The sequence below is a fragment of the Sturnira hondurensis genome, unplaced genomic scaffold (assembly GCF_014824575.4).
Source record: "Sturnira hondurensis isolate 20B ecotype Veracruz unplaced genomic scaffold, ASM1482457v3 Scaffold0022542, whole genome shotgun sequence".
NCBI classification, from domain to species: Eukaryota; Metazoa; Chordata; class Mammalia; order Chiroptera; family Phyllostomidae; genus Sturnira; species Sturnira hondurensis.
The window spans coordinates 662193-734281 of NW_028095173.1; the positions used below are offsets into that span (position 1 = coordinate 662193).

The 72089-nt window shown below is 38.1% G+C and overlaps 2 protein-coding genes and 1 long non-coding RNA gene across 10 annotated transcripts in view; 2 read left to right on the forward strand and 1 right to left on the reverse strand.

Annotated features, from left to right (window-relative positions):
- Positions 1–3761: 3761 nt before the first annotated feature.
- Positions 3762–44153, reverse strand: COPS4 (COP9 signalosome subunit 4). 3 transcript variants are annotated; one of them, XM_037035620.1, is made up of 10 exons: positions 43847–44152; positions 30948–31027; positions 26406–26557; positions 23767–23870; positions 21027–21180; positions 20715–20865; positions 14208–14378; positions 9533–9648; positions 8229–8313; positions 3790–4277 (listed from the first exon to the last, which is right to left on the reverse strand). In XM_037035620.1, exons 1-10 carry the CDS (start codon positions 43918–43920, stop codon positions 4144–4146), a joined length of 1221 nt encoding a protein of 406 aa, XP_036891515.1. In that variant the 5' UTR covers positions 43921–44152; the 3' UTR covers positions 3790–4143. The 3 variants fall into 3 exon arrangements, with proteins under 3 accessions (XP_036891516.1, XP_036891515.1, XP_036891518.1); XM_037035623.1 differs by lacking the exon at positions 8229–8313 and having other exon boundaries at positions 4221–4277; positions 43847–44153; XM_037035621.1 differs by lacking the exons at positions 8229–8313; positions 9533–9648 and having other exon boundaries at positions 3762–4277; positions 43847–44153.
- On the forward strand, positions 12853–32409 carry LOC118979538 (uncharacterized). Its single transcript, XR_005064936.1, has 3 exons — positions 12853–12938; positions 23933–23935; positions 32399–32409. It is a non-coding gene; the product is annotated as an uncharacterized LOC118979538 (long non-coding RNA).
- Positions 44154–62907: 18754 nt separating the features above from the next.
- The window catches only part of LIN54 (lin-54 DREAM MuvB core complex component), a 69276-nt gene continuing 60094 nt past the window's right edge, over positions 62908–72089 (forward strand). Inside the window, exon 1 of one of the 6 annotated variants that reach the window (XM_037035614.1) lies at positions 62908–63071. In XM_037035614.1, coding sequence (XP_036891509.1) covers positions 62935–63071 — 137 coding nt within the window. In that variant the 5' untranslated portion in view covers positions 62908–62934. Of the gene's footprint in view, positions 63072–63264; positions 63820–64997; positions 65317–72089 lie in introns of those variants that run through there. The other 5 variants (XM_037035617.1, XM_037035615.1, XM_037035618.1 and 2 more) reach the window with 5 other exon arrangements.

Genomic DNA, 72089 nt, shown 5'->3' on the forward strand with positions numbered 1-72089 from the left:
TGAAGGGGGGGAATAGAACAACTGTAATGGTATAATCAATAAAATATATTTAAAAAAAAGAACTTGTGACACATGGACATGAACAAAAGGGGGGGAAAATGATGGGGGAGGGGTGTGCAGGGTGGAGGGGAGTGAAGGGGGGAATGGGACAACTGTAATGGCTTAATCAAAATATATTTTAAAAATAAATAAGTAAATAAATAATACTATACTGTTTCATGGGTAGTGTAGCTAACCATACAACAGAATATTCCCAATTTCTTCTTCCTGTCATTGCTGTCATTCATTTCACTTATCCATGTGGTATAATTACCCAAAATTGTTATATCTTATTATTTTGAACAAAGTTATATATTAGGCAATCTAAAAATAAAAAAAAGTTATTTTACCTTCACTGTTTCTACTCTGAAGCTCTTCTTTTCTACATGTAGACCCAAGTTTCTAACTCATACCACTTTCATTCTCTCTGAAGAACCTCTTTTAATATTTCTTACAAGGCAGATCTAGCAACAAATATCTTCAGTTTTGAGTCTTTATTTCTCCTTCATTTTTGAAGAATAATTTTGATGGGTAAAATCCTTTATTGGAGGGGTTTTTATTACCATCTTATTTCCACTCTGTTCTTGTTTGCAAGGTTTCTATCCAAATAATCCAATATAATTCTCACCCATGCCCCTCCGTAAGGTGTTTTACCCTCCATGGCTTAAGATTTTCTCTTCATCTTTGGTTTCTGCAGTTTGAACGATATGCTTAGGTGTAGATTTTTTGGTATTTATAATGCAGTGTTTTCCAAGCATCCCAGATCTATGCTTTGGTGTCTATCATTAATTTTGGAAAATTGTCAGCATTTACTATTTCAAATATTTCTTCTGTTCCATTTTTTCCCTCTCCTTCTGGTTTTCCCATTCCTATGTTGTTACACTTCATATATAATTGTCCTATATTTCTTGGATATTCTGTTCCATCTTTTTCTTTAAATATGTTTATTGATTTTAAAGTAAGAGGAAAGGGGGAGAGAGAGACATCAATGTGGGAGAGAAACATCAATTGGTTGCCTCCTGTACGCATCCTGACCAGGGATTGAAACTTCAACCTAGACGTGTGCCTTAACTGAAAACCAGCCTGCAAACATTTGGTGTACAGGACGACCCTCCAACCAACTGAGCCATACTGGGCAGGGCTCTTGGCTTCCTCTCATTTGTGCTTAGATGATGGATTGGACCTGTAACCCAGGCACGTGCCCCATCCAGAATAAAACCCACAATCCTTTGGCTATGGAACAACGCTCCTACCATCTGAGCCACAATGGCCACGTCTGTTTCTTCTTCTTCTTTTTTTTTCCTATTTGTATTGTTTGGGAAGTTTCTCTTTTTTAAAATTTTATAAGAGCTTATTTTGGTTTTATGAACCAACGTCACACCAATAAATTCAATTAAAAACAGTTTATTTGAGTCAAGTTTTTGAGGACATGCTCAGAAGCAAGGTCTCAACAGACTGAGAAAATGTCGACAGAGGTATCCAACCTTTTGGCATCTCTGGGCCACATTGGAAGAAAACTTGTCCTGGGCCACACATTAAACACACAAACAATAATGAAAACTGATAAGCAAAAGAAAGATTTTAAGTAAACTTACAACTTTTGTGTTAAGCCACATTCATAGCTATCCTGGGCGACATGAGGTCTGCAGGCAATGGACTGGACATCCTACAAATGGCAGTTTTGAGTTCCTTTTATGCACTTAGAATCAAAGGAGAAAACATAAGGAAGGTACATGAAATCCATTGGTGGTAAATTAAAGAAGCAGGAGAAAGCAAAGTGTGGAAATCTCTAGAACTGAATAAAGATGAAGAAACTCACCCTTTTTTTACAGTGGCAGATAAGAATCATTATTAACATCTACAATACACAGACATGGTGTGGGGGTACCGGTGGGGAGGTGGGGGAACAAGATAACAATGGTGCATTCTGTGGTCTGGTGCTCTGGTGGTTTTATGCTCTGGTGCCTACAGTTTTGCCTTCAAGACCTCTGGAAAAGGAAATACCCTGACATCTCAAAGATATGTTATCTTAGATGCAGGGAAGTTTCTATTCACATATCTTCAAGCTCACTGATCTTTCCTCAGGCATTATCCAGTCTAATGAGGCTCAAAAGCATCTCCATTTCTGTTGTGGTGATTTTTTGGTTGTAGCATCACCTTTTAATTTCTTAGTTTTCATCTCTCTGCTTATATTACTCACCTGTTCTTGAATGTTGTCTACTTTTTCCATTAGAGCCTTTAGCAGATCAATAGTTGTTTTAATCCCCTGATCTAGTAATTCCAACATCCCTACCATACCTGAGTCTGGTTTTGATGCTTAATTTGTCTCTTCAGATTGTCTTGTCATGCTTTGTAATTCTTTTAGATTAAAGCCAGACATAATGCAATCAAGTAATAGAAACTGAGGTAATTTAGGCTTTAGTATAAGGTTTCATATTAATCTGGATAGGAGTTATGCTGCACTTAATGTTTGCTACAGCTGTTAAGTGTTGTTCTTATTTCCTCTATTTCCCTTTTTTTCTTCTTTGTTGTGTTGTTTCTCTAGGAAATCTTACTTAAAAGGTTTTCCAGCTCTGTTATAACCTGCTGACTATGCTCTACAGGGTAAGTATTCTATACTTTTATGGTTATACCTCTATTTTAAATTTTTTAATCCTCAGCTGAGGACATTTTTTTCATTGTTTTTTAAGAGAGGGAAAAACATTGATGAGAGAGATCAGCACTGATTGGTTCCCTCCTGCACAAGCCCAGAACAGGAATTGAACCCACAACCTTTTGGTTGCAGGATAATTGTTCCAACCAACTGAATCAGCCACACAGGCCATGGCTATACCTCTATTTTTTATTTGTTCTGAGTCCCTGGGCTGTGACCTTCAAACGTGTTTCCTAGCCCTTTTTTCCTCTTGATGTGATGCAGAAATGCTAACAGAGCCTGGACTTATCTTCCTTTTCCCCAAATCAGATGAGGCTCTGAGAAAGTAGTTTCCCTTACAGCCTTTATCATGGGAAATGATCTGGGTGTATTTCAAAAGAGTTACTTTCTTCTCCTCTGCTCTGTCTAAAACACAGAGGAATCCCTAATCTTACTTAATCATGAGAACTTACGTTGTTTCTAAGGGTAAATTCTAGAAAGTATGGGGACTTCTCCGAGAGTGGGCCCTTGGGGTTTTAACTGTCAAGCTAGTCTATAGTAGGCTTCCTCCTGTAATCTGTCAGTTACCATTTCACTGTTCACCTCAGTTACTGGCTCAAGTAGATTCTATTTCTAGAAAGATAATTGCTACTGTGATGCTATTTGCCTGTCTCTCCAGTTTTTGGAGAAGTGCTTTGCTCTGTGACCTCAATTCTCTGGTATTGCTAATAAAAGCCATTGACTTTCAGCCTCCTCGGCTATCTTCACATTGTGTGGAGTGATAATTTACAAGCTCTTTATGTGCTGGAGCTGGAACTGATAGTCGCCCACAAACTTTTTTGAAAGTCTTTTCCCAATTTCTCGATAAAGTTAGGTTGAAATAATCCTCTCTGAGGAGTCTTCCTTGATCTTTCTCTGCTAAATGTGCCAATACTTGGTACAACTATTATGTAAGTATTATACTCATTATCTATTGGCTCAGTGACTGAGAATTCCTGGAAAAAAGGCATAATGGCTTATCTTTGCATTTCTAGAATAAGGTATAATTATCTGCTTAACTGAAAGGAAAAAGGAAGAAAAAACACTGCTCTCTAATTAAAAACAAAGTACTACTTTAATTTGGCTCACTTCTCCATTTATTAGAATAACCACATTTGGAGAGGCACAAAGCACTTAAGTTTTACATGACTACAAAGTTATCACAAATCCCAAACTTTTTAGCCACAGATATTTTCACTTCTCTGTTTAAAGTAAAAGCTTTCAAAACATCTGAGTCACCTTGATACACAGAGACCCTGAATACATGGGAACTACATATTTTTCAATGTTTGTATATTCTGCTCTAATAATGTCTTTTAAGAGGAATCCAGCATAAAAGGGATTGAAATAGATATGCAAATGTTTTAGAGATAGTGAAATTAATCTGTACAACATGGAAATAGGCGTAGTGTGCACAGAAGTTTTGCAAGGAGTCACTGAGCCATCTGGGCTTCCATGGCTTGTGCTGTCCATTCTGGTGCTGTCTGACTAATTTTCTCCAAAAGGTTATTCACTTGGAAACAAAGCGATTGGATCTGTTTGTCCCATGTTGGAAGGGCTTCTCGAGCTAAAAAAAAAAAAAGAAAGAAAGAAATAATGCAAAAAACTGAAATTATTCCTTTGTATTTGCAGCAAATATAACTTAAAAAATAAATATAGAAATATTACTGTTTTTAAAGAGTTTACTCCAAAAATCTTGGTTAATAAAATTAAGTTAATAAACCAAAAGTTAAGAAAACTACCTAAAATCACTGGCACAAAGTGATTTAAAATAAAAATGTGTACACACAAATATTATTCATGAAAACAAAATAAAACCAACCCACTAACCTCAACCACTACAATAAAAAGATAGCTTCAGTGAAGCTATCACCAATGACTCATAAGACACTGCCATCTACTGGGAAAAGTAAATCTAATTATATATTCCAGGCTGCCTCGCTTTGACTCTCAAGAATGAATATTTTACTATTTAAACCCAAAGCAAACAACAAATAACAACTCATCATGAATCTAGTCTCTATACAAGCAATATACAGTTAGAAATGAAAATTAGAGAGGAGGGTTCCATTTAAAATAATGGAACTTTACAAAAAATGGGCACAGAATCAATGAAGAACGAACTAAATCTTCATCAAGGACATAAAATAACTTGCTCTAGCTGGTATGGTTCAGTGGATTAAGCACCAGCCTGTGAACCAAAGTGTCACTGGTTTGATTCCTGGGTTGCAGGCCAGTTCCCGGCAGGTAATGCACGAGAGGCAACCATACATTGATATTTCTCTCCCTATCTCCTTCCCTTCCCCTCTAAGATAAATAAATAATAATAATTAAAAGTTATTTTTAAAAATCTATGTTTTTACTCATCTGTATAAGCATGTAGAAAAACACACAAGACTGTAGGCTAATATTAGTTATGTGGGGGAACTGAGATAGAGGAATATAAGTAGAAATAAAAATATTTTATTAATTCTTCATTTATTCTTATAATGCTTTATTTGTTACAATGAGCATATATATCATTGTATTTTTTAAATCTAAGAAAATTAGAAACATATTCTAACAAGTTGGTATACATTAACTTAAGTTATCTATTCATTTGGTGACTGGTTAGAGAGACTGTGGAAAGGAGTGAATACTTCAAAATGTTTGATGTGGGAAAGAATTTACAACATTGGGGAAAAAAGCAAAAAGACCTGTTTGGTTGTATTGGAAAGAGAAAGCTATAAAAAAAATATAGACAACCTTTTGGAGACTTTGTAGAACTTTGTTCTATAAGCAATGGGAAACCATTCATCAGAGTGTCAAGAAACAGAGTAACAATTTAATAAATTTTTAAAATTTTTTGTTTGCATTTTTAAAAGATCATAATCACTCTGACTGCACTAGGGCACCTACATTAGAAAGGAACAATTATAGATGTGAGGACAAAAATGTTAGGAGCTTTTTTCCCCTCATATCTTTATCTTTTCTCATATCTTTATTTCTTAAGCCCAGAAGTGGTTATGGGGTTCAGAATAAGCTGGTGACAGTAAGAAATGCAGGAAAGTTTGTAGGTTCCAGATACACCCAGGAGATAAAATTGAAAGAATTCTGGCCAACAAAGAGGAAACATGAAGGTGAAGGAATGCTGGAGAAAGCGAACAATGTAGTTTCTGGATGGCTGGTGGGTTGTTTGGTTGATGTGGGAGGCAGGCAGAAAGGAGAGAGAATGAATTCATTTGGCGATGTGTTCGTGCTGAGCTGCCCATGACGCAATCAGGTATGAAATGCCTGAAAATCAATTAGAACCACTGCATGTGGGACTCAGAAGAAAGACTTACTCTAGAAAAGTATACGCAAGTATTGCCCGCATAGAGATGGTAACTGATCAATGGGAATAGAAGAGACTGCCTAGGGAAACTTAGTAGAGTGAGGAGAAAAGGCCAAGAAGCCCCAAGTAGCCTCAATATTTAAATTTAAAGGGCTTATAGAATCTACTACAAAGATGACTAAGAAGAATACCTGGAAGAGTAGGAAAGAAATCAGGAAGAGATGAAGATGAAGGACAGGACAAAAATCAAGATGATGGGGGTGGGGAGAGAGGCATCAAAAGGGAGTAAATGATCAACCCTAATACGTTTAAAAGTCAAGATGAGCCTAAAAGGTAAAAGAATTTTTGTTAAAACCCAAGTATGTTTAAAACTGATGGATAGAACCCTCATTGGCTGGTATGACACACATTGATGTTTCCCTCTCTTCCTCCCTTCCTCTCTCTCTAAAAATAAATAAAATCTTGAAAAAAAAAAAAACCCCAACTGATGGAAAGAAGCCAACAGAAAAAAGATGAAAACAAAAAATAACTGCCAAGCTCAGGTTCCTAAAAATGTTTGTTTGTTTAGGAAGGAGGGATAATGGCAGCAGCAGAAAACAGATCCAAAACACAAGTGGAAAACTGGAAAGGGGCTCTGGCTGGTGTAGCGTTGGCCTGCAAAAGCAAAGGGTTGTTGGTTTGATTCCCAGTTAGGGCACATGCCTGGGTTGTGGGTCAGGTCCCCAGTAGGGGGCACTCAAGAGGCAACCATACATGCATGTTTCTCTCCCTCTCTTTCTCCTTCCCTTCCCCTCTGTCTAAAAATAAATACATAAAAATCTTAAAAAACAAAAACAAAACTGGAGCGGGAGACAAAAACCATCTCCAGGACAACATTAAGGAAGAAAAAGACAGAATTAGATTTATATTTAACATTTGTAAGTTTATGAATCTTATGAATCTGATAAAGAAGATAATCTCACACTGACAGCTTTTTTTCTTCTGTGAAATATGAAACAAGGGCATCTGCTGAGATGAAAGCGGAAGTGGCAGAGATTTAAGAAAAACGGAATCTGAAATAATCATTGCAGAGTAGGAAAAAGAATAGAGTAAAAAATGTAACAAGAATCCCAGGTAGTGTTGAGGACCCTTGAGCTTGAATTGGCAGTGGTGGTCAATTTGTCTGGTGTTCTGACTCTTTGACATCAGTTAGCTACTCAAGTATAGGCCTGGGAAAGATGGAGAATAGGTTTGTTCAAGGTAAAGTTTTGCTGGACAGCCAGAACAGGACAGACAAGTGTTTTGGGGCATGTGTAAAAGAGTAATGAAATAGCCCTGGCTGGTGTAGCTCAGTGGATTGAGCGTGGGCCTGCGAACCACACGATTGCGGTTCGATTCCCAGTCAGGGCACATGCCTGGGTTGCAGGTCGGTTCCCGGCGGGGGGACTTGAGAGAAGCAACCATACATTGATGTTTCTCTCCTTCTCTCCTTCCTTTCCTCTCTAAAGATAAATAAATAAAATTTAAAAAAAAAAAAGAGTAATGAAATAATGAATCAGATTCCAAACTGGACAAGAAGAACGTTAAAGATAAAAAAGGGCTGGGCTAACTGAAAGAAGGTAAAAGGGTCAACAGACGAGAGGCTGCAATCCAGTCGAGCAAGAGTTGAAGGGCAAGTAACTGAGACAGACCTCTAGAAAGAGAGAAAAACAGTTATGGTCAGAGTGGGATATTTCAAACTAAAATTTTACAAGTGGAATTTTACAAGTAGATTCTGGGCACAGCAAAGTCCAAGCTGTAAATGACATAGGAATAGGGGTTGAGGAGGTATTAGAAAATGAGAAAGTAAAGAGATCTACTTACCCGCCTGCCTCCATTAGTTTAACGACCTGCTGAATAGAAAATGCGCTGGCATTTCTACATGCCCACTACATGGCATGTGTTCAATAAATGTGTGATGAGTAAATGACAATTTACAAATGCAGCATTTGTAAATCACAAATGACAATTTCAGTTTCAAATTTTTCCACGGCACAGAAAATGCTGCATAAAATAGGTCCATGAATATAAGTTCACAAAAAATATATTTTAAATTATTTATTTCGGTAATAAGCCTATTCCAGTAGTAAGATTCTAAGTCAACAGAAATTGTTCAACATGTTTTAATCACAAGTATATAACACTTCATTGATATTTTATTAGGACAAAACAAGCAAAACTTCTTACTTTCAAAATGAACTATTCCATCAATCTGATCAATAAATCCATTCATTCGTCCTTCTGTTATCATTTGTGATGCTATCTTTTCTGCCTGTTTAAATAAAAAATAAATTCATTCTTAGACACTTTATTTATCTTATCTAACACATTCACATTTAATAAGACAACTGAAAGCTCTTGGTTTAGCTAACCATCACTCAGCTTACAAATGTAATTATCAAATGCCATTCATTATAAGAGCAAATTTTATAAATCTTCCTATTATATCACCCCAATTATTTCTGGGAACAACCCATTATCATTATTTTAAATTAACTGACATATATTTTGCTTGTGAGATTCTGAACAAGAACTAGCCTTCTAACCAATTTGTATCTCTGCTTAAAATCAAATTAACAATTTTTTTTCTCATTGAGATTCCCACCTCAAAAAAAATCCGAGTTTTTGTTCTTTTATTTCATTTCAATTTTCATAGCATCTATCACCCAAAAACTCTTTAAGAAAGTAATATTTCTGCCCTGGCTCGTGTGGCTCAGTGGATTGAGCACCAACCTGTGAACCAAAGGACTGCAGTTCTGATTCCCAATCAGGGCACATGCTTGGGTTGCGGGCCAGGTCCCCAATTAGGGGTGTGTAAGAGGCAACCAATCAATGTTTCTCTCCCTCACTTTCTCCCTCTCTTCCCCTCTCTCTAAAAGTGAATAAACAAAACAATTTTTTTAAATATTATAAAATTAAGAGAATGTTTTGTAAGTGATACTTGAAATACCATCTAAATACTATTGGTACTTTGTCTGGATTTGTACACAGCCAACTAAATCCTTGTCGTTACAAAGAATGGGATTAAGTCTCTAATAACTCAGTCAACTTTTTAGGTTAAATCAAACACAGAAGTTACAACATGGTGTATTACTATAGTCATTCTCTCAAAGAGAAGAAATATTTAACCAATCTAAGGGCAGAAAATAGAAGTAATAGGCATCTATCAAAATCTTTAGTTAGTCAGAAATCAGAAACCACTATGAAGTTTGAAGACTCTAAGCAAGGATATTCTCACAAAATGGTTATTATAATCTGGAAACCTTTTAAGATTTCTATGCCACTTTATCATAAAACATAAACAAAAACAAGGACAATTCCACTATAATACTATTTTAACATTCAAATAATTTATTTCCATTTATTTGAGGCTTTTTATGTGTATTTTTGTTGCAGTTGCCAATATCTAACAATTATATATTTTATTTTCTCTCTACATCAATAATTTAGTCTCTTAACTTCCTTTTTATTTATTGGAAACAAGAAAATACCTTAGCCGCAGGGATCTCTAAAAGAGCTCCAAGTTCTTCAAAGGTAATATTATTATATAATTTGCTTGCAGACAACAAATTGTGCTCAATTACAGCTCTATCCAAGATGCTAGAACCTTAAATAAATATAAATAAGACAGTCATAATAAGTTTGAAACTAGTTTTACACTCTCAAATTTTTTTCTGAAAATTTCTAAGCAGTTAATAAATCGTAATCATTGTCTTTATTCCCATCAAAACTTTATTTTTCTTAAGATTTATTTATTTTTAGAGAAGAGAGAAGGGAGAGAGAAAGAGAGGAAGAGGAACATCCATATGTGAGAGATACATCAATTGGCTGCCTCTTGGGCACCCCACAATTAGAGACCCAGCCTGAAACCCAGGCATGTGCCCTGACTGGGAATCAATACAGCGACCCTTCAGTTCAAAGAGTGGCAATCAATCCACTGAGCTACACCAGCCAGGGCCCATCAAAACATTAACTATAACTCAAGTGCCTTATTTGATACAGCTTGAATAATACACAATTAAACATAAATAACATATTTGGAAAATGAGTGATTGGCAAGTAAATACTAATTAGCTGAATTGATTTATTTAACATTTTGAGTTTGAAGGTCTGCTACCTTAGGCTAGCTAGCAGATTTGTAACTTTTCTTGCTATAAGCTAACTGTTATTAGCAAACAGCAGCAAAAACAATAATGCAACCTGTTCTGTAAGCTTAATAAAGTCAATACATATCACTCAATAGAAATATCTCTATTCTTTTGGGCATTCTACTTTTCACATTTGCTTATTCTAAAGCAAATGTGAAAAATGTATTGAATGTAGAGAAAGCTAACCCTTCATGTATATCATCTTCCCTTAAATGAGGTAATACAGGGCCTGATGAAGTTCTGGAGCTAAGGCCCCATCCTGAAGGTATTAGACTGCTGGGTTCACCCAATTCTTTTTTCTTTCTTTACAGTTTTATGGAGATTTAATTGATATATAACACGGTGTTAGTTTAAGGTATACAGCATAACGAGTTAATATAGGTATATGTTGCAAAATAATTACCATAATAATTTTTGGTAAGATCCATTACCTTACCTAGTTACAAATTTTTTTCTTATGATGTGAACTTTTAAAACCTATTCTCTTAGCAACTTTCAAATATAATGACCTAAATATATGGGAAAACATGAAAGATTTGATATTGTTAAGATAGTAATACTCCCCAAATTGTTCTACAGAGTCAATGTAATCCCTATCAAAAATCCAGCTGGCATCTTTGCAAAAATTGACATGCTGATCTTAAAATTCACATGGAAATTCAAGGGATCAAGAGGAGCAAAAACAATCTTCAAAAAGTACAAACTTGGAAGACACACTTCTCAATTTTAAAACTTACTACAAAGATATACCAGCCAAGACATTGTGGTTCTGGCATGAGCACAGGCATACAGAACAGTGGAACAGAATTTAGAATCCAGACTAATCTCTCACATTTAGCGTCACCTGACTGTCAACAAGTATGCTAATACAATAGATTCAATGGAAAAGTAATAGTCTTTTCAAAAAATGTTGCTGCAATAAACTGGATATCCATATAAAGTGAGACCTTATCTTGTACCATATATAAAAATTAACTCGAAATGAATAAAAAACCTAATACAAGAGTAACAGCTGGAAAACTTATAGAAGAAAACAGAATCTTCATGACCTTGGACTAGGCAATGGTTTCTTAGATAAAACACTGAAAGCACAAGCAATAGAAGAAAAAACCAGGTAAGTTAGACTTCGACAAAATTTAAAACTTTTGTGTTTCAAAAGACACCATCAAAAAAGAAAGAACAGACAATGAGAGAATTGAAAATCATTTATCTGATAAGGATCGGATCTAGAATATATAAAGAATTCTTACAATTTAGTAATAAAAGGACAAATAATCAAATTTAAAAGTAGGCAAATGATCTGAATAGACATTTCTCTAAAGATACACAAAAAGGTGCTCAACAACACTAGCCCTGAAGGAAATGTAAATCAATACCACTTCATACCCAGCAGGATGGGCAATTAAAAAACACAGATAATAACAGTGTGGGAGAGAATACGAGAAACTGAAACCCTCAGACACTGATGCAGTAACGTAAAATGGAGCAGGCACTTTGGGAAAGTCTGGCAACTCCTCAGAAGACTAAACAGAGTCACCACGACCCCTAGCTCTACTCCTAAGTATATACTCAAAAAAAATGAAAAACTTATGGCCATACAAAGACTTTTATATGAATGTTTATAGCAGCATTATTAATAGACAAAAAAGTAAAAAATAACCTAAATATCTATCAACTGATAAAGAAATAAAATGCAGTATATTCATATAATAGAATATTACTTGGCAATAAAAGGGAATGAAGTACTGATGCATACTACAACAGATAAACCTTGAAAACATCATGCTAAATAAAAGAATTCAGTCACAAAAGGCCATGCATATAAGGAGGGACCCCAAAAACCGAAATTATCTTCTGGAGGGGGGCCCTTTGTAGTACAGGCTTCCCCTGCTAGGTGAATGTTGTGGTAACACATCTGTATCAGTGTACCAGCTGGAGTTGTTGTGAGAGGCCGCATTCAGCTTCAGTGAATTTTCTTTTGAAGACTTTCAGTACATTTGCCCATTTCATGATGGAGGATTTACAAGCTCACCTGCCCACACCACGTGCTGAGTTAAGTGTTCAGCAGTTTTTGACTAAAACCAGCATGACTCCCATGGCCTACCCTCCCTATTCACACAATCTTCCCCAAAACGACTTAATTTTACTTCTTTTTGTTTCCCTGATGAAAAAGGTCCTCAAAGAAAAACACTTTGCCCAGGTGGAAGAGATGAAACAAAAAACCGCAGAAGCACTAAAAGGGCATCAAAATGAGCAAACACTGCAATCTATAAATGATATATTTATATTGTACACTTGAAACTTACATAATCTTATCAACCAATGTCACCCCAATAAATTTAACAATTTAAAGAACAAGGGATTTAAATTTCAAAAAGAAAAACAAGAGTAGCAACAATCAAAAAACACATACTATTTAAAGGAGGACTACAAGTTAATTTTAAACTTTTTAGCAGCCAACCTAATTAACAATACCAATCAGTTTATCAATTCACAGTGTCTTTAAATAAGACAAAAATCCAAGCTCAGGAGAATTACAACTAATCCTAAAACAGGAATTTTCACTCAGGATTGCATGAAGAATAACCTCCAGAAAAAAATATCTCCTTTAGCCAGAAAGATAGAAATCAAATGGTTTCCTGCCCTGAGTGGTAGAACTTACTGGTTGGGCATCGTTCTGCAAAGTTAAAGATCACTGGTTCAATTCCCAGTCAGGGCACATGCCTGGGTTGTGGATTCAGTCCCTGGTGTGGTGCATACAAGAGACAACCAATCAATGTTTCTCACGTTGGTGTTTCTCTCCCTCTCTTCCTCCCTCCTTTCCCCTCTCTAAAAATAAACAAATAAAATCTTTAAAGACAAAAAAGAAGAATCAACTGGTTTCCTTCTTTGTTTTTTTTTTGGGTAGAGAATTTTTATTAAGAGTTTATTTGAGCCAAAATGATGACATATGCAAGGGAGCGAGATATCAAGTGCTCCGCCTGGTTTCCTTCTTAAAGTAAAATTAAATTAAAGAAATTCGGCCCTGGCTGGTGTAGCTCAGTGGGTTGAGCACGGGCCTGTGAACCACATGATCGCAGTTTGATTCCCAGTCAGGGCACATGCCCGGGTTGCAGGCCAGTTCCCAGTAGGGGACTCATGAGAGGCAACCATACATTGATATTTCTCTCCTTCTCTCCTTCCCTTTCCCTCTAAAGATAAATAAATAAAATATATTTTTAAAAAAGAGAAATTCAACAGAAGGTCACTGGAATCTCTTCACCGATCTGGTTTAACTCAGGGAAGTAAGATTGGGTGAAGAGTATACCTTTCAGCCAAATCCTACAAAAATGACTCTCTACAGGTAAATTCTCTTCAATAGGAAAAAAGTAAATCCAAAGCAGTGAATCTAACAGATCTCCATGTTTATTTTAATCTTTTCCACATTTCTGACATTCTATATTTATATATTTATCATGTGTTATTGTTATAAGCTACTTTAAAACCTACAAAATGATGTTATAAACAAGCATCTATTAAAAATTTCTTCCCTGGCAAACGCAGTCTAACTTAAGCAAATACATCCCTTAATAAGGAAACATGACACCAAGTTCTGTTCTTATTGGAAACAATTTCACCCTGAATAACCTTAGTTAAGCTACTGTGCCAAATTTTGCTATATATCTAAAATTAGACTGGATTATTATTAAGCAAACTAACGTTTAAGATTAATTTAGATACTTACCAAATGGTTTGAGTTTTTTTAAAAACCAGGCACAATAAGCCTAGTCTATAATTCTACTTCCCTTACAGTTTCCCCAAAACAGGTAATTCCACAAAATGCTTTCCAATAGGGCTATTTTTATACTTCAAACCCCTATCTGTGCATGATACTCATCTTCAGTCAATATTCTTTTTTTAATCAAGTGTTAAGTTAAAATGTTACAGAAAGATACCGAGATGCTTAAAATTTAACACACTTTCCACTAGCATGTACCTAAATATTCACTACCACATACTTCTAAGACATGATCATTACCATCAGCTGTAGTTGCTTTCTGGTGAGGCATCAGCATGGCAGCAAATTCCTGAAGTTGATTTCCTCTGATGATCCTATCCAGGTACATTTTCTCTAGGATCCCATAAGCAGCAAGTTGCTGGCACCTTTCATCCTTAAAGAGAGTAGCTAGCATTCGAGAACGCTGTTGTCCTAAGGAAAGCAAATAAAAATGAACATCAAATAGTCTCACAATCTATTTCATCAATGAAAAACAATCTTTCTTATGGCCTCATTTTGCCTACTAAAATAAATAATTTTTATTATTTGTGGCAGTTTTATAAAGTTGAGGCCAACACTAAATTAGTGAATACTCAACTGTTATTCCTACAGGAAATAAGGGGTTAGGTTCCTATGAGCCTCTGGCCACATGTTTGTCAGCTAATCATTATGCAGCCTTGTTTTACGTTACTCATACCTGAATAACACTTATCTATTACATGCATTTTCTCTATGAGGCACATCACAGACCTCCTTCTCTTCAGAACAAAAGAGAGTACTTCAGCACTATGTTTAGGGGCCAATTTAAGCATCAAAATCACCATCAAAAAGCACAAAAATGTGAAAAATACACTATTAGTAGCCCACAAAAAGGAACTTTACAGTATGAAGGTGAAAGTATAAAGCACTGCCTTATTCAACTCCAGCTGAAAACATACATTGGGGTGATTCAAATCTTTTCCTTCTCTGTGCATATTTGCAAATGATGTCAAAAGCATCAATGTTGATTTTGGGGTAATGAATAAATTTTAGCAAGTAGGCAAATTCACAAACAGGTAATAATGAGAAACAATGGTATACTCATTTGTGAAGAATAGGATATACACCAAAATCCTACAAGTGGTTCAAATTATAGTTAATTGTTATTTTCTTCTCACTTATTTGTATTTCTACAATGAACATGCATTTCTTTGGTAGTAATAAAACAATTTATACAAGATGAACAAATATTTCTCTAACAGGAAACTTAACATTCATAGGTTCTATTTAGATTTTCAAGGATCTCCATTTTTTAAAACTTTTATTGACTTTATTAATTTACTATTTTTAGAGAGAGAGGAAGAGAGGGAGAGAGAGAGAAAAACAATGATTTTGTTGTTCCAATTACTGATGCATTCACTGGTTGCTTCTTATATCCTGACTAGGGATCAAACCTGCAACTTTGACATATTGGGATGACACACTAACCAACTGAGCTACCCACCCAGGGCTCAAGGATCTTTAAATGGTGAAAAATTACATGACAACTGATGACATTAAAAAATTGAAAGGGTACAATGAACAAATTTTGTTTTTAAATACATTTTTAGTTCTGTATTCTGAAAGGGCCTAACACAACAACATCCAGTGGCAATGAGCACATCTAGCACCCTGATCTTGGTCTCCCCATCAAAAGAAACTAGGGATCCTTGAAAAATAGCTGATTCCAAGTCTGAGGCAGGAAAAATACAAGATGAGCCTAAAGTGTCTTTTTATGCTGCAATGCAGGCAAGTATTCCAAGATTAATGGGGCCATGTAAAAAAGACATTATTTGGTCATATTTGGGACTTTGAGCATCAAAAAGGACAATAATTAAATAATACACTGAATAAATAAAAAACAAAGTCAAATATACAAAAATGTTCATAGCAGTACTATTCCAAACAGCCAATCAGAAACCATCCAAAGACAATAGGATAAACTGTGGCATATTCACACAGTGAAAATGAAGAACCTATACCTATATGTAACAATATGGACAAATTTAATAAAGTTAAGCAAGGGAAACAAATATATTACCAATATACTGTAAGATTTCATTTATGTAAATATAAGAAGCAGGTACAACTACAGACTGATGATAATGCTTGGAGGTTGGGGGATGTGACTGGTTGCTAGGAGAAAACAGACAAGAGGCTTTCAGGGTGAAAGGAAGCTAGGGAACAGAATTTTCATAATGTCAAGGAAGCACCCCAGAAATTATTTATGAAATACAAAGAGGACAAAGCACTTTTAAAATGGAGCTTTTACTTTAACCAGATGACCAAATTCAGCATCACTCACAGTGGCACGACCTGACATTATGTGCTCTCTGATGTGAGGCAACTACAAGGACACAGCATTACTGTTAGACATGCCTGCTGGAAAAAAATGTAACTGGAATCTAATCAAGTCTTTGGCTAACTTCCACTTTGGAGGAAGTAATGGGATTAAGGAATTAATAAAAAATGTATATCAAACAAATCTAGAATGAAGAACGTTCCACACAACTTCAAAAAATCAGTACTTTTTTTAAGTGACAAAACTATACAATGTTGTATGTTAATTATATTGTATCTCAGTAAACTTGTGTTGAGGATGAGGAATCTATTCTAGACTAAAAAAATCTGAAGAGTTAAAAGACAATCAACAAATAAGTGAATTTGTTCCTTGTTTAGCAGACAAAAGGCAGGTATAAAACATATTCCTGAGACAACTAGGACAGTGATAGACCAAATGGTAAATTCTACAGTGGAATCACCATTAATTTTTTTAGAAATGATAATAGTATTACACTTATGTTCAAAAATATCCTTATTCTTAGGAGATGCATGATAATATATAAGAAGGGAAGGTCATAATGGCTCACAAGTAACTTTAAAATGATGTATCAAAAATGTGTGTGTGTGTGTGTGTGTGTATGTGACAGAACAAACATGACAAAAATTCAGAAAAAACTGGAAGAGTAATAAAGGGAGAGTATGTCTACTAGATAACAAAACATGTTATGAAGCTATAATAATTCAAAGAACATATACCAGTATGTTCATAAACAGGATAATTAAAGAAACAATACTATGTCTAGAAATCTACTATAATGAGTCAATAGGGGGAAAAAGATGGATTGTTCAATAAAGGATGTTAGATCAAACAACTAGCCTTTTAAGAAAAAAAGTTAATTTCCCTATCTCATCCCTTACACTAAAACAAATCCACATGAATTAGGATTTACAGATAAATTTAAGTAAGAAGTAGACAAAACTAATCTATTAGTAGTGATTACTCTTTAGGGGCAAAAGCTGGAGGCAGTGACTAGAAGGATGAAGACAAAAATATCAAACCCTAAATTTAGCAGCAATGCTCAAAGAGGGTCCTTAAGACCTTTCAAGGGATCAGTGAGATTAACACTTTCTTTTTAACACAAAGACACCCTTTGCCTTTTTCACTATCTTGACACCTGCACTACTGGTACAAAGGCAATGGTGGCTAGCTAGAACTACTGGCACCACAGCACCAATCAAGGCAGTGGCATGGATGCCCAAAACATATTGTGTCACATACTCAACAGTCAAAACAGAAATACAGTTTCACTTTAAAGTGTCCTTGCAGCAGTAAAAATTTATTTATATTAAATCTTGACAGTTGAAAATATGTCTTTTTAATATTTGTGTGACGAAATGGAAAGTGCACATAAAGCAGTTCTGCTGCAAAAGGAAGTGCAATGGTTGCCACCAGGAAACACTGCAAGCTGAACTAGTCTTCTTTTTCATGGAACACCATTCACATAAATTAATGACTGACAAGTTACAGCTTTTCGGATGCGGGTATCTGGAAGACATATTCTTTAAAATGAATAAAGTGGGCTTGTCACTATAATCAACAATATTTGCTGTCCCTGATAACATTCAAGTTTTCAGCAAAACAATAGGAATTTTTGAAAACTTCAATCTGCCATCATGAGCTTGACAGCTGTCCAATAATTAAAGGTTTTTCTGATAAAATCAGTGGTAATATATTTAAATATTTTTATATTGTATAACAAAGTACATACATCAATATTTGGAAGCTCTGAGTAACTCAGTAAACCACTATTTTCCAAACAACCAATATAACGGTGCGAAATCTTACATGTGTAAAATATACATTCAAAGTGCAAGACAGACCCTGAGTGGTGTGGCTCAGTTGGTTGGGCATCCTCCTGCAAAGTGAAAGGTTGCTGGCTTGGTTCCCTATCAGGGCACAGGCCTGGGTTCTGTGCTCAGTACTGGTTGGGGTGCCCGTGAGAGGCAAATGATTGATGTTTCTCTCTCACATCAATGTTTGTCTCCCTCTTTCCCTTCCTCCCCCTCTCTAAAAATAAATAAATAAAATCTTTAAAAAACAGGCAAGACAGACCAAGACTTGATCCTAACAGAGTGCAAAAAGTTCAGTGTTATGGTTTCAGATGCCACATTACGACTAACCTGTAAGAAACTATACTGCATGTCTAGTTAATATCAAAGTATCAAAGAATAATATCCACAATTATCTGAAAAAGCAATTAAATATGCCTATTTTTTCCAATTACATGTCCCACGCTAGATTTTCTTCATTTAGTTCCACTAAAACAACATATGACAAATAGGCTGGGCACAAAAGTACCTTTAAGAATTCAGTTTTGTCTTTTAAACTAGACATTGAAAAGTTTTTTTAAAATTAAAACAATTCCATTCTCCTAACGTTTTTTGCTCTGGAAAATATGGTTATTTATTAAAATATGCCATTTATGTTTATATACAATTGATCTATTATTGCTACTTTTAGGAAATTAATAAAATATTTTAAATTTCTCATTTCAATTTCTAATACAGAAATCAACAGATATCACCTACATAAACAAAAATGCTCCAGTGTAAAAAGGTCCTGAGACCAGATGATTTGAGAACCTAAAGTACTAAAAGAAAACATGTGGAAATACAAAATATGTCAATTTCAGAATAGGAAAGATTTTATCAAGCAAGTCAACAAAACCCAGAGACCATTAAAAAAAAGATTAATATACTTAACAATATAAAAATTTAAAGTTTCTGCAAGACAAAAATTCCATATACAGAGCCAAAAAAGGGGACAGTAAAGTTGGAAGAAAATGTGTTAAATTTCTTATATAAATGAAGAGGCGGGTCTTTTTAGATTTTATTTATTTATTTTCAGAGAGAGGGGAAGAGAGGGAGAAAGAGAGAGAGAGAACATAGCTCAATTGCCTCTCGCACGCCCCCAACAATCCAGGGTCTTGGCCCACAATCCAGGTGTGTGCACTCATGGGGAACTGAACCAGCGACTTTTTGCTTTGTGGGATGATGCCCAACTCACTGAGCCAAGCTGGTCAGAACTAAATGAAGAACTTTTATAAGTCACCAAGAAAAGGATAAAAGCTCAAAAAAAATTACCAATGGGCATAAACAGTTAATTCACTAAAAAAAATTCATCAACAATGATTTTTTAACATGAAATAATGCTCAAAAACATTCAAGGTAAATGAAACACAAATTAAAATTAGGATGAAATACAATCATCTACCAGATTAGCAAGGATAAATATATGTGGTAATACACATATAAGGAATCAAGTACACACAGACATTGTTGTTTGGAGTATAAATTAAAGGGTAACATAGAATTTCTATCAAATTTTAAATGTATATATACCCATGGACTCAAGAATTAACCTATACATTTACCCATATATGTGCATAATCCTGATAGCACTGTTTGTAACTGACTAAATTACAAAAAGCCAAACAACAGAAAATCAAAAAGAAGAGCTGTATGTATTGATATAGAAACACCACTATGATATATAAGTACATAAACAAGCAAGCTGCAAAAGTGTGTATATCACTTTTACATAGAAAGAAATATAAGAAACTGGTAATTATTGTTTAGAACAAGATGTAGTACCATTCTATACACTGCCTTTTCAGTAACAAAAATATGATTACTACTTCATACAGAAAATGTGTAGTCTAACCATGTTATTAGGCTCTCAACTAAACATAATTCAAGAATAAACATTCTAAAATGATTCAGAAAAGTATGGCTTAGAATTATCAGCATTATTCTCAATGCCCTTTTCTGCTTTGTAAGTTGAGTGATTTTATGCTACAATTTAGAAAAAAAAGAACAGTTCATTATTGACTTTATTGAAAAAGAGGATAAATGCCAGGCCTAAAACTAAGGCTTGAAGATTAAAAAAAAATCTCAATGCTGGCTTAGGTAGCTCAATTGGTTAGAGAATCGTCCCACTATGCCAAGATTGATTACAGTTTTGATTCCCCAGTCAGGGCACATATAAGAAAAAATAAATGTATAAATAAGTAGAACAACAAAATTTCTTTCTCTCTTTCCACCTAAAAACAATACATTTTCAAAAATCCCTAAACCAACACATTAATTATCCTTTCAGCTATCTCTAGATTTTAATTTATAACCCCCTCTGTATAATTTTCACTTAATTTGGTATCCATTTTTTTAGTGATATTTTAGGAGAACTAAATGTTACATTATCTCTTAATTATTCCTAATGCCTGTGGGTAATAGAGCATAACTAAATTTTTTTAAGTTGGTAATCCATTTTATTGCTGTTTCTGTTTAAATGTTTAAACTATACCATAACTGCATTAATAAGACATCCCCTTGCTAATCCTCTAGTAGTAATAAGCCTAAAATATTAAGCAAACTGACTGTTCATTAAACCATAAATGACATCCTTACCTGCTGACGCTAAGATGGTACAGTGCAAAGCATGTTTTAAGGCCTCTAGTCTTTCACTTTCATGCACTATTGTCTTGTAAGAGAGCTCGTTGTACCTTTGTGCAGCTTCAATAAATTTTCTTCTGTAATCAAGAACACGTGCATAGCATACCTATAGAAGGGAAAAGGTTTCAATTGGGGGGGAATTAAAAAGCAAAAGCAAAAAGTAAGAAGAATTTCCACTATATAATAGCATTTATAACGTCCTGGTGCATCTTAGTATAGCAGGATTCTCCAATACAAAATTAATTCCAAATCAGCTTAGCTGCTTACCTTATAATGTATCTGTAACTGTTCGTTGGTTGATTCATTCTGAAGCAACGATGCTCGATTTATGTAAGCCTCTGCCTGGACTGGATCATCATCCTCTAGATATAGCCTAGCAATCTTCAGGTATGTCTCTAGTTTATAATCCACATTGTACTGTCTAGGATATAACAGAAAAAGAAAGAATAACTAATTTTTTTTATCAAGAAATGATTGGGGTGGCAAAAAATAAGTTATCTTTTCCATATATATTGTGTTAATACAATGAAATAAAAAACTTTTTAATACATTATACACAAAAGCTAAGAAATATTTCTAAGTTAAGTTTTACAGAATTTTTATTATTTTTATCATCATTGTTCATGTTACATTTTATCTTCTAATTGTCAGGTAATCTCACAAGTCACGGATCTTACAAGAAAAAGTGCTCAGTTCAGAGATATATATATATAACTGATGAGATGATAAATAACTACAACCATACTAGGGAAAAAATGGCAATGTGTTCTCTAACCCTCCTTTGACGCCTTTAAATTACACTCCTTTAATATGTATTTCAGCATGCTGAAATACTGTTTCTTTTTTTAAAATTTATTTATTTATTTATTTTTAGAGGGGAAGGAGAGAGGGAGAGAAACATCAATGTATGGTTGCCTTTTGTGCGTCCCCTGCTGGTAGTTAGCCTGCAAGGAACCATTTGTAAAATGAATATTCATTTGTAAAATGAATATCCATAAGTATCTGTAATAGGAAAAATTAGAAATCACCAATTATATTTATGGTAATCAATTGAGTTGTGGTATATAAACATGGCAGAATACTATATAGTTATTATAACAATTACTATGTGATAATAGTCATCATGCATTTTTGCTAAATGAAAAACTGGATAAAACACAATTAAAAAATATTTATTCACACATATATCAAAATAGTAGCAATTATCTCTGGGTGGTAAGATTATAAGTGGTTTTCATTTCTTCTTTATCACAGTGCTCATATTTTATGCAGGAAATGTATAACTAGGACCCCACATAATTCAAGATTAATCCTCACAGAAAAATTAATCCTATTTACCAGCAAAGTCCTGGTAAATGGGATTAATTTAAATAGAGAAGAGAACTATACATTACTCAGTCCTCTTCTCTTTCTATATTCCCTACATTAGAGATCTCATCCAATCTAATAGCTTTAAATTCCACCTATGTATCAATAACTCCCAAATGTGTATCTCTAGTCCAGACTTTTCTCCTAAACTCCAGACTAACATATTCAACTCCCTACTATATATATTTCCACTTGGTTATCACATGTATGAAACAAAACTCTTCATCTTTCCTCAAAACCTATTCTTCACCACTCAGTAGATGGCAACTCCATTTTCCAGTTGTTTAGACGAAAAATTAGGACTTATCGTGGTTCTTTTTCTTACACTCCCTTATCCAGCCATCAGGAAATCCTTAGCTCTACCTTAAAAACATATCCAGAATCCAAAATTTCTCAAAATCTCCATTTCATCCACAGCAGTGCATAAGGCCTCCTAATTAATGGCCCTATTTCTATCATTGCATGCCTACAGTTTATTCTCAACTCAGTCATCCGAATAAGTCTTAAAAATATAAGTCTGGCCCTGGCTGGTGTAGCTCAAGTGGATTGAGCAAGGGCCTGCGAACCAGACGATTGCTGTTTGAATCCCAGTCAGGGCACATGCCTGGGTTGCAGGCCAGTTCCCGGCAGGGGTGAGTTCCCAGCAGGGGATGCATGAGAAGCAACCATACATTGATGTTTCTCTTCCTCTCTCCTTCCCTTCCCCTCTAAAGATAAATAAAATATTTTATATATATATATATATATATATATATATATATATGAGTCTGATCATGTCAGTCTTCTGTTAAAAAAAAGTTCCAATGGCTCCACCTCATTTTACTTAAAGAAAATCTAAAAGCCTTACACTGGCTTACAGGACTGCACATAATCTGGTCCCTAGTACTCTGATCTCATCCTCCACTGCTCTCTCCTTTGTTCACTCCATTCCACCCATAATGGTCTCCTTGTTCTTCTTCTTCTTTTTTAAGATTTTATTTATTTATTTTTAGAAGGGAAGGGAGGGAGAGAGGGAGAGAAACATCAATGTGTGGCTGCCTCTCACACCCCCCACTGGAGACCTGGCCCACAAGCCAAGCATGTGCCCTGACTGGGAATCAAAACTGAAACCCCTTGCTTCATAGGCCCACTGAGCCACACCAGCCAGGATCCTTGTTCTTCTTAAAACACTCCAAGCATGCTCCCATTTTAGAGCCTTTGCACTAGCCATCTTCTCTAAGGGGATCTATAAATACTGCTCCCTTAGAGAGCTCACAGCCACTCCCTTACCTCCTTCAAAAGTCTGAGAAGGTGGTAACAGTATCATCCTACCACTCCATCACCCTATTTAATGAGACAACCTGTCTCCCACTTTGGCCCTTACTTTTTCTCCATAGCCTTTATCATCTTCTAACATATTGTAATATTTATTTCTTAAATTGTTTATCATCTGTTTCCAACACTAGAATGAAAGAAAAAGCCAAAAGTAAACAGACATACATATCCTTTTGTATGTGCTGTGTGTATATATCTATAGATATGTAAAAGTATATAGATATATATGTGTACCTATACATATATACATATATGTATTTATACCCATATACAGACATATAGAGAGACATATACATATCCATCCAATATCCATTATTTACTATACTTTTGTCCTGTTTCCAAAGGAATTCCCACCAACACTTGGGCTGCATTTCTCCAATCTTCTTCTTTCTCATATATGGATGCAAGATGCTGTCTTATGGAAGCAACCTGAAATAGTAGGTATACGTGTTATATCAACTGACATCAGTTAACTAATTATGTAAAATAAGTAAGTTTATCTATTGCAACAATGCTCTAATTCAACATATCCAGCTGGCAAGTAAAAATTTATCTAGACCACCCAAATTTTTCCATGAATTTTGTAACAGAATAGCAAAACAGTAAACTGAAATAACACATTGTTACAATGTGGATTATGGCAATACCTTAGTTTATTAAGTTTTGCTTTTATGTCACTGCATAGATAATGCTGGAGTTTTCCTGTTATCAGCATTATTAACAATTTAACTGATTTTTAAAAATTGTCTATAAAGTAATATTTGATATATGAAATCAAATTGTAATTAATGAGCAAACGTCAGCTAGTTACGCCCTAATACTTATTTTATTATATATTGTAAAATGCTGTTTAGCAGTTTTGACAAAATAAAACTAAATGATAATCTCCTTTAAAAATTTAGTATCTCTTGGGAGACTTCCGCCAAGATGGAGGCATAGGTAGAAACACTGTGCCTTCTCCCACAACCAAGTTTGAATACAACAAAGGTTTGGAGAACAAAGACGCAGCCAAAGAACAGAAAATTGAACTACACGGAAGTCCAACAACAACAACAACGAACCGTTCTACCAGACGGGTAAGAGGGACGGAGCCAGCAGCAGAGCAGGGTTGGGCAGGAAAGATCCCCGAACCCCAGGCGCCCAGGCATCCGGGATAGCGTCAGGCAGACCCAGTGAGGGCTCAATACGGTGGGAGTGAGAAGTGAGACGGACCGCGCAGCCCCCAGCAATGAACCCAGCAGCGGCTGACCTCGGTCTCACATTCAAGAGCAGTGGGATGAATTGCACAGCCCGAGGTGGCGGGGGGAGGAAGCAAAGGGTGCCACCACTGCTTTCCTTTGGCCCCACCCCCACATGCAGCATCACAACCCAGCAACTGGGTCGCCCGGCCCTGGTGAACACTTAGGGCTCTGCTCCTCATACATAACAGGCACGAACAGTCCAAAATATGGCTCAAGAAGAACTCAAAGCCCCAGAGCCGATAACTCTAAGTGACCAGGAAATAGCGAACCTCTCAGATGCACAATTCAAGACACTGGTAATCAGGATGCTCACAGAACTGGTTGATTTTAGCCACAAATTAGAGGAACATATGAAGGCTAAACTAATTGCAATGAAGGGAAATGCACAGGAAACCAACAGTGATGGAAAGGAAACTGGGACTCAAATCAAGGGGGTGGACCAGAAGGAAGGAAGAAATGCCCAAACAGGAAAAAGTGAAGTTACAAGAATTCAAAAAAATGAGGAGAGGATTAGGAACCTCCAGGACATCTTTAAACGTTCCAACATCTGAATTATAGGGGTACCAGAAGGGGAAGAGGAAGAGCAAGTAGAAAAGTTAGTTGAACAAATAATAAAGGAGAACTTCCCCAGTCTGGCAAAGGAAATAGACTTCCAGGAAATCCAGGAAGAGTCCCAAAGAAGTTGGACCCAAGGAGGAAAACACCAAGGCACATCATCATTACATTAGCCAAGATTAAAATGGAGAGAATCCTAGAAGCAGCAAGAGATAAGGAGACAGTCACCTGCAAAGGAGTTCCCATCAGACTGTCAGCAGATTTCTCAAAAGAGACTGTCCAGGCAAGAAGGGGCTGGAAAGAAGTATTCCAAGTCATGAAATCCAAAGACCTACAGCCAAGATTGTTCTATCCAGCAAAGCTTTCATTTAGAATGGAAGGACAGAAAAAGTGCTTCTCAGATAAGATCAAATTCAAAGAGTTCATCATCACCAAGCCCTTATTATAGGAAATGTTAAAGGGACTTATCTAAGAAAAAGAAGATAAAAAAATATGAACAGTGAAAGGACAGCAAACTCACTGTTACTAACAACCACATCTAAAACAAAAGCAAACCAAGAGGACAGCTAGATCAGGAGCGGAACCATAGAAATGAAGAACACATGGAGGGTTAACAACAGGGGAGTGGGAGGAGGAGAAGGGGGGGGAAGATACAGAAAAATAAGTAGCATAGACTGTAGGTAAAAAATAGATGGGGGGCAAGAATAGTAGGGGAAATATAGAATCTAAAGAACTTGAGACACGTGGACATGAACAAAAGGGGGGGAATGGTGGGGGAGGGGTGTGCAGGGTGGAGGGGAATGAAGGGGGAAATAGAACAAGTATAATGGTATAATCAATAAAATATATTTTTAACAAAAGAAAAAAAATTTAGTATCTCTCTCCCTGGCTGGTGTGGCTCAGTGGATTGAGCACGAGAGTGCAAACCAAAGTGTCGATGGTTTGATTCCCAGTCAGGGTGCAGGTCTGGGTTGCGGGCCAGGTACCCAATAGAGAGCGCTCAAGTGGAAGCCACACATTAATATTTCTATTCTTCTCTTTCTCCCTACTTTGCCCTCTTTAAAAATAAATAAATAAAAACCTTTAAAAATAAATAAATAAAACTTTAGTGTCTCTCAAGATAATTGTTGCTTTCTCAAGTTAAAAAATCACTGCTCCAGATTTTTACCTGCTCTTCAAATGAAATGACTCTGGGCTGGATCTTTTCCAGGGTGAAATGATAGATTTCTTTGGCTGTGCTATCAGGCAAGTTGGGAAGATGTGTGCAAAAATCAGTCAGCAACTGTCGAGAGATCACGAGGCTGACATTCTCATTTACCACTTGTCAAAAAAAAATGAGATAAAAAATGAATAATTTATAAAAATTTTTATTAAGCAATCAATCTTCACCTAAAATTAATACTAAAGGCAATATATATTAGTGGAACCTACAATGTATTATTCCTGGATTTTCAAAATAAGTTTTCCCTATGCCTAATTATTTGATTACATAATAAGAAACACCAAAGTAGCAAAACTATCATAACTTTTCTAAGAAATTGAAATAGTTGGCAAAAAAATTTTAACAGCTGGGAATTTATATTATTCCTTTCTCTTATTTTTATACAAAGTAAAAGCACAGAAACACTCATATTTTTATTTATGTCCTTATATCTCATTTAATTATAAAAAAGAGTTTAAAGGCCCTGGCTGGTGTAGCTCAGTGGATTGAGCGCGGGCCCGCGAACCAGACAATCGTGGTTCGAGTCCCAGTCAGGGAACATGCCTGGGTTGCAGGCCAGTTCCCAGCAGGGGATGCATGAAAGGCAACCATACATTGATATTTCTCTCCCTCTCTCCTTCCCTTCCCCTCTAAAGATAAATAAATAAATAATTTTTTAAAAAAGTTTAAAGAAAAAACAGTGAAATAATTTCATGAAATTTAAAGAAAGCAAGTAGTGACAGTTACTACCACTTACACTTTCCAATAAAAGCAACAAAAACGAAGTTAATTAAGCACTAAATGTACTGGCTTAATACATAAAATAATGTATTTTATGACATTATTTATAAACATCTGTGCAGTTATTATTATACATGATTAAGAAAAACTTCTGTAGCCACACTGCTTCTACCACTCCTGATTGTACACCCTCAGACAAGAAACTTCCCCATGCTTCTGCTTCCCCAGCTGTAAAATGTGGACAAGATTGTTGTGAAGTTTAACTGCAGTAAACATAAAGTACTTTGAACAGTACCTGGCACATAGCACTCAACAACTGTTATTATTAATACTATTATTACATTGTTTAAATGCATCATGCTTGTGATGCTTAAACTATCTTAAATTAGCAGCTACTATGAAAACACTATGATGGTTCAAAAAATGTTGTTGACATAAATGATTTTAACAGAAGAGTGTTTTTATTGATGGTTCTTTGGGTTCAAAGTTTACATAAAGGTCAAAGTTTACAAAAAGCACTATTCTTTTACTACTTCAGTGCAATGTTCTCAATAGAGCCAGTCTTAACAGCTTTTCTGAAGCCACTTCTTCTCACACCTCAAGTCCCAATTTTTTGAGGCAGTAACTTACAGGCCTTATAACTAATCAGTTTATATTCATTGGAATTCTTTTTTAAATACTGGTTATGACTTAGCAAACAGTTTCATTGTATGGTCTATTGGATAAATAAGTGTTAGAAAGAAATTACTACACAAACTAGCACTTCTCAGGGAAATATAAGTATTATAAACAAAGACTGTTTAAGTCAGAAAAGTTAGTTTCCAGTCAGGTCTCTGCCACTTACTAACTGAATGTCCTTGGGAAAATCTTGAGACTCATTTTACAATATACAAGGATATCTATTATCAATACTATGTAGCCACATAGTTATTAAAAAGAATGTGTGGGATGGATATGAGAAGCATACTACAAACTGTAAAGTACTATCAAGTATCACTGATACTATTTTTCATTCTTTTTTTCCCCTTCTATCTTTGATGTTGTTAATTCAGTATCTACTCAAGCCCAGATTTTTTTCCTTGAAGATTTCTTTTCTTTTTTAAAATACATTTTATTGATTATGCTCTTACAGTTGTCCCTTTATTCCCCTCTGCCCTGCACACCCTCTCCCACCTACATTCCCCCACTTTAGTTCATGTCCATGGGTCACAAGTTCTTTAGCTTATACATTCCCCATACTATTCTTGCCCACCCCCTGTCTATTTTCTACCTACCATCTATGCTACTTATTCTCTGTACCTTTTCCTCCCTCTCTTCCTCCCCTGTTGCTAACCCTCCATGTGATCTCCATTTCTGAGGTTCTGTTCCTGTTCTAGTTGTTTCCTTAGTTTGTTTTAGGGGTTTTTTTTAGGTTCAGTTGTTAATAGCTGTGAGTATATTGTCATTTTACTGTTCATAGTTTTGATCTTCTTTTTCTTAGATAAGTCCCTTTAATAATTTCATATAATAAGGGCTTGGTGACGATGAATTCCTCTAATTTGACCTTATCTGGGAAGCACTTTATCTGCCCTTTGATTCTAAATGAAACCATTGCTGGATAAAGTAATCTTGGATATAGGTCCTTGCCTTTCATAACTTTGAATACTTCTTTCCAGCCTCTTCTTGCCTGCAAGGTTTCTTTTGAAAAATCAGCTGATGGTCTAATGGGAACGCCTTTATAGGTAATTTTCTCCTTTTCTCTTGCTGCTTCTAAGATTCTCTCCTTATCTTTAATCTTGGGTAATGTAAAATTATGATGTACCTTGGTGTGTTCCTCCTTGGGTCCAACTTCTTTAGAAGACTCTGAGCTTCCTGTACTTCATGGGAGTCTATTTCCTTTGCCAGACTGGGGGAGTTCTCCTTCATTAATTTTTCAAATAAGTTTTCAATTTCTTGCTCTTCCTCTTCTCCTTCTGGCAACCCTATGATTCAGATGTTGGAAATGTTTAAAGATATCCTGAAGGTTCCTAAGCAGCTCCTCATTTTTTTGAATTCTTGTTTCTTCATTATGTTCTAATTGGATGTTTATTTCTTCCTTCTGCTCCAAACCATTGATTTGGGGTCAGTTTCCTTCCCATTCCTGTTGGTTCCCTATACATTTTCCTTTACTTCATTTTTCATAGCCTTCACTTTTTCCTCTAATTTGTGAGCATATTCAACCAGTTCTGTGGGCATCCTGATTACCAGTTTTGAACTGTGCAACTGATAGGCTGGCTATCTCTTCATCAATTAGTAGTATTTTTTCTGGAGCTCTGATCTGTGCTTCCATTTGGGCCGTTTTTGGGGGGAGGGGGTCTCTGGGCACCTGTTACATAGTAAGGGGAGGAGCCTTAGGTGTTCACCAGGTAAGGGAAACCCACTTCACTGCATTGTGATGCTGTATTCAAGAGAGGGGTCCAAGAGGGAACAGTGCTGCTTGCTCTGCTCTCTGCCGGTTTTCAATCACTTCCCCTGCTACGCACAATCAAATTCGGCCCTTCTGGTGCTGATTCTCAGGTGGGTGGGCTTCTGTACGTTCTAGAACCCTGTGGGGTCTCTCCAACGAACTCTCCTGTGAGTCTGGGAGTTTTACCTCCTGCCACCTCAACTCCCACAGGTGTTTTCAGTCAGAGGCTTTGAGGCTTTATTTCCCTGCACTGGAGCCCTGGGTTCCAAGGTCTATCTCCCTCCCCAATAGATCCTCTCTGTTTATATGCACCTGAATGTGGGAATGCCCAGTGTGCAGGCCACAGCCTCTCCTGGTCTTCCAGTTGCAGCCTTGCTGCGAGTCCTTTCCACCTGGCTGCCCATCTCTGCCCCTCCTACTGTCTCTACCCCTCCTACCATCTCCGCCCCTCCTACTGGACTGGACAACTGTTTCTTCTTTAACCCCTTGGTTGTCAGACTTCCATACAGCTCGATTTTCTGTGAGTTCTGTTTGTTTTTTGTTTTTTAATTTTTTGTTCTACTTCTTTTGGTTGTTCGAGGAAGCACAGTGCGTCTACCTACACCTCCATCTTGGCCAGAAGTCCGAGCCTGGATTTTGAGTAATTTTCTAGATGACTGGAGTCAGGGAGTGGGGGACAGTATCTTAAAGACTGGATATTTCTAGTTCCTATTCAAAAGGAATGATCTTAGCAATAATAACACTTCACACTTATATAGTACTTATTATATGCCAGGTACTAATTCTGAGTACTTTATAATGTATAATAACTCATTTAATCTCCCAATGATTTTACAAGGTATGTATCATCTCCTCACTTTATAGATAAGAAAAGGAGGCACAAAGAGGTTAAATAACTTACCCAACATGACATAGCTAATAAAATAGTGGACTGGGACTTAAATTCAGACTATTTTTGTCATTATTTTATACTGTTCCCAATCAGTTACTATTACTGGCAACTATATAAAATCTTAATTGGGAATGTAACTCTGAAGACAATTCATGACAAATATCAAGTTGTAAATAGTTTAAATTCTAAAATAAACCCATCAATTTCAATGTAGAGTGTGGGATAAAAGTAGATTTACGGTTGTTTGTATGGAAAATAATAGTCATAAATAATAGTAAAAGAATAAACTATGTGTTGCATACTCAAAACTAAACCTCCTTTTGTCTCACCTTGTATATTAAATTTAATCTGATACACTTATATTGATGATTTGATATAAAACAAGGCTTAAGCAAGCTTTATAGTCCTATTCAACAATACAAAGCAAACATGGAATTTTCATTCCACTTACTTGCTTCCACAAAAGCTTTTAAAGCTTCTAGCTGTTCTGCCCCAGATAGCTGAATGGCTTTTTCCAGGATCTGACGATATCTAAAACAATAACAAATAAAAATAATGTTCAGAGGCAACTATATATTCTAATGTTAACTTTGACGTTTATTCATTTCTATTTACTCTGGCGTCTTTCATAGTGCTCTCATTCTGTTTTTCTTTATAGTATACCACAGATTTTTTTTTTCTTTTCAAGGTTTAGTCCATGACAAGAATCTATTAAGTTACTGGATCTAAGATGCCACTTTTGACTGAAAGTTTGTTTGAATTAAAACTAAAAAGTCAAGATGCCACTTCTTCTAGTTTGCTTTACCATACACCATAACTTTTTAAAAGTTTTCAAGCCCATCATGAGAAAAGGTAAATCTATAAGTTCCTAGACCCAAGGTGCCACTTTTGCATGAAAGCTGTAATTTATGTAATTTAATAAATAAAAAATTTATTAAATTTTTTAATTTAAACTAAAAAGTCAATTTCCTTTCAAATGCCTTAAAAGATAAGCCATTATTTTCTTTAATTATGTACAACCCAGACACACAAGAATATTATTCAAGGAGACCCAGAACCCCTTCCTCTTGTGGACCTAATGAATCTAAGGGTCCAAAAAACAGAATATGTCAACTAGGCAATGAAATTCAATATTAGAAATAGAATGTCTTAACGTACGAAATAAACTCCACCAAGCCAAATACACTCATACAATACCATTTATGGTGTAATTAGTGCCTATTAATTCTTTACTTGCATTCAGTTCTAATAACTATTCTGCCTAATATTCATGACCATGTAAGATTCAAATTAGCATTCTTCAAAGGATGGCAGAAATGCTAAAAACAGAAACAATGGTAACTATTAAGCAATGGCAAATTCCTTCCTACAGTAAAAATTCCATGAGGGCAGAAATCGTTCTTTGTTTTGATCACTGCTATATCTACAAAACCTGGAGCACTACTTGACACATCATAAGCACTAAAATATTCAACACTATTGGTAACAGTTTATTGGTTTATTTCATTTTATTTGTTGGTAATTATTCAATTAAGTGGTAATTACATGACTATATACTATTTTTACTTCTTTCATTTGTCTTAATCATAATAATAAAAGCATTAGTTAATGCATTTTACAAACCTAATAGCATTGCAATTATTCAGAATGTCATCCAGAATACAGTTAAGAAATAAAAAATTCACAAATAGGGTTCAAACTCATTCAAGCTTATGACTTGTATTTTGTAGGGTATATCCTCTACCTACCATTTATCATTTATTGATTCTCAATTCACACAGTATTGTTACAATTTTGACTATATGATTTCTCAAAACTACAATGAATCAAACTGACTTTGTAAGACAGCAGGTATACTGACAGAAAAGAAAGCAAACTCCAAAACATATGAACTATTCTAAGAGAGCAAAGAACTACTATTAAATTTTAACATAAAAACTGTTACTTTAAAAATTGCTACATTTGGACTTCCAGCCAAGATGGAGATGTAGGTGGACACACTGTGCCTCCTCGCACAACCAACAATAAGGAAAACAAAAATTTAGAAACAAAAAAAACAACAACAAGCAGACAGAAAACTGAACTGTACGAAGACAACCATTCATCCCGACTGGTAAGAGGAGCAGTGTCAGCGGCCAGTGCAGCGGGATTGCAGCAGGAAAAGGCGACAGTTGGCTCGCAGGCAGTGTCTAGCAGACCTTGGGTGCAGGGTGCCAAGGAGCAGACCCAGTGAGGCGTGCAAGGCAGTCAGCAGACTGCAGTCACACATTCTCACGCAGATAAACCAGGCAAAAATGGGCACTGAGACAGACCACACAACCTAGGGCCCCAGCGCCAGGAAATAAAGCCTAAAAGCACTGATAGAAAACACTTGTGGGTGTTGAGGTGCCAGGAGAGTCACTCGGGAGAATTTGTTGGGGAGACCCACAGGGTCCTAGAATGTACACAAGCCCACCCACCCGGGAACCAGCACCAGAAGGGCCCAGTTTTCTTGTGAGAAGCAGCAGAGGGGACTGATATCTGAGAGAGCAGAGCAAGTGCCACTGTTTCCTGCCTGACCCTGCCCCCCGCTACAGCATCACAACCCAGTCATGGGGGTTGCCCCACCTAGATGAACACCTAAGACTCTGCCCCTAACTACATAACAAGCAGGACAAGACCAAGGAAAAAAAGAGGCTCAAATGCAAGAACAAATCAAAGCCCCAGAGCCAATACATCTAAGCAACAAAAAGATAGCCAACCTATCAGATGCACAGTTTCAAAACACTGGTAATCAGGATGCTCACAGAACGGGTTGATTTTGGTCGCAAATTAGATGAAAAAATGAAGGCTACAGTAAGTGAAATGAAGCAAAATGCACAGGGAACCAATAATGATGGGAAGAAAACTGGGAATCAAATCAACAAAGTGGACCAGAAGGGAGAATTAATCATCCAACCAGAAAAGAATGAAGAAAAATATTCGAAAAATGAGGAGAGGCTTAGGAACCTCCAGGACATCTTTAAACATCCAACCTCCAAATTATAGGGGTACCAGAAGGGAATGAGGAAGAGCGACAAGTAGAAAAATTATTTGAACAAATAATAAAGGAGAATTTCCCCAATCTGGCAAAGGAAATAGACTTTCAGGAAGTCCAGGGAGCTCAGAGAGTCCCAAAGAAGGTGGACCCAAGGAGGAACACACCAAGGCACATCATAATTACATTAGCCAAGATTAAAATGAAGGCGAGAATTCTAGAAGCAGCAAGAGATAAGGGGACAGTCACCTGCAAAGAAGTTCCCATCAGACTGTCAGCTGATTTCTTTTTTTTCTTTGTGTCTCATTTTTTAAAAATTTAATTATTGTTCAAGTACAGTTTTCTGTCTTTTACTCCCATCCCAGCCCACACCCCCCCAACCCAGTGCTCCCCAAGTCCCTCCCATTTCCCGCCCCTGCCTTAGTTTTTGTCCATGTGTCCTTTATACTTGTTCCTGTGAATAAAAGAGAATTTGCAGGCAAGAAGGGGCTGGAAAGAAGTATTCCAAGTCCTGAAATCCAAAGACCTACATCCAAGATTGCTCTATCCAGCAAAGCTTTCATTTAGAATGGAAGGGCAGATAAAGTGCTTCTCAGATAAGGTCAAGTTCAAGGAGTTTATCATCGCCAAGCCCTTATTATATGAAATGTTAAAGGGATTTATCTAAGAAAAAAAAGGTTAAAAATATGAATAATATGAACAGTGAAAGGACAGCAAACTCACAGTTATTATATTGACAAATTATAAGTGTAACAACCACACCTAAAACAAAAGCAAACCAAGCAAACAACTAGAACAGGAACAGAACCATAGAAATGGAGATCACATGGAAGGTTAGCAACAGGGGAGTGAGAGGAGGAAAGGGGAGGAAAAGGTACAGAAAATAAGCAGCATAGATGGTAGGTAGAAAATAGACAAAGGAGAGGCAAGAGTAGTATGGGAAATGTAAAAGCTAAAGAACTTAAGACACATGGACATGAACTAAAGGGGGGGAATGTGGACGGGAGAGAGTGTGCAGGGTGGACAGGAATGAAGCAGGGAAAATGGGACAACTGTAATGGCATAATCAATAAAATATATTTAAAAAATAAAAGGAATACAAACAAAAAAACCCCAAATTATATAATTTGCCAGGGTTCTGGAAATTGCCTACTCAAACTCTTGACTTTAATAGATTAAGGTACAGAGCTGAGCCTAGATGCTGCCTTGCTTTTTCTCTACTATGTAAATTCTAGTATCTAAGAATAGAACTTACTGTTTCACAATAAAAATAACGAATGACTAATAAACCATGTATGTAAGAGATTTAAATAGCCATTTAATATTGCCATAAAAAATTACCCAGAAATGCTAATTGAGCACCTAGCCCTTTGAAGATGCTATAGAAGATTCTGTGTATGACACCACATAGTATAAGTAACCTTAGTCTTTTAAGATCTTATAGCTGGGAAAATAAAGGAAAAAAATCAAATAATATATCAAGTATTATATTACAATAAAACAGAAACAGAAGTTACAATAAAACTGAATAGTGTAAGAAATATAAGTAAGGAGGTAATATTTTAATTCAAAAGACAATAAAAACAAAATGGTTTAGATTAGTCAGAGAAGATTTAAAGAAAAATAATAATAGTTTTTTATTGAGCACTCAGTATGTACTCAGTGGAAAAGATGGAAAAGCAATTGACATCAAGAACATGGCAAGTACCAAATATTTTTTCCTTAAAAAATATTATGGACGAAAATAAGTTTCATTAATTAAGGCACCTTGCACTGTCCTATCCATTTATCAACAAATGTTTGTTGAGCATTTATTATGTATATGTATCTGAGCTCAAGTACAGTAAGTCAATTCATGGTTTCTTAGCACTTGAAAGGAATCTGGAATAAAACATACTAATGAAAATGTACCCCAGTCACTATGTAGGACCAAAATGAGTTAAATGGGCATGTATTAATAGAACTTTCATCTACAGTAATGGTGAACTAGATGATTAGACCAACCCTACCTTAGATAGATAAATAAAGTTAAAAAAAGCATAAAGTCCTAACAGAGAGAAAACAGGTGAGAATAAGAGCATAAATAAGGAGATGAATAACAGCTTCTGCCTTAAAATATTAGCTGACTCTGAAAAGACAGCTGAGAGATAGAGGCATTTTTGGTGGAGGAGGGGGTGGGTTCTCCTTTGGGACATTCTGCCATCTGCTAGAAAAACTGAGAAGCAAGTTGTGATTTCTAGCAGACTAATAGAGCTAGAAGAACAGAGATTCCAGTTCCTCACCTGCCAAAGAATAAAACACTAACACTTTGGAAGTAAGGTTACAAAATCTATTCCAAGGATCACCAAGGTAAAGCAAAAAATTCTGAAGTCTAAGTCCTAGACTGCTAGCACCCTCAGGTGCCTGGCAGAAGGAAATGAAAATCATCTCGGAAAGGTAACATCCTAGGCCTCCTACTGTTTCTGAAAACACATTTTTAGATAATTTGCTCAACAAACAAAGATTATATGTGACAATATAAGTTAAAACCAACAAAAACAACAGACAATAACAGAGACTCCAGACAGTGGAGTATTGGAGAGACCATAATACAATCATGTATATGGAGATAAAGACAAGCTTTAAATTCAGCAAGAAACCAGGAATCATAAAAAGTGTCATTTGAGCCCTGGCTGGTATAGCTCAGTGGATTGAGTGCTGACCTGCAAATCAAAGGGTCACCAGTTCAATCCCCAGTTGGGGCACATGCCTGGGTTGCATGCCAGGTCCCCAGTAGGGAGCATACAAGAGGCAACTAAATAATCTAAAAATAAATAAATAAAATCTTTTTTAAGTGTCATTTGAAAAAAGAACCACCAAAACGTATAAAACTACAAATGTACTATAACCAAACTTAAAAACTCAATGGAGGGGTTTTTTTGCCAAATTTTATTTATTTTTAGAGAAAGGGGAAGGAGAAGGAGAGGGAGAGCAGTATCAATGTGTGGCTGCCTCTCGTCTGCCCCCTACTGGCGCCTGGCCCACAACCCAGGCACGTGCCCTGGCTAGGAATCAAACCAGTGACCTTTTGATTTGCAAGCCAGCACTTGATCCACCTAGCTACACCAGATAGAGCTCAATGGAGTTCTGAACGGCACAAGTGAAGAGCTGATAAGCTAGAAGGCAGATCAGAAGACCTTAAATGGTAAGTTTAGAAGACAGAGTAAGAGATACAGAGGTCACAGTAAGAGAACATAATGGGTTTCAGTAGAGTCCTACAGAAGAAAATGGAATAGCAAAGAGACTACATATAAAGAGATACAGCTGGAGAAGTCTAGTCAAGCTGGTGGTGTAGGCAGATATTGCTCACCTCTTCACACAACCACAACAAAATTACAAATAAAATAGAACAACCATAGCTCAGAACTAACAACACAAATCGAGTTGAATGAAGTGTGACAACTACAGAATTAAAGAAACTACATCCATCCAGACTGGTAGGAGGGGCACAGATGCAGAAGGGGCTTGTCCAATATTCACACGTGGCAGATAAAAATTTGGGAGGCATACCTCAGGAGCCAGGAGTCCCACCCAGCCCCACACCAGGCCCTCCAGCCCAGGGTTCCAGTGCCAGAAGATAAGCCCCCACAACTTCTGGCTGCAAAAAAATTAAGTCAGTGGAAGAAACTGCTAGAGCCCCAAGCAGTTCCTCTTAAACACCCAACACACAGGACTCACCTACTCAGACTCACTCCCTCTGGGCCCTAGCATGGGAGAGGTGGCTTGAGGGGCACCAATGTTATGCAGGGGGAGGCTGAGGTGTGTGGCATCAAGGCGAGAAGAAGCCACTGTCCCTTTTATGGGCCCTCTCCCCACAGAGCCAGCAGACTGGTGCCATATCTAAGATTCAATCAACCTGGCTAACACTGTTTGACCAGCCTTGGAGATCATCAGAGACTCCGCCCCACTGAACTTATGGGCCTACCCAAGTTGCTTTTCCATGTGAATGGCTGGTCTTGGCTCAAGCTTTGTAACTTCCTAGATTCACAGCTTGGCTTTGCTTGGAAATCCCCAAGCCCAGGACAAGTAGCAGCCCTCTCAGATTCCTTTATAACTCAGGCAGGATGGCCCCAAGCAAAACACAAGTGGCAGCTGATCTTGGCCTGTAGCACCTGGGAAACCCCAGGGCCAGCACACCCAGTGGACAGCTACAGACCACACTGGAGCACCACCACCTGGTCCTACACAGCTGATCCTTCATGGGAGGTAGAGATTGGTGGTCAGTGGTCACAGCCAATCCTTGCAGTTGACTGGCCTGGGTAAATCCCTTCCATTGATCTGCCAACAGCAATGAAGGCTCAATGACAAGAAGAGGGTGTACTCAGCCCACACAAAGCTTGTACCTCAAGTACTCAGCTTTGGTGACGCGGAGGCTGTGTCACTGGAGTCTACAGGACACCTTCTACATTAGGCCACACTACCAAGACATGACGAAGTCAAAGCACCTCTACCTAATACATAGAAACAAACACAGGGAGGCTGCCAAAATGAATTTATAATAAGAAATATGGCCCAAATGAAAGGACAGATCACAAATCCAGAAAAACAGCTAAACAAAATGGAGATAAGCAATCTATTAGATGCAGAGTTTAAAACACTGTTTATAAGGATGCTCAAGGAACTTAGTGAAGACCTCAAAAGCAGAAAAAAGATCCAGTCAGAAATGAAAGATGCACTAATTAAAATGAAGAAGAGTGGATGAAGCCAAGAATCAAATCAACGATTGGGAAGATAAGGAAGCAAAAAACAACCAATTAGCACAATAAGAAGAAAAAATAATTAAAAAATGAGAATCATGTAAGCAGCCTGTGGGACAACTTTAAGCAATCCAACATTCACTTCATAGAGGTACCAGAAGGAGAAGAGAAAGAGCAACAAATTGAAAGTCTATCGGAAAACAATGAAAAAAATAACTTCCCTAATTTGGTGAAGGAAAAAAACATGCAAGTTCAGGAAGCACAGAGAGTCCCAAACAAGATGGATACAAAAAATCCAACCCCAAGACACATCCTAACTAAAAATGCCAAAGGATAAAGATAAAGAGATGGGAGGAGGAGAACGGGTGAGAGGTGAGGGGATTAAAAAATATAAATAGGCTGTTACAGAATAGTCATGGAGATGTAAAGTACAATATAGGAAAAGGAGTAGCCAAAGAACTTACACACATTACCATGGACAAGAACAATGGTGGGGGAGATTGCCTGAGTGAGTGGGGGATCCTGGGTGGAGGAGAGCAAAAGGAGAAAACATCAGGACAACTGTAATAGCATAATCAATAAAATATTAAGTTTTTTTAAAAAAAGAGATATAGCTGAAAACTTCTCAGAACAATAAAAGAAGCCAACCTATTTATTCAAGAAATAAAATGAAACTCAACCAGGATAATGTGGTGGAGCATTTACAGAAAGAGGCCACAATTCTTTTACTGTCTCTATCTATNGAAACCTGTCTTGCTGCCTTTCTACGCGCCTCTTGCTCCCATCCCTATTCATCCGTTTCAGGTAGACTCGGGACCCCCGTTGACTGTTCCGCGGGACGGAACACTGGGTGGAGGAGAGCAAAAGGAGAAAACATCAGGACAACTGTAATAGCATAATCAATAAAATATAAGTTTTTTTAAAAAAAGAGATATAGCTGAAAACTTCTCAGAACAATGAAAGAAGCCAACCTATTTATTCAAGAAATAAAATGAAACTCAACCAGGATAATGTGGTGGAGCATTTACAGAAAGAGGCCACAATTCTTTTACTGTCTCTATCTATGTCCCTTTGCAATGTTACTTTGTAGTTTCACAACAAAAGGTGGTTTATTTCCCCACCCTCTGATCTGGGTTCATTTTGACCGATAGACTACAATAGCAGTGAAGTGCCTATTCTGAAACTAAACCTCAGGAGGCCTTATATATGTTTTTATCTCTTGGAACCCCACTGTTGCCACATGAACACAGTCAGGCTAACTGAATAATGAAGTATGTAGCTCAGTCACCTCCGCTGCCCCATCCAATACACAGAAGCAGAGATGCCTACCTGACCTGCAGTTGACTTCAGGCACATGTGGGAGCCCATGTGGAACCAAGACCACGTGGAACAGAAAAGAAGACCACGTGGAACAGAGAAGAAACATCAGCTGGGCCCAACCCAAACTGGCAACCAACAGAATTATGAACTAAGTAAATGATTGTTGTTTTAAGCCACCAAGTTTTGCAGAGGTTTGCTTAACAGCAAAAGCTAACTGACGTAGATAAGTAAAAACATACCCACATAGGGTATGGGTATGAAGGTCATAATGAAGTCGCCAATAATTAAAAGACAAAAATCTTAAAAACAGGTAAGTGTTAACATAATTTTTCAGGACAGAGAAATAATTTCCTTATGAGGTTTGTCTTTAAGCATTCTAAAGATTTCAACTTTGTGTTAGTGGAGAAAAAATGGGGGAAAGACAGGCATTCTAGGCACCAAAAAAGAAAAAAATCACTATCTGAAATGTAGTCCAGTTTGGTGAAAACAATATAGGACCAAAATGTAGATATGTTTAGACTTAAGGGATTATGAGCCAAGCAAGTTGTTTTCTGGCTTCACCACTAGCTATGTGACCTTGGAGCAAGGTATTCACCTCTGTATTTCAGTTTTCACATATGTAATATAAATAATATTACTTTTTAAGGATTATAAAAAATGTAAGTAAAGTTGCTCTTGGTACAGAGCGAACACCAGATGTTAGGGAACTTCACTCTTAGGATGGGAACCACTAAAACTGCTGGGTGCAGAAATAACAAAAAACTAGAACATCTGAGTTAGAAGGGGACTTTAAGGTTATACAGTCTATTCTCAGAGGTGTGTGTGTGTGTGTGTGTGTGTGCTTATGTGTATCCTCTATTTTTGAAATTTTATTCCATTCTAATCCAAAGTCTACCTCTGTAAGGCAGAGGAATTTATCTTCTTCCAAACAGCTTTTCTAATAATCAAAGGCAGCTAAAACACTTGCCATTGCTTTCCTTTCTCCAAGCTGATTGCTTATAAAATAAAGTGTTTAAATATTTTTAATTCATTAATTTTTTTACAGAGGAAAGAGAGGGGAGAAGAAACACTGATTTGCTATTCCATTTATTATGCATTCATTGGTTGATTATTATGAGTGCCCTGACTGGGGATCAAATCTGCAACCTCAGCATATCAGGACAATGAGCTAACCAACTAAGCTACCCAGCCAGGGCTAAAATGAAATGTTTAGACTCCAAAGATCCAATATCTTCCTCTGTACCCTCCACAATCCAGAATTGGAAAGAAAAGAAAAACATAAAAGGTTCTATTTGTATAGGATTAACTCAACAGATACCTAGAATCCATACCTCTTTATGACAGAGGTAAAAAATATATGTATAGGATGCCATAGGGCCTAAGAAAAGCAACTAACCAGGTCCCATGTGTGGATGGGTATGAGTGTATATTGGTGGTTGTTCAGAGAAGGCTTTTGGAAAAACAACATATTAACTGAGTTTTGAAAAACCAAGTAGATTTTAGCTAAGGGAATAAAACAAGGCTATCATAACAGTTATCTATTCAAATGTTCCCTCTCAAGGAGCTCCTCCTCTTCTAAAGCTTTGTATGAGAAAACAAACAAACACAATGCATATATGTACAAAATCAGTGTAGAAATTTTCAAAAATGCTTTTCATATAGCCAATTATCACTATCAATTATCAAAACTATCAACTGATACTGCTGTGTTAATTCATAGTTATGGGAAAACATTTTTAATTGAAGTTTTGGCAAGAAAAGCAGTATAGATTAAAAATGTGCTTTTTAAAGCAGACAAACTTGAATTCAAATTTAAGCTCTAAACCTTTGTAGAATTCACTGAATCAATATTTATTAGCCCTCGCCAGGGAGCTCAAATGGTTAGAGCATAATCCCAATACATGGAAGTTGCAGGTTCAAGGTTCAATACTCAGTTAGGGTACATAAAAGAATCAAGCAATGAATGCATAAATAAGTGGAACAACAAATCAATCTCTATCTTTCTCAAGTCAATAAACAAATAAATATATATATACAGATATTTATTAAAAACTACTCTTTCAGATATCCTGTTTATTGCTGGGAACACACAGTATCAATATTTTATAAACAATTTCTCCATCATTCCTTAATATGGAACCCTTTGTTACTAAGCTCCTAATGTAAACTGGGAAACTACTGATATATTTCAAGAGTGTTTCTATCATAAAGCATGTAGCTGGAGGAACCGTTTTGTTATGAGAATAAATATCCTGACACATTCTTGCTCAGATAGGACCAGATATATAGCTGCAGGCAAGGCCAAGCCTTTATTCAGAAAGCACTGGCTAGCAGTTATCAAGCACATTATTTCACTTAATCTTCACAATAATCCCATGGGGTAGATTGTTACAGTAATGGCCTCCAATGAATTGTGCCTCCCTCTGACCACAAGCCTTTGCAGTGTAACTTGGCCACTCCTTCCATAGAGAGGTAAACTCATTTCCCCTCCCCTTAATCTGGGCTGGTGTTGTGACTTACTTTGACCAGTACTTGAGAACTGATGTGAGACTTCCAAGTCTAGCCTTATGAGGTCTTAAAGTTTCCACTCTCACCCTCTTGGTTCTGTAAGGAAGCCTCAGCTAAACCACTGAATGAGAGACCATGTGGGGAGAGAGACCCAACCAGAGATGTATGGGTATCCATTTTAGCCCAACAGCCCCACCTAAGTTGCCAGCTAACTGCACCTGCATGAGTGAGCCCAGACAACATCAGCAAACCAGCCCAGTTCACCCAAAAACTCCTGGAAAAAATAGTTGTTTTACAACTAAGTTTTTGGTTTGTTACACAGCAATAAATAACGAAAGCACCCAATAATATAGGTACTATTATTTATCTGCAATTCAGAGCTGAAGAAGTAAATGCTTAAATTTCAGATATCTGCAAATACATGAAAACTATACCTCTTCTGATAACTAATGCACTTATTTTCTTCAATAAAACATAAAGGAAGGCAAACTTGGGGCAAAATCTAAGATAGTTTTACTTTCATCCAAACCTATAAAAAAAGTATATGCAAAAAGTACTCAGCTATGAAGGCATAGTCAAGTCATTTTCCAACCCAAACAATAACTCAGTATGTAGTTAATAACTGTTTAATAATAAGAGTAACAGATAATCTTATGGGACTTTCTAAGTGTCAGGTACTATTCTATGTGATGTGTGATATAAGTGTATATACACACACATTTTGTTCTGTCCCTGTCAACAAGAAGTCATCTAATTATCTCCAGTTTCCTGAGGGGGTAAATTGCCACAGAAAGTAAAGCTCTAGATACAGAGCAAAATTTCTCACTTATAAAAGTATATTACATTTACCACCAAAGAAAGGGATGCATAGCTATATAAATTAGTCAGAGTTTCAATGCCCAGGTAAGAGGAGGCATATACCATTAATGTAGATCAAATGATCTCAGCTGTCAGTATGTAAATACTGAAATCAATATGAGAAGCATACTGTACACAGAATGCATGTTCATTGTATAGGAACAGCACTGTGAAATCTACAAAGAGAAATGGACAATATCTATAGCTACCTATGATTAACACTGTTGACAGGCACATGTCACAATTTTAACTCGGAGTGGACCTAAAACTTCTACATAATTGGCGACAAAATTGCCAAACAATACAGATACCTGTTCCATTCATCCTGACTCATATCATGAGGACATCAGCCCACGTGCTCTTCTTCAGAGTTGGTGGTGGATAGTACACAAGGACTCAAATAACATCGTCCAAATGGTCTGGACGACATGATACCGGCTATACCTCCTCAACCCGCAACAGCCTCAAGAAACGATCTCCCTAAAAAACCCTACATTGAGGTTCCAAAATCTAAATTTCCCTCAATTAAAAAGAAAAAAAACCCAAAGAGATACACAATTCGGTGTGAGAGGCCAGCCATCGATAACAAGTGCCACCAGAGAAGGCTGAGAAGGCCGTGGGAGCAGTCGTCTCTCAGAACGCGCTTCCAGAATCGCAGGAGACGAGTAAGGATGCTATCGAGAGCTGAAAAAGCTGCCAGTCACCGCAGGTCTGTGGGCCCCAAGAGCTTCCTAGACAAGGCCCCCTCCAGCTTTCTGCTGTTTCCAACGTTTGCCTCCACAACCGCAATCAGGCCCGCCCCCTTGATCCGCAGGCCGGCTACTGGCCACAGGTCCGAAAGCCGCCGACAACCCAAGGAAAACAACTCTGTGGCTTCCCTCCTCACCTCCCATGGACCTCGGAAATACTCACTTGCCCGCCAGATCTTTATGAGAGCCGCTCGAATTCATGAGCTGGGCCAAATCCTGACGCACAGCTGCCGCCATCTTCCTTCCAGCTCAGCCAAAGATACAGGCCTCAGAACCAAAAAGAAAACGAGAGTAGTCCTCCAGAGCGCAGCCAGAGTGAACCGGAGATGCCACAGAGTAGCGTCTGTGTGGGCCAGAGCGCCGAGTGTGTTAGCTTACGCTTGGTCCGCCCCTAGGGTTGAGTAACGCGAAGCTCCACCTTTGAAGCCCGAGGCCCGCGCAGACCTCTCCCACAAGCTCAAACTCGCACGCTCCCACTTCGGATTGGTGGATAAACTCCAAGGGAGTGTGTCATTTGTGCAACTCTAATAAGTTCCGAGTAGGCAAACACGATGGCGTTTTCATTAAGTTCCGTGTCTCGCGTGTATGGTTTACTATTCTTGTTCATTTAAAACAGCTCTTAAACTACTTATGGTTAAGAACGAATTGTTTTTATTGTCAGTTTATCAAAGGTAGGTACAATACAGCACAATTTAAAAGGTCCACATTCCCTCTCGTATTCTGTAGCCTGTGTATGGGTTGATCCTAAATGCCAATTTGTCCAGGGCAGTGCCATTGTTGTCCAGAAGTTATTATAGATAACACGCCCTCTCACTCTGGAAACTGTACTATTTGGAACAAAAGTTAGGCATTCAGTCTATCTTTTCATGTAATTATATTCATTACTTATATAGCCTTGTACATTTTCTTTCTGAAAATAAATAAATGTAAATTTTTATCCTTTCTTGTTTTCACAAATGGTAACACTCCATATCATTATTCTAATCGTGATTTTTTACTTTTTCCGATATTTTGCTGTGTAAATGCAAAGAGCTTCCTTATTCTGATTTAGACCTAGAGAGTATTACCTAAAATGAAAGGATGCCATAGTTTATTTAATCCTTAGAGCTAGACATTTTGGTTGTTTATAATCAATCAACGAATACTCAGTGGATAACCTTGTACATACATCATTTTATGTGTGTATAGGTAGAATACATTCCAAGAAGAAAGTCAAAGGGGAGATTTACTTACAATTTTTAAAGATCCCACCAAATTGCATTTTTTTTTTGGATTTCTTTTTTTTTAATTTAACTCTTGTTCAAGTACAGTTTTCTTTCTTGTATTCCCAGCCCTGCCCCCCCAACCTTAGTTATTGTCCATGTGTCCTTTATACTTGTTCATGTGAGTCCTTCCCCTTTTCCCCTGTGATTCTCTCCCCTCTCCCCTCTGGACCCTGTCAGCACGGTCTGTATTTCAGTGTCTTTGGTTACAATTTGCTTGCTTGTTTGTTTTGTTGTTTAGATTCCTGTTAAAGGTGATATCATATGGTATTTGTCTTTCACTGCCTGGCTTATTTTGCTCAGCATAATGCTTTCCAGTTCCATCCATGATGTTGCCCAAATTGCATTTTTTTAAATATTTTATTTATTTATCTTTTTAGAGGGGAAGGGAAGGAGAGAGGAAAGAAACATCAATGTATGGTTGCTTCTCGTGCATCCCCTGCAGGGAACTGGCCCCTGACGGAAACTGGCCTGCAACCCAAGCATGTGCCCTGACTGGGAATTGAACCGGGATCATCTGGTTCGCAGGCCCGCGCTCAATCCACTGAGCTACACCAGCCAGGGCCCCCAAATTGCATTTTATAAGAATGGTACAATTTTGCCTTTCTACCAGCAATATGTGGGAGTGCAATTTTCTACACCCTTGGCTACAAAGGACATAAAACTTTTTAATTTTTTTCCATCTTGATATGCAAAAAATATATAACATGTTCTCTCTGAGACTGGAAATTTGGTTTCCAACTGGGCAAGCTTTTAACACCCCCCCCCGAAAAAGGATGGTTTGGGGGAGATCATCAGCAATCTCTACTACTCTGTCCCTCTGACACCTAAATATCTGTGTGTATCCTTCTTTGTACAGGAGAATACTCTCACCCCTAAAGAAGAGAGTTCAAATTCCCATTTAGTTTCTATATCAGCTCAAAATCCAGGATGTCTGATTATGCACAATATTCTCCATCAGGTCGGGCTGTGGATTTTCATTGTCTAGAGACATATAGACTATAACAAAGTATCTGCCTAATACCCCCATACATGTAATACAAAATGATAGTGGAGCAGGAACAGGATAAGCACAGTTAAAACTCTGAAAAAGTAAGAATGGGAAATAAAGCAGCTATTGGTTGATAGTAATGGTGGAATCCCAGGTAGGAATTATGAACAGCCACTATCCTGATAGTGGAGTAAGTTCCTTGGTTAAACCCTAGTTTAGCTCTTTGAGAGGATCTCTATTGTCTATTACGTTCTGTTGGCCCAACCTTTGACCTCTAAATACAGATTAACTGGATGTTGGAGAGTATTCCCTCTTTGGGAGAATGCCTTGGATCTTAAACGATTGGAGGCTTCTGTGGGCCAAGTTTTTCAAGGTTTTTATTTTTATTTATTTATCTTATTATTTATTTATTTATTTAGAGATAGGGGAAGGGAGAGAGAAAGAGAGGGAGAAAAATAGTGATGTGAGAGAGAAACATCAATTTGTTGCTTCTTGCAATGCACCCCAAGTGGGAGCTGAACCCACAACCCAGGCATGTACCCTGACTGGGCATTGAACCGATGATCCTTTGGTTTGTGGGACAATGCCCAACCGAGTTAGCCACACCAGTCAGGGCAGTGTTTTTATTTTTTTCAAAAATACAATTCCCCCCAGCTGTAGGCAACTACCTAGGTTGTCTTATACTTAGGCAAGTGTTCCACTGTTGGGAGAACAACAGCCAGTAGCTGGTTGGCGTGCTGAGCCTGGTTCATGCCAACACTGTTGTTAACTATAGCAGAATGCCAGCATAGTTGCTTAAATATATATATATATATATATATATATATATATATATATATATATATAAAATCAAAAAATACAATTTCATTGAACATTCAGTAAACTTTGTTTCCTTCCAGTTTCAGGTGTCAGTAACCATACCCAAAGTTGCTTCTAGAAGTAGTTATTAAACTAGCCCTATTCCCTACTTTTATGCTCAACCTAATCTCTTTCTTTTGTTATTTTCTGTGGTTTTCAAACCACTTTAAAAATTCTCTTTTTTAAGTATATTTTTAAAGATTTTATTTATTTATGTTTAGAAACATAAATAAGGAAGGATTGGAGGAAAAGGAGAGAAACATCAATGTGTGGTTGCCTCTGGAGTGTACCCTACTAGGGACCTGGCCTGCAACCCAGGCTGGTGCCCTGACTGGGAATCGAACTGGCAACTCTTTGGTCCTCAGGCCAGCACTCGATACACTGAGCCTCACCAGCCAGGAATCAAACTATTCTTGCCATCTTTTTAGTGATTGCAGCCTTGAAATTATCTGAAACAATAGACTTAAGTGAGAAGAAAGCTCTATTTTTTCTTTCTTGAGAAGAGAACTCTATTAATTTAGTTTTTGCTTCACCTTATCTTTGTTTTCTGCTCTGTGTATGTATGCCAGAAACTCTTAATGGGTGTCTGCTACTTAGAGGTACATTAGCATTTGGCTTTTTCAACTTAGTGAAGCCCAAGAATTTATGCACATTGTATCCCCTTATTACTGTGACTTCAAACTTTACTTGTAATACATCATTGAAAACAAGAAGAAGCCATGAGACACAAAGTTGTGTCCTTCCGGATATCTACACTAGAGCTATATAAGCTAGGGAGGGAGGTTGCCTTCCTAATTATTGTAAGCAGCAATTTTACTAAATGTTTTGATATAACAAGACTTCCCCTTTCTAGACTATTAATTATCACTGCCCAATTGAGACAGGATAATAAGAAGCTAGAAAAATTCCTGGGCAAGTGGAATAGGGAAACTGAGACAAGAAAATTAAACAAGGCCAAACAGTTTGAGAGATTTACAGCCAGCTGGTGAATCACAAGACCATATCTCCCCCAACTAGACACTTGAGAGCAAATGGTTTATACCTCTCCTCCCTAGTCAGAGAATACACAACCTCCCTGGTCATAAACCATGGTGTCTGGGGAAGAGAGAAATGCTAATGCAAACAGAAGAAATAACACATAAACAAAGGGAGCCAGCCTGGGAAGCTGTATGACTCCCCTTCAGTTCCCCCTCTCAAGAGAAACAGCATGTGTATGCTCCCACTAGGAGCACAGAGTTCCCCCTTCCAAATCCCCATGTTTCCCTTATATAAACTTGCTTCTGAAAGCTCAAAGTAAGGTAGATGTAGGGTTTTTACAAACCATCTTCTCAGATTACTGGCCTCTGATATTAATAAAAGCACAATTATAGTCCAATAATCTCTGTTTTTTTGGATAAGCAGTAACAGACAGCACAAGCCCTAGACTTGGTTGTCTTCTGGTTTTATAACCTCCGAGAAGAGGCTGCATATTTTTAGGTTTTGCTTATAGCAGTGAAGAAAATAAACTTGCATAACACTCAAAGCTTATTCTCACCCTCTTTTCAGTTGCTTAGCAGGAAGTTAGCCAAGAATATTTGAATTAACTCAAGGGAAGTGCACAAATCCTATTTCTTTTTTACTATGCAAAACTGAGTCTCAGCTCTGAATTACTGAGTAAAAATTGTTATTTTAACAAAATCCATCTAACAACTCCTTCACATTAAAGTTTGAGTAGCCCTGCTGTAGCAGATGCCAACACTACTGGTATAGGATCTCTTCTCTCTAAACCCTTGTTGGAATAAGGCCTTTTCCCTGGCCAGGACACCTTATTTTTACATATTCAACTAGGTGGTCTCTACACCCTCAATTTCCTAACAAATATGCAAAGAAAGTCATCTTCTGTCCTTTTCCTGGTGCAACTTCCACTCTATGTCCCATGAGCCCAGCTCACATATACCTAGCTAGAGAAGAAAAAAAAGAGCATTGTGTATATTCTGCTGTTTTCTGAGCATTAATGCTTACTGTACATTTATTCCACATGTTGCTAGTGCTGTGTGATGAAATTGTTTTAGAGTGATCTTGTGTGTTTCCTAGCATAGACCCAGAATCAGCCACCTTTTCAAAAAGCCCTGTTTCCATTTCCTAAAAAGATATTTACGGATATCAATATGAGTGCTAAGGATTTTTATTGGTACTGTATTGGTCATTTGGGGAACTCTTCATAGGATAGAACTAGGAAATGTCTACATATTTGAAGGATAAAATAACTCATGAGTTCATACTGATACTCCCAAATTCAATTTAGGTGATTTTACTTAACCTCTTCTGTATTACATTTGTATCTCCTTCCACATCTGGAATCCTGGTTCACAAGTACATAGGGGATTATAGAATCAGTATAATCCATAATTATTCATTTCATTCATTTCATGTTATACACACAACAGCCTCAGTAGAACAATACTATACTACCACCCCCAAGATGATTGCTGAAAAGAGTTCACTATTTCTCTGCTATTCCTCTCCTCATTTCCTCTCATTTTTAATTGTATTGTATCTATACTGTGAGAACATATAGCCATTACAAACAAGGCTGAATTCACCTTAATCCTCATTTAATCTTAGCTTTATAAGTAATACATATTTAATTGTTACCATCAGCTCTTATATTGATATCTCTCCAGCCATCTTAGTAGCCTGAAACTAGTTCCTTAACAGGTTTCTATGGAAGGGCTCATGGAAATCCCATTCTTGCATGCTCTTGTATGTTGGTGACATCTTGTTGTTGTTTTTTTTTTTTATGTTTAAACATCAGTTTTAGCCCTGGCTAGTGTGTCTCAGTGGATTGAGGACCGACCTGCACACTGACGAGTTGCCAGTTTGATTCCCAGTCAGGACACATGCCTGGGTTGCAGGCGAGGTTCCCAGTTGAGGGTATATGAGAGGCAACCAATCGATTAGAGGAAAAGAGCCTCTAATCAGAGCATACCTGAATTCCTCTTTCTATGAAACTATAAATTTTTTCCATTCCATGTCTGCCTTAGACTCCTGGTCAACACAGTAACGGAGGCTGAGTCCATTACTTTACAAAAGTCTATATAAATAGCCTTTGCCTGATTTATCTTCATGTTTATTTCCACACCTACCCCTCTGCCTTTCCTGTTTGTTCCCTCTCCCTTCCCTTTTCCTCTCCTTCCCCCAGCTTTCCATCCTCCTTGTTCTTCTTGCTTTTCTTCTTTTTATAAGTAACTTGTTCTTTCCACCTTGAATTTTTAAGATTTCTTTACAGAGGTTTTCCTTGAGTATGCTTAGATGTGTCTCTCCTCGTTGATCTTACCTGAAACTCAGTGTCCCCTTTCATCTGCAAAAGCAAGTCCTTAGGTCAGGAAAACTTTCTATTATTATTTGTTTAATTGTTATCTCTCTTTCTCTCTTTGAAAAATAGACAAGTAAATTTATTCTTTTAGTAAAGAATATAAATATTCTTTACTAAAATCATACTATGTATAAAAGAGCAATGTATATGCAAAGGGATTAAATGCCATAATATATACAATTATCTTTAAAGTCAGGATGTAAGTTACAATGATTATGAATATAAAATTTACATTAATATATTCTTTTTTAAAAAATATATTTTATTGATTATATCATTACATGTTCTATTCCCCCTTCATTCCCCTCTACCCTGCACACCCCCTTCCCCACCATTCCCCCCTTTAGTTTATGACCATGTGTCTCAAGTTCTTTAGATTCTATATTTCCTCTATTATTCTTGCCCCCCCATCTATTTTTTACCTACCGTCTATGCTACTTATTTTCTGTATCCTCTCCCCGCTTCTCCTCCTCCCACTCCCCTGTTGCTAACCCTCCATGTGATCTTCATTTCTGTGGTTCCGCTCCTGATCTAGCTGTCCTCTTGGTTTGCTGTTGTTATAGATGTGGTTGTTAGTTAACTGTGAGTTTGCTGTTCTTTCACTGTTCATATTTTTTATCTTCTTTTTTCTTAGATAAGTCCCTTTAACATTTCATACAATAAGGGCTTGGTGATGATGAACTCCTTGAATCTGATCTTATCTGAGAAGCACTTTATCTGCCCTTCCATTCTAAATGAAAGTTTTGCTGGATAGAGCAATCTTGGCTGTAGGTCTTTGGATTTCAGTACTTGGAATACTTCTTTCCAGCCCCTTCTTGCCTGTAAGGTCTCTTTTGAGAAATCAGCTGACAGTCTGATGGGAACTCCTTTGTAGGTAACTGTCCCCTTATCTCTTACTGCTTCTAGGATTCTCTCCTTCATTTTAGTCTTGGCTAATGTAATGATGATGTGCCTTGGTGTGTTCCTCCTTGGGGCCAATTTCTTTGGGACTCTCTGAGCTTCCTGGATTTCCTGGAAGTCTATTTCCTTTGCCAGACTGGGGAAGTTCTCCTTTATTATTTGTTCAAATAAGTTTTCCACTTGTGGCTGTTTCTTTTCCCCTCTGGTGTCCCTATAATTTGGATATTGGAACATTTAAAGATGTCCTGGAGGTTCCTAATCCTCTCCTCATTTTTTTGAATTCTTGTAACTTCACTTTTTTCTGTTTGGTCATTTCTTCCTTCCTTCTGGTCCACTCCCTTGATTTGAGTCCCAGTTTCCTTTCTATCACTATTGGTTTCCTATGCATTTTCCTTCATTTCAATCAGTTTAGCCTTCATATGTTCCTCTAATTTGTGGCTAAAATCAACCAGTTCTGTGAGCATCCTGATCACCAGTGTTTTGGACTGTGCATCTGAGAGGTTCGCTATTCCTGGTCACGTAGAGTTATTGGCTCTGGGGCTTTGAGTTCTTCTTGAGCCATATTTTGGACTGATCGTGCCTGTTACATATGAGGAGCAGAGCCCTAGGTGTTCACCAGTGCCGGGCGACCCAGTGGCTGGGTTGTGATACTGTATGTGGGGGCGGGGTTAAAGGAAAGCAATGGCGGCCCCCTCTGCTGCCTTCCACTGCCACCCTCGCAGTCAGTCCCACTGGGCGAGAATGTGCGACATCATCGGTCAGCCCACCACCGCTGGGTTCGCTGCTGGGGGCTGAGTGGTCCGTCTCACTGCTCTCTCCCCTGCTGGTTTATCTGCGCATGAATGTGAGACCGAAGCCAGCCCGCGACACCCCGCCCCCGCCCCTGCCCCTGCCCCCACGCCCTCTCTAGGTCCACCCAATGTGAGGCTGCCTGAAGGCCAGGGGTCCGAGGATCTTTCTTGCCTGTCCCTGCTCCGCTGCTGGCTCCACCCCTCTTACCAGTCCAGTTGAACAGTTGGTTGTTGTCAGACTTCTGTATAATTCAATTTTCTGTTCTTTGGCTGTGTCTTTGTTCTCCAAATATTTGTTGTATTGAAACTTGGTTGTGGGAGAAGGCACAGTGTTTCCACCTACGCCTCCATCTTGGCGGAAGTCCCTTACATTCTCCATAAGTGAGTTATTTGCCTGTTCTAGCTTGAAATCATCATTTGAGAATCAGATGATCATTTTCCTTCACCTAATGGTCCTTCAAAATCACTTGGCCAGATATATCAATAGGACATGAAGTTTCATTTGTGTCTAATTTCTCTTTGTCCCATTTTGGTTGAGATACATTCTCTTTATGAATTTCTATATCTGAGAGCTTTGAAGGGCTCATTGTTTCAATTATCTTCTTTGCTTTTGATTGAAGAAATGTTGTAGAACATTGTAAAAAGTCTCCAAATTTCTGTAGGATTCCTTCTTTTTTTTCTTAGTGTCCAAGTGTACATTAATTGCAGATGCCTAACTCCATAAATAATACATTTTCTGAGATGACAATCTTGTGGAAACCTTCTGTTCCTTTTGTTAGAAAAATCTCTATGCTCAGAAACAGGGGGCTTTAAATTAATTCTGGGTGCAATATTTTTCTTATTTTCACATTTCACTAAGTTCTCCTCCATTTCATTCCTTTTCTTCTTTTGAGCCTTGGGTGGTCGTAAAGGTGTAAACTGAATTTAGGTTTTGGAAATCAAGTGCTTTGATTATTTTCTGTTGACACTTCACAAGGGTTAAGGATTACTCATTCATCCTCTACTTCGTTCCTGGAAATTTCAAAACTTGTTGATTGATACTCAATTTTAACTCCACCAAGATCTGTTGAACTCATAGGTCTGGGCTTGATTGATATCCATGGTTTCTTAGAAGCCTGTAGTATGATCCTTGTTTAATTGTTCAATTTCATTATCTCTTTTTAAGTTACTGGAGATCAGTCCTTTCGGCTGTATTTCTAAAACTACAAGCAGTTGATCCCATTCTTCTCACCACTTTTGAAGGCTACAATGTTTCTCTGCCAGCTGTGCTGTAAATATTTCCTGAAAAGACTGTCATGAACCATCTGACAAAGCAAGGTATCCAGCCATTTCTCCAAGGAGCTCTTGTTGGCTTTGACAGTCAATCTTAATTCCTTAAAGTTTTTTGGTGACAGCCAGAGTCCAGGCATGACTTCATTAAGAGTTGCTAAATTCAATCTCTAGCTGTGTAGCTTGGTGAGGAGGCTGTCCACAGAGTCTGAAGAGATAGAAAAGGATTAGAATCCTCTTTCCAAATCTCTCAGAGACAGGGTTAGAGGGTCAGCCACTGCCCACTGCTCCCCTGGTTGCCAGTCTTGAAAGGCAGAGGAGAGGGAGAAATAGAGAATGTCCGTGTATAGGCCACCAAAATATTAGGGTGGTCAGTGACACAGGCTGTGAAAGAATTCACTAAAAGATGAAAGTGCAGAGAGTGATGTTTTTATTTTACTTTCCCAAGAGAGGGAAAGAGCTAGGTGTGGAGATATGCACCAGCCCATCATTACCTCTATTTTATCTGTTTCTTTCTCTTCTTCTGGAACTCCAACTAGTCATACATCAGCTCTCTTTATATTTTTGCTCTGTGCTTTGAGATATCTTTTACATTTCTCAGGCCACTTAGCAAGATTCATTCTCCCTCAATATGTCTTCAATGTCATGTTTCTAAAATCATGATTTTCATATGTTACCTGTGTAAAAATGTTATACCTACTTTATTTATAACAGCCTCAAATGAAAACACCCCAAATGTTCATCACCAGGAAATTGGATAATCAAGGTGTGGTATATTCATTAAATAGAATACTACTCAGCATTAAAAAGAAAAAACTTCAGACACATGTGTTGAAAAACAAAATTCAACTTAGTACACATGAAGATCTAATTGGTTTTATTAGGTGACTCATGAATCAGGCAGCATCCCCACTAACAACTGAAAGGACACTCCAAGGAGTTGTATAAAAAAGGGTAAACAAGGAACATTTGTAGGCAGAAGGAAAGTGGGAGAGGAAAGTTAAAAATTGTGGATTATTTCAAGCAACTTCACCTACCATTAGGGGAAATCTTAACAAGCAGATCACTTTACTAATTTTAGACTGATTGGTTTAAAATTCTACTCCTGGGACAGGGTGAAACTGCAATTTGGTTCCCTACTAAGTATTTGCGGGGCTTGGCACAAGTGACTCCATTTTGAATTTGTTGTTTCTTTCGAAAATATGTAATAACATGAATGAATCTCAAAAATAATATACAGTATAAAATAATATACAGAAAGAAGCCAGGCATTAAAAAGTGCATACAGTAGTATCCCCCTATCTTTAGGAGATATAGTCCAAGACCCCCCACTTGATGCGTGAAATAGTGTGTAGTACTGAACCCTACATATGCTATTTTTTTCTTATACATATATACCTATGATAAAGTTTAATTTGTAAATTAGGCACAGTAAGAGAGTAACAACAAAAAGAAGCACTTTCTTCCTGGGAAAGCAGAACACCCAGGATTTCAGGGACCTGGGCCTGAACGTGAGGAGGATGCTCTGAGCATTCTGGCAGTGTGACAGCTTTAGAGGCATTTTGAATGTGGCCAAGTCAAATGCTCTGGGGAGAGCAGGAAAATACCCAGCTTGGGTTTTAGCAAGTTGCAAGATTTGGCGTTCTCCTTGATTACCTGTGCTTTTCAAATCAGGGAGGACCAATCAGAGAGGAAATATAGATTCTGTTCTAAAGGTTCAAGTAGAGCATTGGTTTCCTGGAGATATTTAGGTCTTAATTTTTCTGCCTTGGCAGGTGGGGCTCAGTGGATTGAGTGCTAGCCTGTTTACCAGAAGGTCGCCAGTTTCATTCCCAGTCAGGGCACATGCCTGGGTTGCAGGCAGGTCCCTGGTTTGGGGCATGCAAGAGGTGACTGATCAGTGTATCTCTCACACATGAATGCTTCTCTCCCTCTCTTTCTCCCTTCCTTCCCTTCTCTCTAAAAATAAAGAAATATAATCTTTAAAAAATAAATAGATCTTAATTTCTCTGAGCAATAAAATTGTCTCAAATTGACATTGTGAAGTTGTGCCCAACTTTCTTGGCAATAACACCTGAGTTTTTATTCAATAATATTAGCAATAAACTTACAGTCAAGGTGGAGACATAGACAGACACACTTTGCCTCCTTGTGCAACCATAAAAAAAGAATTACAACTAGATCTCAAAACAAGTAACATCTGGAGCTGTCAGAAAAGTGGGCTATACATAAGTCCAACAGCCAAGGATTTAAAGAAGCCACATCAGTCTGAAGGGTAGGAGGGGCAGAGTCACAGAGACACATAAAGAGGTGTTGACGCACAGTGTGGCACAAAGAGGTGGTGCCAGTATTGGAACATATGGTTCCACATTCACATATGGTGGATAAAAACTGGGAGGGATACCTTGAGAGTGAGCAATCCCAACCCAGGGCAGACCACACAGCCCAGTGTGCCAGTGCCAGGAAGATAAATCCCCATAATTTCTGACTGTAAAAACCAGAGGGGGTTGGGTCAGCAGACGGAACTTCCACACTTTCAGGACACTCCTTTTAAAGGGGCCACATGGATTTAGAATGTATGCAAACCTACCAACTTGAACATTCACCACCAGGGCAACAGCTAGAAGGGTGCCAGTAGCATACAGGAAATGGGTCAAATGACTGGAAATGGGGTGAGTACGAGGCAACCCTCCAGAAGTCAGGCGTTGGCATTGCCCCCCTTCAAGTTCTCTCCCAACACAGAACCACAAAAGCAGTGAAGCAGGTTGCCACACCCTGGCAATTACCTAAGGCTCTGTCTCACACAATTTATAGGTGCCTTTTCTATAATAGGCTACCCTATTAGGACAGAGAGTCAAAGCAGCCCTATCTAAACAGAGAAACAGACACAAGGAGGCTGCCAAATTGAGGAGACAAAAAAATATGGCCCAAATAAAAGAACAGAACAAAACCCCAGAAAAGAACTAAATGAAACAGAGATAACAACCTATCAGATGCAGAGTTCAAAATACTGGTGATCAGGAAGCTCAAAGAACTCACTGAGTATGGCAGTGACATAAAGGAAGAAACACAGGTTACGTTAAGTAAAATAAAGAAAAAATCTACAGGGAACCCTCAGTGGAGGGGAGGAAGACAGGATTCAAATCGACAATTTGGAACCTGAGGAAGAAATAAGCATTCAACCAAAACAGCAAGAAGAAAAAAAGAATTAAAAAAAAATGATGATAGCATAAAGAGCCTGTGAGACATCTCCAAACATACCAACATCTGAATTATAGGGTTGCCAGAAGGAGAAGGGAAAGAGTGGTAAATTGAAAACTTACTTGAAAAAATAATGAAAGAAAACTTCCCTAATTTGGTGAAGGAGATAGACATACAAGTCCAGGAAACATAAAACAGTCCCAAACAAGTTGGACCCAAAGAGGACCAAACCAAGACAAATCATAATTAAAGTGTCAAAGGTTAAAGATAAACAGAGAATCTGAAAAGCAGCAGGAGAAAAGCAAAGAGTTACCTACAAAGGAGTTCCCATAAAACTGTCAGCTGACTTCTCAAAAGAAACTCTGCAGACAAGAAGGGACTGGCAATCAGTATTCAAAGTGATGAAAAGGAAGGACCTACAACATATATTACTCTATCCAGCAAAGCTATTACTTAGAATTAAAGGGTAGACAAAGTGCTTCCCAGACAAGGTAAAGCTAAAGGAGTTCATCATCACCAAGCTATTATTACATGGAATGTTAAAGGGACTTATTTAAGAAAAAGAAGAAGGTCAGAACTACAAACATTGAAAAGCTAAGAAATGCAGAACTATCAACAACTGAATCTAAAAAAATTAACTAAGTAAATAACCAGAACAGAAACAGAATCATAGATATGGAGATCATTTGGAGGGGTATCAGCTAGGGGGGACAGAAATGGGGGAAAATGTACAGGCATTAGAAGCACAATTGGTAGGTACAAATAGACAGGGGGAAGTTAAGGATAGTATAAGAAGTGGAGAAGCCAAAGAACTTATATATAAAACTTATGGACATGAACCAAGGGGAACTGCTGGAGGGCCATAAGGGGGAAAAAATTGGGACAGCTGTAATAGCATAATCAATAACATATTTTAAAAAGGACATTAATAATAATAACTAATACTACAGTAGAACAATTCTAACTATAAAAGTTATGTGAATGTGACCTCCCTTTTTTCAAAATACCTTATTGCACTGTACTCACCTTTTCACTTAAAGGAAGCATTTTACAGCTACTTTTTGGCATATTCAAATTGCCAGCATCACTACTCTTGTGCTTCAGGGCCATTATTAAGAAAAATAAGAGTTACCTTGAAAGGATTATGCAAAAGAAACAAAACAGAACAAGAACAAACCAAACCCCCAAACTCATAGGTGGAAAAGCAATATGGTGATTACCAGAGAGAAAGGGGCATAGGAGAAGGTGAGACAGGATAAAGGTGAATAAATGGTGATGGAAGGAGACTTGACTTGGGGAGATGAACACACAACACAATATACAGATGATGTATTACAGAATTGAACACCTAAAACCTATATAATTTTATTAACCAATGTCACCCCAATAAATTCAATTTAAAAACAGTTCCTTGATCACAAGCACTCTGGTCCGATCTCAATCAGGTAACCCAGACATCTACTAAGTGACTCATAGGCGATAGCATATACAGGTTGAATGAGCTGGACAAAGGGATGATTCACGTCCTGGACAGGATGGAGCAGATGACAGCATAAGATTTCATCTGGTACTGAGAAGGGCATGCAATTTAAATTTCAAGAATTGTCAGAGCATTTGAGATCTTTCTTCCAGGCATGTCATCAGTTTGGCCCAAATAAATGCTTATAATAATTCTCCATAAAAATTGAAAATAGCCCTGGCTGGTATAGCTCAGTGGATTGCGCATGGGCCTGTGAACCACACGATCGTGGTTTGATTCCTAGTCAGGGTGGATGCCTGGGTTGTGGGCCAGTTCCTAGCAAGGGACGCACGAGAGGCAACCGTACATTGATATTTCTGTCCTTCTCTCCTTCCCTTCTCCTCTAAAGATAAATAAACAAAATCTTTAAAAATTGAAAATAAAATTTATGAATTGTTTATTTCTGGAATTTTCCATACAGTATTTTTGGATTTGCCTATATATTATCATAGCTTAATTGTCTCAAGTTGCATTCTCTGTTACTTTCAAATAAACTCATTTTGCTGGCAAAATAACTGGCTATTTTATTTTTGAGATTGCCATTATGGTTCCATCTACATGTTCTAAATCAGACAAAACTAATCTATGGTGATTGAAAGTCAGAAATTGTCAGAGGAGGCGGGGATGGGTCAGGTGGGAATTACTGGGAAATAGTAGGAGGTGATAGAAATACTCTATATGTTGGTAGTTGTGTAGGTTTTATGGGTGTATAGATTTATCAAAATCCACCAAACTATACCCCTAAGATCTGTGCATTTACTGAATATAACACCTTAATTTTAAAAGGGAACAAAACCATGCTATTTGTTTCATAGTCTTGCATGTATGTATTGAATTTAGTCTTTTGAGGTGTTTGTGCTTTAATGTATTTATTTATAGTTTAAATTGTCTTCTGTCTTCTGTAGCAGTTTCAAAGGCTAGTGCTTATCCAGCCTCAGAGAAAGAGAAGTTTCAGTACAATCGTTCTGCTTCCCCAAAGCTCCACAAGTGTCAGGATCAGCAAGTCCTCTTGTAAAAAGGTGCAGAGCATAATAGAACAACCCCCTGAAAATAGGAGAACAACCCCCATAATCCTTGATTGGGTAAAGTGGGGGAATGGATGTTACAGTGTTTAAGATACATTGCATAACAATGGCAAGTTAATAGCCGTGCTTTTTTGAAAGGAAGAGGGTTGCAGCCCAGGGCAAACTATGAATTGTGTATTTTTTTAAATTTAATTTATTTATCTTTAGAGGGGAAGGGAAGGAGAGAGGGAGAGAAATATCCGTGTATGGTTGCCTCTGCCGGGGACACACAATGTATCATGTGTCCCCTGCCAGGAACTGGCCTGCAACCCAGGCACGTGCTCTGACTGGGAATCAAACTGCGATCGTGTGGTTCGCACTCAATCCACTGAGCTACACCAGCCAGGGTCTATTAATTGTGTATTTGACTGCAGAAACCTTCAGGGGCTCATGACAAGCTGGGATACAATGCCTGTGCAAAAGGCAGGGAGTGGATGCCCACCCAGGATGGCCGTGCATTTCTGGGAACTTTTGCCCTGACTAAAGATGGCAGCCAAAAGAAGGTAAAGGTTATGGGGAAAATGGCAGAAATGGTGGACACTAACACACCAAAAAGAAGGGCTGGATATGAAGTCACGCAGGAAGTTCCAGGCCAAGCATTTAAATCAGGGTGGGCTGAAAGAGGGGAGAAGTCATGTGGTCCGGAGTAAGAGAGAAAAGGTCTGAAAGCCAGAAGTCTGGTGAATTGCAGGAGCTGGCGGTGTGGTATTGGGGGTGGGGAGTTGGGGGCAGTATACCTGCCCAGCCACCCAGATTTGAGTCTGCCTGGAGAAAATGGTGGCAGAGCTGATGGAGCTGCTTGGGACCTGCCTAACCACCCAGACTCATAAGGGACACTTGGAGCTGAACTGTGACCAGGAATGCTGAGTTGCAGACTTCTGCTTTTCTGAAAGACAGTATGTCTCACTTACATATCTCAAAACTGGACTGGTTTGACAAAAGGAAGCAGGACTGTGTGTTTGGGGCTGGTTTTAAAGGGAGTGGGACTTAATGGCAGAAATCGGCCATTATTCTAAATCTGTATAACCTTTAAATAAATAACCCCTTTCTTTTTTCACCAAACTCTAGCATTGGGAATCATGCTTCTTGGGGGCAGGCAATTGAACTTCACAGCTGTTCCAGAACAGCATTGGAAGGATTCTGTAAACACTCTTGGTCAGGTCCTATCCCTCTTGTTGGAGGTCCATGAATCTTTACAAGCTATACTTTCTCTATTATCTAGTGCATTGTGATATAACTTGTTATATAACCTTATATTTCATTCATGCCATCTAGTGCCCATTGCATCTGTCTGCTGGTTCCCACATAGGCAAGTGGGGTCATATAGTTGAATTGTAAGTGGGGATAAGTGTGAGAGAGTTGTGATAGACTGATTCATTTTTGTAAACTACCTGGTACCCTGACATGTGCACTTTGTATTTAGCTAAGTACTCAAAAAATGTTTGTTAAATTTGTTAAAGAATATAGTTGGATAAAGAGGAAACCTAGAAAATTTCAGCATCATTGAATGTGATGTTGTGTCCATCTAAATCTCACTTCTCTGGGGGTGGCATAAAATCAAGGAGTACACAAATTCAAAGATTGATTAGGAACTAATGTCAGCAAGGTGGGGATTATGGTCTGAATATGCCACAAACTGTGGCAAAAAACAGAAGCAGATAGTGAAACTTGGATTGTAAAGCAAGGACTCTGAGAGATAGAAAGATAAATAAGAAGGGATGGGTTAAGAGAGTTAAGTGGAAGGACTCTTCTGGATAACAACCGACGAGAGTTATGGTCCAACGATAGAGACCCTCAGGTTCTCTTAATAAAAATACCTGGAGGAGTTCCAGCTTTTGCCTCAGTGTAAAAAGCTAGAGAAAGCATTATTCCCACCATTACATAAATAAGCTAGGTAACCTACAAAATCATTACTTTTACTGTCAATCAGGGAATTGAGGTCACAGGGTAACATCTAGCCTGAAATGTAAGGAAAGACTAGTGCTTCTAAACAACAGAAGAGGTGCAAAAACTGGGTCATCTTAGCAGAGGATGGAAAGGAAGGTGATGCAGCCTTACAAAAAACAATACTGCTAATTTTTTTTAATACATTCCCAAAGACAGTGTGGGCTGGTATGGGAATCTCATAGGAGCCACAATTATAAGGGGAGTTCACACCCACTCCAGGCTTTTCTCCAAGGACCTCCACTAGGCACCCAAGACAAAGACTGCGAGCTGGGTGGCAGGCAGGCATAGAGAAGAGGACTGGCTGCCATTGCAGGAAAAGTAGCATGAAGCCCAGACCCTTCTCCTCTAAGGAACGAAAGGCTTAATCTGATGGAGAAAGGCAGCAAACTTGTTCCTCAAGGGCCAGCTGGAGGCCCATTGCAACTGAAGGAAAAGGGGGAAACCCCCCCCAGCAACAAACCCCTGTTCCTGAGAGAGGACTGGAAGTGTCCTGGGCCCAGACCATTAGAGGTCATTATGCTGGGGAGGATCAGGATCACAGAGACCCAGGGACTCAAAGCCTTGGTAAGAATGAAGTTGGAACAGTACCAAAGAGAAGCTGTCTTTCTTATCCTCACCCCCACAAACAGTCTACCAAGCACCAAGTAACAAGCAGTTTACTGCTGGAAAAAGGGGATAAGCTTTGATGGATCCTCTCTGAGTGGCAGGAGCACAGGAGGCCTAAAGCTGGACTTACAACAAAGGGACTCATGAACAAAGGAACTGCTAAATAATCTTCTGGAAACTAACCTAGTTTGAGAAAATTTGGTCAACTAGTATATACTTTTAGTACCTATCAGTATACCTGGCACATAATAGGTGTACTATTAATCCTCCCTTGAGGATATGTTTATTGGTTTTTAGAGAGAGGAAGGAGGAGAGAAGAGAGAAACAATGATGTGAGAGAGGAAAAAACAATGGATCATTTCCTGTACATGCCCACTGGGAATCAAGCAGGAAACCAAACTATGTAAACTGACCCACAGACTTCACCAATTCCAAGCCTGTGCTAATTTCATGTCACTTGCCTTGCTAAATCCTAACTACTGAATTTGAGGTGGAGGTAAAGGGTGCTGCTGATTAAGGCAGAATAGAACAAACAATTTAGGCAGAGACTGTGTAGCAGCTTGATACTCCTCTCTTCATTTAACCCTCAGAACCCTGGGAAGCTTTATTTTTATTACGCTGGTGAGAAAAATAACAATAAATGTTGCACACTAATAAGTGGAGTTGCCAGAATTTAAAACCAGGACTGCTTGATTCCAAAGTGACATCTGCATCTCATCTCTTCCATTGTTCCAGGACTACTGTATGTTCACACATTGACCTGTATGTTCTGTGGGCTTCACTAGCAGTTACAGACTGTATCACACTATTTTGCATTACACTCTTTTGTAATTTCTGTTATTTCTCCTGTTTAATTCTTGTCTCACACGGAGTAGTTATTAACTGAATAATCTCTCAGTGACTGCTTATCCAACTGCAAATGTAGGCATCTTTTCTTATAATAAAGGATTGGGGGAAAATAAAAAATGACTAAATACAAGGAATTTTGATTGTTAGTCTTAGCAGTATACTGCAAAAAAAAAAAAAAAACTCCCTTTCAAAATAAATATAACTTCGAGTGGTCTCCAGGAGCTTCTCAGCTACCTCTACAAAATTAGTGCCTAAAAAACGACAAAATTTGGCATTTGTGAATTTTGATCTTTCCACGCAAGCACATCAAATCGTGGCCGGATGCTTGAAATTGCCAAGAACACCACTAGATCAGGGAGGCCCTCCCCATTGCAAACGCGACCCCGCCCTTGCCCCTCCCAGCCACCGCAGAAAGGAACATTAGCTGCTAAAGCTTTGACAGATATCCCACTCAAAGTCACGTGAAACGGGAGCGTACCTACGGCGCCGTGCGGAATGACGCAAGACCGAATTGGCAGGGCGGAGCCGGTGGCGCCTAAAGGGCGGGGCGGAGAAAGCCAGCCGGAGAGGCGGGGCGGACGGAATGGAGGGGCGGGCTGAGAGGGGCGCGCAAGCGGGGAGGGCCTAGCGTATTATGGGATGCGGCGGCGGAATGGCGCTGGGCGCGTGATTTTGAACAAACCCGGGTCTGTGTCTCGGAGGCGCCGCCGCTACCGCGGCTGCTGGAGCCCAAGGAGCGCGGCCGCAAGGAGGAGGCGGCGGCGCCGCCGGCTTTGGTGAGTGTCAGACCTGGGGTGGGGCATCTGGGCAGGCGGGCGGGAAGGGGGCGCTGGTCCCAGCTGCGAGTAGTGGCGCGGGCGGAGGGCGCCGGACCACCCCCTCCGGGAACCGGGGATGCTGGGTCGCGGCTGAGAGCGGGAACCTGCAGGCTGGGGGTCGCGGCGCCCCACCCCCGGGCCGCAGTAGGCGGGAGGATCCTCCGGGTTCTGCCCTTCCCGCCTGCACCCGGGAGGGCGTCTGTCACCCGGCAGCCCGCCCTTCCTGGCGGTCTGGAGGAAGGGCTCCTGCGGCTGTTGACACGCAGACTGTGTGGCCGGAGTAGTCGGCCGTGTCGGCCCCGAGTTTTTGGGAACCGGTTTTGCTGCTGTGTCATTTTGTACCAGCCCCTCCTTTCCCTGCCGCTCGCCGTCCTGTTCTTCCTACGCCCCTTTGTAAGGTATCTTCGTGTGTGTCCGTTTTCCTCGCGAAGCCCACCAGCCAAATGTCATAATGTCCCCGAGGTGCACGGGGGAAGGGAGCGGGCCGGGATTTAGCTTGGCCAAGCAACGGTAAACACCAAGCAGGGTGCGGGTGTACGTGGCTGGCGGTGGGAAAATAAAGTTTAAAGATGAAGACGCTGGGAAGACTGGATACTTTCAAAGCTCTAGAAGGCTGCATATAGACACGGCGATTAGGCTGGTGGTAAATAACACTAATTTAAACCTGAATCTACCGACTTTTATATGGAGTTGTCATTCAAGCAAGGTAAGGAAATGAAATGTCTTTTTCAGCTTCTACCTCATTCTTCTTAGACTAACTTAAAAAAATAACCAGTATAGCGGCCCTATTCGAAACCTTGAAATTCAATTTGCTCATTTCAGATTGGTCTTTTAGAGCTCATGCTGTAAAATTCAGATTTTGAATAGGGGATTGTCAGATCTTTCTGAAATTAACAAAGGTAGCAAATTTAGTTTTTTTAAAAGTCTGACTTTGTCAGAAGCCTTGTAGCTTATGTTTTCTTGTTTCTTTGATGATTAAAAATATCTATGTTCTGTTTTACTTATTTGTTTAACTTCATGATAAGAGGGGCTGGTGGGGGTGGATGGGTAATTCTGGGGTCTTATTCTAAAGCAAGCTGTTTTATTTTCACTGTATTGAACAACAGTAGATTATTTAAAATTTGGTAACAGACCTAAAAATGTAGCAAAGAATTTTAACTGAAAGGTATATTTTCTATATTTTAGAAACTATTCATCCATGAATAGGATCAATACATTTTAAACGTAGTTGCACTTTGACGTCTTAAACCAGTGACAAACTGGAAGTTACACTTCATTTCATGGACAGAAGTGATCATATGAAATCAAGCGGAGGGGAAAATAGTTCGGAACTTTGTTTTGATTGCAGTATCTGCATTAAAATCTATGCCTGTAATTTGCAAATGTGTCAGAAAGGTCAGGTGTGACTATGGAAATAGCTCGTTCTGATAAAGTAGTGTTGACAGTGGAGGAAAATGTCAGAGTTAGTGCGAAACACTGAAGGTCTTGATCTTGTTTTTAGTGCCTGAGATGGGCATAGTGAATACAGTGCATTCCATCACTTCAAGTTGCTATTTTGAAAATGAAGTAATTGGGTTCCTTATTGTCTTTACGCCGCTTTCCTTACGGCTTTTGCTCTTCAAAACAAAAATAGGCCGGACTGGGGACCCCGCAGATGTCGCGACTTCCTTTGGCGTGGCTGCGGGCCCGCAGGAGCACCATTTTTCCTTGTGGGGTGGGAGGTCTCGGCTTGGGCTGTGTGTGCATTTGTATCCCCCTGTGCATTTGAAGGTTGGCGGGGCTGGCGGGAGGCTTCCTGGGATACGTGGGTGTGCGCCTCTCTGGAGGGGAGGGTCAAGGAGGGGAGGAGGAAGAAGGGGGAGGTTACTGGCGGCGGCTGCTGCTGCTGGGGCTTGGGCTGTCGGGGAAGCTGCTGAGCTGTGATGGTGATGACGAGGTGAAAATGGCGGATCTTTCGAAATACAATCCCGGCCCCTGACATACCAGAGGCGGCGGCAGCGGCGGCGTCGCCGCCACCCGGACTCCCTCCTCAGCCCTCGGGTTCCCTGTAGCGCTCCACTTGGGGCAAACTGGGAAAGGAAGCATCTGGCCAAGGCTACAGTGCACAGGCAAAACAAACACCACCCGGGGCTCGGAATTGCCTGGGATCTTCTGGAACCCCCACCTCGGAGCTGGAGGGAGGAGAAAGCAGCAGCCGCTGGAGGTAGAAAAGGGGGTACCCGAGTGCTTCTCTATCTTGAGATCCCTTTATTTTGGGGGTGGGAGGTAAGAATTGCTTGTGGATCAAGGAATGACTAGTACGTAGTGCAAAGAATCAGTAGCCTCAGAATGACATCAACAGTATTCTTTGAGTGTTAAAGAGGGCTCGAGTTTGCTCTGATACCTAAGGCTGCTGCTGAGGCCTAGAGGAACCGCTAGCACTTACCATGATTTCTTGATTTAATATTCAAAATATCCACTCTGGCGGTTATTGGTATGATGATGTTCAGCATTTTATGGGGTTGTATGTTTCTTTAGGGAAGCAGAACATAGGCATTTTATTTTGCATTTAATTAAAGTCTTAATTTAGATCATAGTTTATTAACTTGTTGGGGTGTTGGATACTCACATTTTTTGAGCATATAGATCAGTTTTGTAACAATTAAAAATATTGTCCTTTTTTTTATGGCTCTGTCGTCCACAGAGTGATCCCCTTTGCCCCTGCCATTAACAAATAACAATTGAGATACTGTCACGCATATTTTATATTTATATTTTTCTCTGCCCCCTCCCCCATCCATTTCATCAATTCAGAGAGTAAATTTATGAAGGATTTTGCAGTAGATTTTATAATCCAAATGAATTACACCTCTGGGAGTTCTATTTTGGTTCACAAGTTTTGCCTTCATTGTTAAGGAAGTTGTGATAGCCTGATGCATGTATCTGATGAGTCATTAAGTTGGTAAAGATGAACTGTGAATTTTTATATTAAAAAATTCTGGACTCCATTGTTTAAAGAGCTAGAGAATCAGATTTACTTTATGACAGCTATAATTTAATTTTGTTAGGTTACCTAAAGATTCATGTGTATTTTAGATTATGCTACAGATCCCTAAGTAGTCTGTCTCCTTGCACACAACAATAATTTTATAGAAAAGTTACAGGTGAATAAAATAATTATATATAATTTCAAGCCCTGTTTTTTCCAAGATTTTGTAGATGAGGATTTGGGTCAGTGTGATTGAGTTTATAAGAGGGAATGGAGAGATGAATATTTAAGAAATGCCTACCGGTAATTTCATGATTAGCAGTAAATATCATACATGTATTTTATTCAGAGGGGAAGTATTTTGTGTGTGTGTTTGTATTTTGGACATTTGGTTTTTGCTCATTAGAAGACTAAGGGACCCCCCCCCCAAAATTTTAGGGGAATTGAGAGGTACTCAGAAGGTTTAGTTAATGACTTATTTATTTATTTATTTATTTATTTACTGTCTTTCTTTTCTTTTGCTTTCTTTATTTTTTTAAAAGATTTTATTTATTTACTTTTAGAGAGAGGGCAAGAAAGAGAGGAAGAGAAACATCAGTGTGTGTTTGCCTCTTGCTGCATGCCCTGGCCTGCAACCCAGGCATGTGCCCTGACTGGGAATTGAACCAGCAACCCTTTGGGTCACAGTCCCATGTTCAATCCACTGAGCCACACCAGCCAGGGCTAGTTCATGAATTTTTAAAAATCATTTGATGTCCTTGTATCTAGTAGGGATTTGCTTTTTTTTTTTTTGAGAGAGAGAGAGAGAGAGAGAGATTTTATATTGCAATTAATTGGTCTATGCCAACCCAGCTGCTAAATTAGGAAGACTAAGAATTTTTAAAATGATCGAGGAGGGGGATTAAAATGTTTTTTTCCATTGGCTTTCTTTTCCTTTGAATCACAGAGGGCTGTTGTCCTTTTTTGTGATTCTTTGTGTCAGTGTTAGATTGTTGTGGTTAGTACATTTGTTTATTAATAATTAGAAGTGTGTTAGAAATGAAGGAAAACTGTGTCCAGTGGCTTTTGGTTGGGAGAGGAGCATTACACATTTCCATTACTTATTTCAAGTATTACTATTGGTATCTGTTATCTATTGTGCTTACATATCCCCAGGGACAGGGGATACCTCAATATCATTGCCTCATGAAATTTTTAGTTTAGGAATTGTTGGAGGTAAGTTGGAAGGATGAAGTTAAGTAGGGCCTTAATGCAGAAGGCCTTAAGAATTATAGAAAAATTTTCAATAGGACAGTGACAGCCTCAGAGATGGACTTGAGGAAAATTAATCTTGTAGCTTTTATGTAGGATGTGTTGTAGGTTAGAGGAGATGGAGGTAAAATATTGGGTTGGACGAAAAGTCTGTTACATTTTTTTCCTATGATGGCTCTAGTAGCATTTAGCTGTCTTTAACTTCATTCAGAACAATTTTGTTAGATTGTACTGTGACATCTGTCACATCCATGTGCATTTTAAAAACTTACCAAAATGGGTGAGTTTTGGGGCAGCCATTGTAATATTGAAGATGAAAGAAGATAAGCAACATTTTTGGCTTATTATACTTTATTACTTCAAGAAAGGTAAAAGTGCAACTGAAATACAGAAAAAGATTTGTGCAATATATGGAAAAGGTGCTGTGACTTACTGAACATCTCAAAAGTGGTTTGTGAAGTTTCTTGGTACGATTGACATTTTGGCCAAATAATTCTTTGCTATGAGGCTGTCTTATGCATTGGAAGATGTTTAGCAGGAAACCTGGCCCCTACCTACTAGAAGCCAATAGTGGCAGGTAGCTGACATACTCAAAATATCCAAGTCAGTAAAGATATTGGTGAAAATGAAAAGTGTGTCTTTTATCTTATGGAAAAAACATAAACGGACTTTTAGGCTGAAAGCTTTGGAAATTTGGAAATGTTGGTTGCAGTGGGAAGGAGACATTGTAATATATGACTGGTTCTATAGAGAGACATCAAAGATGACAAGACCTTAAACCCTAATGAATATTTAAAAATCATTTGTCTGATGTCCTTGTATCTAGTAGGAATTTGATTTTTTTTTTTTAGAGATTTTATGTTGCAATTATTTGGTCCATGCCAACCCAGCTGCTAAGTTAGTAGTAAGACTAGGAATTTTAAAAATGCTTAAGGAGGGAGATTAAAATGTTTTTTCCATCGGATTTCTTTTCCTTTGAATCACAGAAGGCTGTTGTCTTTTTGTAATTCTTTCTGTTAGTCTTAGATTGTTGTGGTTGGTACAGTTGTCTATTAATAATTAGAAGTGTGTTGGAAATGCAGGAAGAGTTATAGAATATTGAATCCTATAAAAAATGAGAAGAAGCTAATTTAGATAGAGGAAAAGACTCTTTATTTGAGTTATAGTGTACCACATAACTGTCTTCACAGTAACCCTGCAAATAAATGAGGCTGAGACATTACTGCTTAGGTTTACATGTCTACTAGGAGAGCCAAGATTCAGAAGTGGATTGGAGGAGGGGTCTTTTTTTTTTTTGGTGGTTATTTCTGATTTGAATCTCCATGGTTTTTCCTACTATACTAGTTTTAGGCATGAATCCAGTCCCACTTTAAAGGGGGAAAATAAATTGTGAATCCCCAGTGTTGGACTAAATAATTTTATTAAAATACTTAATTTTAGGCTTGGCTGGTGCAGCTCAGTGCATTGAGTGCCAGCCTGTAAACTGAAAGGTCACTGGTTTGATTCCCAGTCAGGGCTCATGTCTGGGTTGTAGGCCAGGTCCCCAACTGGGGACCTGCAGGCAACCAGTGGATCTTTCTCTTGCACATCCATGCTTCTGTTCATCTCTTTCTCCCTCCCTTCCTCTCTCTATAAACATAGTTAAAAATAAAATCTTTTTAAAAATTATAAATCACAGAAGAAATGAAAAAATGTAAGAAGAACCAGCAGACCAAATAGCAGCAGAATCCACACTCCAAGAGTGGAAACTAATCTGAAAGGGATTTAAACAAAATAACAAAATAATTTTGAAAAAACTTAATTTTAGATATATATGTATAAAATTCTTATGCTTATTACTCATATGCAAGTAACAAAAGTAAATTTATAAATGCAAAATTATTAAACCAGTAAAACAAATTAAAGTTAGGGTGATGGATGATGTTTGCTAAAATGAAATCTTTCTTTGCACAGTGAATATACTGTTGTCTATCTTAGCACGGTGTTGGGTTTTCTATATACTGTATGTCCTATAATAATTTCCACACCACTTTTCTGTATTTGAATGGGCACAGGTTAGGTGGTTTGGCTTTTCACTTGCATAAATGTACCATTTATCTTGTAAGACTCTTCTGCGCCTTTTTCTTTAGCTCTTTCTTAATGTTATCCTAATTCTAGTGTACCGTTGATTGTAGATTATTAGGTTGTTACCCAAATGATTCAGAATATACTTTTAAAAATATATTATCAAGATGAAAATATAAACTTTTAAAGTGTTTGTCAGGATTCATGGCTTAAAGTCTATTGCTTTCAGTTAAGTTTGAGAAACATTGTTCTGTATTTAGTTTCTGAGTTGTTGATGTTTGATTTTAGAAATCAAAGCTAAAGTCCGAATGGTATAGTGAACCAGTTAGTGTTGAAAGTACAGTTCTTGAACACTCAGATATTTCTGTCTAAACATCTGCAAATTATTCATCTGTAATAGGTGATAGGTCATCACTTCATATTATGTGCAGAATGAAAGTTGTCCACCAGGTTGTCCTCCACCTGTAACTAAGAAAAAAAAGAACAGTGTTTCAACACTGGTAGTATTCTATGAGAAACTCTTAAAAAATATAAAAATACAGAGCACTTGTCATTTCTGTCTTAATGTTTTTTTTTTTTTTTTTTAATTCTCACCCAACAACATGTTTATTGATTTTAGAGAAAGGGGAAGGCTGTGGGGGGGAGGGGGAGACAAACATCGATGTGAGAGACAAACATCTGCTGCCTCTTACACACACCCTGACTGGGGACCAAACCGGAAAACTAGGTACGTGCCCCAATCGGGTATTAAACTGTCAACTTTTTGGTTTAAGGGCAATGCTCCAACCCACTGAACCATACCAGCCAGGGCTATCTTATGTTATTTTTCATTTTATATTTAATTCATTCATTTTAATTGTTACTGTTCTAAATGAGACCCTCCTTTTGTCTCTGTCTTGAACTAATTACTGTAATTACCTCCTAACTCGTCTCCCTGCTTCCAGCCCAATAAAATACTGAGATGAAGCTAACCCTCCCAAAGTACAACTGTGGTCATGCCATTCCTCTATTAATTTCTAAGCTCTGTGAAGGCAGGGTCTTTGGTTAGTTTCCCATAATGCCCTCCACAAAGTTGGGAAGCAGTTAGTATTTGTTAATTAAATGACTGATAAAAAATCATAAGCTCATTTAAAAGTTAAGAGAACCTTGTAGATTTTCAAATGGAATGTGATCGGGGAAGATACTGGTTTAAAACTTAAATCTAAGCATTTAAAAACATCCTGCTCAAATGCACAAACCAAAGTTAACCTGTCTTTCAGAGCCCATTGTAAATAATGCTTGAGTTTTAGATGACACCCATTTTCCATGATTAATTTATTCATCCTTCAGATTTGTATAGAGAGGTTATCATTTGCCAGCTCTGTTCTAGACATTGGGGAAAGGAAGTACAGTGGTGATGAAGACAGACAACTCCCTGTCCTCATGGAGCTTGCATTCTAAAAAGTGGGAGAGGAAGAATCAGACTAGAAACAAAGGTATATTCTGATTGTTATAGATGCTGTGATGAAAATACCGGGTAATGCGATAGAATGCCTAGGGCAATGGAGATGAGTGTGGGAGTGCTATTTTAGATAGATCTTAAAAATGTAATACATTTAGGCAAACTTAGAAATCATTAGACCTTTTGAAATGAGTAAATATTTTAAGTTTCATTAGGCTTATATTATTCAACCATTTTCAACTGTGGCGGGGCGGGGGGAACCTCAATGTACTGACTTTCAGAATCTTACTTTGCCTTTAGAACTTTGCTTTGTAAGCAAAAACATCGAGGCTTGGGGAATGCATTGTATATTCTGTATTCTCTTCCTGCCATCCCTTCATAAACAATCCTTTGTATAGCCAAGGTGAGCTAAAGCTCCTCAGTCCTGTTGGTTTGTGATGATACTCTTTTTTTCTTGGAGTGGTCCACACAGCAATGATGAGACCACATGCGTTATTACATATCTTCCATTCCTATGGGATAAAATTAGAATGATGATTCATGTAACTAGATGGCCATACCCTTTCTGGCCATGCCCACAAGCTCCTTTTGAGAATTTCTTTTAGCATGGGCTGCTTTGCCTGTGACCATGATTGAAATAGATATGAATGTCTAATCATAAAGTAATTATTGTAGTCTGCTTAGGGGCTCATGAGGTGTTCTGACTGCAGAACTTCGCAGAGCCCCATACTACAGAGACTGGCTAAACCCATCAGACCTTTTCTTGTTAGAAGTTTGAACTTTATTCCAAGTTCAAAGGGAGACTCAGTCCTGTAACTCATAGGCTTTTTAAAATAAGATGAAAAGAAATGTTCTTCCTAATGATAGAGCTTTAAAATATACAGAGTAAAAATGCACAGAAGAGAAGAAATAGACAAATCCATAATTGCATTGGGGTTGTAATAGGCTTTCACAGTAATTGATAAAAGAGGAAAAATAAGTATGTAGAAGATCTGAACAACACTGTCAACCAACTTCACTTCATTGACATTTGTAGAACACTACCCTCCATAACTACACAACACACATTCTTTTCAAATGCACATGCAATGTTCAAGATAGAGGATATAATGAGCCGTAAAACAAGTCTCTAATTTCAAATGATGGGAATGTTATAGAGTGTTATGTTCTCTGATAATAATAGGAGTAAGTTAGAGATCAACGTGATAGAAAATCACCAAGTATTTGGAAATTAAACAGCACACTTTTTAAT

Coding starts and splice junctions, on each gene's coding strand:
- COPS4 (XM_037035620.1), bottom strand. CDS start 43,920: ATGGCGGCAGCTGTGCGTCAGGATTTGGCCCAGCTCATGAATTCGAGC. Junction 31,028..43,846: donor CATAAAGATCTGGCGGGCAA/GTGAGTATTTCC, acceptor TTATTGTTTTAG/ATATCGTCAGATCCTGGAAA. Junction 14,379..20,714: donor TACCATCTTAGCGTCAGCAG/GTAAGGATGTCA, acceptor TGCTTTCCTTAG/GACAACAGCGTTCTCGAATG.